General features: G+C 41.7%; 1 long non-coding RNA gene across 1 annotated transcript; it reads right to left on the reverse strand.

The window, feature by feature from the left end:
• Window positions 1–9,778: 9,778 nt before the first annotated feature.
• On the reverse strand, window positions 9,779–30,147 carry LOC139828531 (uncharacterized). The gene is made up of 3 exons (XR_011740217.1): window positions 29,605–30,147; window positions 22,885–25,739; window positions 9,779–12,422 (listed from the first exon to the last, which is right to left on the reverse strand). It is a non-coding gene; the product is annotated as an uncharacterized lncRNA (long non-coding RNA).
• Window positions 30,148–72,089: the final 41,942 nt, after the last annotated feature.

Consider the following 72,089-nt stretch of genomic DNA (forward strand, 5'->3'; position numbering starts at 1 on the left):
TGGTGCTTTGCTTTAGGATTTGTGGTCTTCCCATGAAGACATTCCTCAGCTGTACTGCTGGCAGGGGTGCTCTTTGTGGTCAACACGGATTTTTCTTGGACACCTGCTTCTGTTGTTTATCGAGGTGCCTTTGCATGCGCTTTTCTGTTCATGTTCTGTTCATTACAATCTCAGTGTTTTTTCGGTGTTCCGTAGGGTTTGCACACAGCAGTGTTTGCAGCGAGGTGGTGTGTGCGAGAAAAGACCAGCAGCAATGCTAAGAAGGAATGCAATGAGCAACATCACCGGTCTTTTCTTTGTGCATTAGGGGAGCAAGATAAGAAACTGAATGCAGAACATCTTTGTGTGAGGTAAATTGGTTTTGCAGGAGTTCTGCAGTTGTCCCAACTCTGCGTGCTGACTTTTCCTTGATTCATTAGTGGTGTCTCAATAAATTTGTAGATACATGCAAAATAAGGCAGAAACCTCAGACTGTTCCCCAAGAAGAGGGGTTTTGCTCTGTATTGCATAAATTTAGCACCAGGAAGTTAACACAGCCTTGTATACTGCAAAAACTGTCTTCTAGCTCGAGCCCGCTTGTTTCTTTGCCAGGAGACTCATGCACTCCCCTGCCACCTGAGTGGTATCACAGCCACATTTGTAAAGCCTTCCCTATGGTGATGAGCGTGTGTCCCATTGAACAACATGGATTTGTCTTGGCTGTGTTCAGCAGTTAGAATCTGGGATGTGGGTCTCATGCCATGAGGTGCAGTGGCACCAGAAGTGACACTGCTATTTTTTTGAACCTATTATTTCTTCCCTCTCAGCTGAAATTATTCACTGTGTTTCAGCTGAATGAATTTACGTTTTGAGAATGACCAAAACCAGATTTCTCTGAATGCTTCATGAAAAGATTTGCCCCTATAATTACTCCATGTAATTCTACCTGATATGTCTGCTAGAGAGGACGAGCTTTCCTGCTATATTCAAATGGGAAGGACAGGTTTGCCTCTCAGCTGGAAGGCAAAATTCTGCTTTTGTTCTTGTCTGAGTGGTGTTGCACATGGATCTCTCTCCATGCAAGTGTGTCAAAATATCACTTTATGGTGGTACCAAAACTGAAGGACTTATGAGAAGCTATCCAGTTTTGTCTTAATTTAGAATAAAATACTGGGACAGGATGCACAGCAATATGCACATTTTATGGAGGAGGAGATGTGTTCGCAAGGAGTAAGAAGGTGATGGTTGTACTTTTGGTTTGCATGTTCAGTATGTCTATTTTCGCTCAGAAGCCGTGGAACAGGGGCTGGAATCAGATGTATTGGAGGACTAGCAACATGTTCAGAATATGTCTTATTTATTATTCTGCTGTGTACTAAGGAGAAAACCCCTCTTTTCAGCGAGCCTATGCGTATTCTGTCAATAGGGGATGAACATGAAAGCTGTATCTGATAGAGCATTATCATAATTGTCTTTCAACTGCCACCAGATAAACCTTTTTATATTTACCATCAAAACCCACAGGTTTAGTACCCTAAGTATTTATTGTTGTATTTTAGCTGCTTCGATGTTTCTTAAAAGCAAGTGAGTGTGCAAGACTTGCATTATTTTGGATGAGAGGCTTGCTGATATAAGAAAATCTAAATATTGATGTAATCCTTGATAAGATCAGGGAGGAGTGATAATTCCCTCTAATGCTCTCTTAATTTTTCAGGAGAGCAAATAAAACTTGGTTTTAATGAAACTTGTCAACAGTCTGCGAACTAGTGGTTTAATCAAGATGACACAAAATCACCTTCACAATTACCTTTGATTATACGGCGTGTCATTGCTCACCAGTAATTTTGTATTTTTTCCTCAAAACCACTTTAAAATGTCAAGCACTACAGGATTTGTATCACAGAGCATAAATGCGGTGGCACATTCAGAGTCAAATCACTAGACTGTTGCTGTAACAGTGTCTTTCTTAAATGAGTGCATTACTCTGCAGCGATTAAAATAAAATTACTCTTCTGAAATGATGCCCTTTCTGGGCTGCTAGAATGATTTCTTCTTTGTTCTTCATCACACCAATAAAGATCTTATTTCTAATTGCCAGGAGGTTTAGGTGCTGTGAAGAGTTGTTCTTTCTCTTTTTATTTTCTTTTTTTTTTCCTGAAAATGTATTAAGCCTTCAGCTTGTGAAGTTGGGTTCAGTTCACACTTTAGTTCCTGAAACTATGAATTGTTGTCCACAGATGTTGTTTGCTTTAATTGCTTAACTTTCCGACTAATATGTAAAAATCTGAACAGACGTACCATTTTCTAAGTGAAGGCAGGAGGAACAAAAACCCAAGATAGACCCAAGATAACCGCACTCAGTTAGTGGGAGGGTTGAGAGAACTCACCTGTTCTTTGGAATTGCTGCAGTTTGTTCAGGGCTGAGGCCTTGAGAGGTTTTCATGAGGCAGAATGTGAGCAGCAACAACTGAGGGGTGGGAAAGGATGGTGGAAGGTGCAGAAGGTGCTCAGGCTTGCCAAGGCCTGTCTGCCTTGCTCTTCTCTTCCTCCGGGGCTTTGTCCCATGAGAGAGAGCAAACATCCCGCTGCGGTTCGGATCTGCTGGGGTTTGGGCTGGGACCTCAGGGGATGGTTTTCCTCTGCAGTGGAAAGATAGAAACGCCAGCAGGGGTGAAGTTTGGGCAAAAGGTCAAATATTTTCAAAGCCATCATGCATGTTAAACCAAAGTGAGCTCTGGATGTGAAATCTCAAATGATGCTTTCCTAAATCCACGGAAGGGGGAGGAATAAAAGAAATGGAGGGATTTGTTCCTGGTGGTGGCCTGGGCTGCATTTCCAGGGCTCCAGAACCAGACTCCCCTGACTAATCAGCCTGTAAGTCTGTTTGTCTGTTGGTCAAACAGGCCTTGCTCTTAATCCTGGCTCCAAAGTCAGATGCGTAAAGCCAACCCCGCTGGAGCCCTCGGGAGCGGGCCTGGAGTTCAGCCCCGCTCCCAAGAGACCCTCTGGTGACTCCCCATGTTTGCACCTTGCTTTCCTGGCTTTTTGCCTTGCTTTGTTAAAGATAGAAGGCTAAATGTCCCCATTTCCAGGCAAGGAAATGCTCCTTGAGTCTGAGCTTTGTTAAAACTTGTCTCCTATTTTATTTGTTTTTCTGGATGCTGCTCATTGTCAACTTCTTTCACTTTATCTTTCCTTTTTTTCCCCACACCACGTGGCTCTAAGTCTCCATTAAAAATTCACATTTAGCAGAGACTTGTCTTTGTCCTTGCTGGCCAGAAGGGAAACGCAGTTGCAAAGTGCCAGGGGTGCCTTTGAAATGAACGGAGCCTTTGCTACAGGAAGGCCATTTGTTTTGAGGTAAATAAGAGCTTGTGCTTTTGTAGGCACGTTTTTGCAAGGACAGAAAAAGCTTGTCACAATAATGTCGTGAAGAGTATCCCAGCAGCTGTATTTTTTACTAATATTTTTCTTTTTTTGTTTTGTTTTTTGTTTTTAACCAAGAGTTCATGTGTTCACATGTTTTTAATTATCTGACAGAGCTTCTGTCCAAAAAAACTATCATTAATCCAAATCCTCAGTATCCTGGCAGCATGCAAGGTATTGCTGAATTCCTTATGGTAATTTTTGTTCAAGTGATTGCCAGTTAAAAACATTTTCTAAGGTTATCAAACCTGAAACATAAACCCTCTCCCAGCTTTTACAGTGCATGGTGTGGAGGAGAACTGACGTCTTTCACGTTGCCATCTGCTTTCTGTTTGTTAAGCCTCATTGGAAACCATCTATTCATACAGATTTGCTCGCAGCTATTTGGAAGAGATGTGCATTTATCGGTGTAATCTCATTAGGTGCTTTTAATAGGGTTGGACATATAAATGTTTGCGGAGATGGGGATTAACAGTTGTATTTTTTGACTCTAATACATTGTATTAGATGCCACCTATTAACTAAGACATTCCAAGTCGTGTCTGAGTACTTGGATCTCCTCGAGCAGCAGCTGATGCAGTTGCTGGTTTTTTCCTGTTGTGACGATTTGAACTGGTGAAGAGTTCTTTGCTAGTAATTTCTTTGACCTCTTTTTTTCTGGTCAGAAATTTTCCATGAATAATTCCATTTTACTGACTTTTTCCATTACATAAACTATTTCCTGTGTGGTTTCTGCAAACAATATTTAGCTCCTAATTATTTCCTAACCAGTTCAGTGATTTCAATAGTGTGCCAGGCTGCCACAGGGCTCAGAGTGGCCATTCTTTGATTGAGTTGGGATTCAGAGCAAGGGCAGTGGAAGAGGTGGGTATAATCTCCACAAAGTGCGCTCGTTTGGTGAAATCTATGTTTCTCTGCAAAACTGAGTGTGTGGTCATTAACCATGCCTGGTATCTATATGTTCTATTTAATGCTCTTTATTTACAATGCTGTTTTTTTTTTTTTTTTTTTTTTTCCTCAATAAAACAATGATGATACAGAAATATAGAGAGGTTATAGTTCCCCTGGGGGGAGGTGGGTTTTCTTATTTGGGGGTGTTTGCTTGTGGTGTTTTGCTGGGGGTTTTTGTGGTTTGTTTGGTTTAGAATGCTAAACACACTTTTAGTATCAAAGCAAGAAATGAATACAGTCTTAGTTTTCCTAGGCATTCTGTAGGGTTTGTAACTGCTGCCAAAAAGTGGGTCATAAGAATCTGACTGGTGATTCCAGTATTTTTCCTATTAGATAGGCCTAAATACTAGTATTTGGGTGTTCTCACTGTTACCTACAGCAATACAGCAAGCAGGTAGTTCTGACATTGCATGTGAAAGGGTCTCTTGGCCAAGCAAAAGCAGACGCAGTGTCCTGGCCTGTGTTTGAAAAGTTTAGATCTCATTCTTGTCAGTCAGTATTACCTGAGTGATTAAAATCCCGAGAATTCTTGAAGACATCATTGCTGTGTTTATTAAAACCAGTTAAAAACTTATGTGCTGTGTTTATTAACAAACAAACCGTGTTTAGCGTTTACCTTCGTTTCTTTACTTGCATTACTTTCCCTGTCTATCTATGCAATTTTACTTTCTACATGAAAAATAATGCAGTACCTATGTAAGCGAATAGGTAAAAGAATATCCAAAAGAAGGTTATTAGTAATGCAGCTGAAGCACCAGTGAAATCGCGTAATTGGGGTATAGCCTTTGTACATAGGTATTGCTGTCAGACCAAAATAACTGCTCTCTTTGGGAGGAAATTAAATATTCAAGGGCTGGATGAATAATGGCTAAAGATAGAATTTTATAATATTTCTTAAAGAATATACTTTTTGCTTTTTTGTTACTTTCTAAAATATGCATTATAGTTAAAATGGGTGTTACGCAGCACTCTGAGATGAATCAGTTCCTTGTTCCAGCAATGACTGGGGCTTTTTGCGTATAGCTATCCATGAGAATTTTTAAAAGAGAATTTTATGCTTTTGAAACAATTGGAAAGAAATGTTCACCATCAGTTTACTGAAATCTTTTCCCCCTTCTGCATTTGTCATTGATGAACTCTCATTTTTTCTAAATAATTTATCTTTGTTTATTCCTAAGGACCTGATTTTTTTGTTTCAGAACCACGTTTCATCCCATGTCCTTGTAACAGCAAAGATTTCCAGTTGCTCCAAAGTATTCCGTAGAATGCTAAGGATGACTTCTGAGTTTGTATCATCGCAGACTGAAGTAGCCCTTCTCTTAGACCATGGTAATTAATGGAAAAATAGGAGAAATTCAAGAACTCATTAGGAAGCTCTTGTGGTAAGCTGCTATCTATGTGACGGTTCCTAATTAAGCAAAGCTTTTTTTTTTTTCCTATCATTTAATCATGGTTTTACAGTGTTGTGTTACATCTCATCTTTCCAGTTTTAACAAAAACCTTGCAAGTCTCTGTGTAAACAGATCTGGGTTTTTTTGTGTAGTGAACAAAATTGTTAGATAAATCTAACATAAATAGACTATACCAAGAGTAATTTTATGTTTATCTCTATAACAATGAATCTTTCCTTAAAAACATGCATTGAAGTCTTCCCTAAAGCTGGCTTAGATCAAAGGGATATGCTGTTGCTTATACTTTGTCCTTCTTAATGTAGTTGCAGCAAGCTGAACGTGTGACGCAGGCACAGTTTAAGTGCTGCTGTGTAGAATCCTGATCCACACGGTCGGTCCTGGTCTGGCCTGTTCGCTGAGCAGCTGAAGTTGTGGTTTACCTGGCAGTTCTTGCCTTAACCTGGGAGGATTGTTGAAAACCACAAAGGAGGAATCAACTAAAAGTACTGTTGGTGGCCAGTGTGGTCAGCATGTAAAACAACCATGAAGCTTGATGTTTCCCAAAATCCAATTTCAGTTTTGTATGGTTTGTCGCTCTTTTTTAAAATCCATACTTTGAGAAGACCTGCCAGAATGAGGAGACACTTGGAAAGCTCAAGCTATGACATTCATCCCAAGTGAATATTGAAAGCAATTCAATCACTGCCTGCAGATACCCTCCCCAGACAGGGGCCAGCCTTGTGACAGCAGAGGCTGGGTAGATAGTGCCGTGTGGCCGGGGGAAGTTCTGGAAGGCGAATCCAGACTGGTGGCCTGGCAGTAAGATGCTCTGTCCGTTGCACTTTACCTGGGGGAACGTGGTTGGTTCTCCGTCACTTGGAGTCTTTCAGCCCAGCATGGGTTTCTATCTAGGTAGAGGTTTTTTTCAACAGCAAGTTGTAGTTTTGATGCACGAATGAGCAGTGAAATGGGCTGGTTTTGGGCAGGAGGCGAGACTGAACAATTACAATAGTCTCTTTTGGAGACAATATAAAAGATTTACAAAAATTCAGACTTGTTTGGATAGGCAGAACATTTCTTTGTTTGTATGACCTTTTGCAGTTTTCCCACAGAAATAGGAAGAAAATCTTTAAAGAATCTATAATGAATGTTCATTTCTTTAGGCACATAATTCCCCTCTACTGTATTTGCAGGTGTTTTGCAGTTCTGGCTTCATTTTATATTTATTACTTGGCTTCATCCCAAAGTTTCCTGCTGCAAATTTTTCTCTTGGCAGTTCTTGGAAAGTGGAGATTATTGTGAAATAGTCTCTTTCTTCTCTGCAGATTAAGATGACGCCTATTGAAAAGATTGGGTGTATTTCTGAGGATTAGATTAGAATTTTTTAATTAGTATTTCAGCCTCTGGATGATTAGAAGCCCTTCCACCAAATCATTTTAACAGTAGAAGAAGAATCCCTCTTTAGAGTAGTGCACTTACGCATCCTGTGCTCGAGCTTTTGGATGTAATAAAACATGTTCCTCACTAACAAGTACCGTGGCACTGTATGAAACAAAGGCAACTTAATTAAGAGGAGAATAAATGACATGTATGTATTTAGAGGAGAGTTTAGATCTTTTAGCAGATTTTTTCACTGTGGGTTGGTTTTTTTTGTCAGCTCCGTGTGACTTACTACATTGAATCTGGTGTATTATCTAACTGAGCCAATGAGATCCTTGAATACTAGTGTCCTGCTTTTGTTAAAAAACAAGTTTCTCTTGTAGTGAATTTGCCTGTCAGCTAAAGCTTCATATCAGCTGCGTTTTCCTGGAGAACCAGATCCATGTTTTGGTGAACATAGCAATGGAATGCGAGGTTATTGATAAGCATGGATGGACATCTCGAGAGGGGCAACAGGAAACAGGTGACCAAGAAACTGACCAACTGTGTATAACATCCCATTCATGTGAATACTTCATATGAAAGCGGGAGATCACGAGGATCTCAGCCCTTTTCCTTATGGCTGATATTAGGAGAGGACCTCGCGAGTCGTCCCTGTGAACTGAGGCCCAGTGCCAGACTGAATCCAGCTCCGGTTGGCTGCAGATCCAGTCCAGGACTTCGGGTGCCGGCTCTGCAGTCGCTGGGACTTTCAGGATTGGTTTTGTATATTTTGTATTATTTTCTCTATTCTTATCAGTAGCATTAGTAAAACATTTTTGATTTTTCCAGCTCTCTTCTCTCTGTCCTTCTTTCCCTCCCGATCGTCTGTCCTGAGTGGGAAGGGGGAGAGGAGATTAACAATACATCTGCCAGGGTTTTATTGTCACCCTGCAATCTAAACCCTCAACAACTAGAAACAGCAAGGTGCTGCCTTACCTGCTGGCACAACTACTTGTCAATGTAGTATTATTTTTTTTCTTTACTGGTCATCTTCTTCCTTAGCTTCAGTAAGCAGCATCGTACCTGGTTGCCTTGCACTTCAGCAAGTTTATTCCACTTTCAAGGAAGAATTAATACTGTGTTTGACATTATTGTCTCTGAATTCTGCTGCCAGCATCTGCAGCTTCAGAAAAATGGTTCAAACGAACAGTGGCCTCAGCTGAGGTAACTTCTCATTGCTGTCCCTGCCAGTGCTGAGCTCCTTCTTCTCAGAAGGTGGAAGATCCTTTATCTTCTGCCACCCTGCTGCAGTCCCACGAAGAGACAATGCTCTGTCTAGTTATGGAACCACCTGAATTATCACCGGGAAACTGTGCGGAAGACACAATCTCTCAACAGCTGTATTTCTGTATCATTGTCAACATTTGGGACATTGTCCTTCTCCAGTTTCAAAGGAGAAGCAGCGTCCTGGCTCAGGTCAGTGTCACAAGTGCTATAAAGCTCCTTGCTGCTGGGTCTCTGCTGTGAGGACCTGTCAGACGGCGTGACATGTGCTCTGGTCACTTGGCACACAAGCTCGGTGTTGGGCATGTCACCGATGAACGTCCAGACGTGTGCCAGGATGTAATACAGCTCTCAAGTGCTTTTAAGAGGCCAGAGGAGTGGAGTGCCATGTCTGTTGTGTTTCAGGATACCATCCTCCTTTGCATATTAAAAAAGCAGCTAAATGTAATTGTATAAATAAATGAAGACAGTAGCTTCATGGAGTGCTTCAGGAAGCTGCTGTATCTGGTTATGATGCTGAGGTGGAAAGCTGATGAGTAATGAAGGAAGTGATTCATAAGGCGATCTGATAGTAAAGGTCTGTGAGCAGAACTCTGACAGCAGCTCCACACGTCCGGTCTTGCCTGACAGGCCCGAGAGCTGCGGGCACGTGTCTGGGGCCAAAGTAGAGTCTGTATTTCTCGTCCTGCTGGCTGTGTGAGCTTGTCAGCATTTATTACGTTAACCCTTTGCCCAGATGATCGCAAAAATACTGCGTACTGTTGATACTTGACAGCATGCCGTCTTTGAATCATACATACAGAGTTAGCTTTTGAACTTGTATCCACTTTGATTTATTTGCCACTGCCTCAGGAATTTCTGTCTATTTTAAAATCATGCCTGAGTTATATTACTACTAGGAGTTATTTCATGGCTTAGCCATTCTGTGACTTAACATTTCTTTTCACTTACTGCTCATCTTAATCACTCTTAGCTTCAGTAGTGTACAAGTCACCATTTTGACTTCATTTTCATTGAACTTGTGCCTGTGTAATAAAACAAAAAGTGGAAATTTTCTTTTAAGCCAGATGCTAAGCAAAATCAGCTGTACTTGTTTTGAATGAAACTGCAACCTCATTAAATCATAATATTCCTTTATTTGCTGCCAGTTTAGATGTGCTATGAAGAGTATATCATCTGTTCCTTTTCAACCATAGCCTTTGTACAGCTTATTTGTGAATGCGTGTGTGAAGTTGGAGATCAAACGAACGTCAGTGAGCCATTACTGGAAGTATGAAATAGGTCTCTTAACTACTCGAGCTCCATGATGTGATCACCTGGTCTTTGTTCTGATGTGGAAGAGCCTGGGCACTGGAACTGCTTCAGCCACAAGGAGACAAACAGTCAAATAAAGGTAAGAATAAGAATGGGTGAACTAGTTCAGCCAGAACGAAAAGTAACTCATCTCCTAATTGGAGCTGACATTTTTAGTGCAGAAAAACGTACGATTAAGGAGAATTGTCCATGAAATACTTTCTCTTGAGTGGTCCTGAAGTTCAGAGCCTGATGGATGAGATGTTCTGTTTTTCATCCCATTTCTTGAATGCTAGAAACAAAGTCCAGGCCCTTTTGTAGTGCTGCTTTGCAGCACCCTCACAAGGGAGGAAAGCCTAGGGGTATAGTGATTCTGTAATAACTTGTGAGGTTTTGAGACATAGGAAACAGCTATTGCTGGCCTGCATTATTTTAGCAAGAAAAAGGGAGGTTCAAGTGCATTGTTTTTAAGGGCAGTGATGGGTGGAATCATGGAAACGTTTCTGTACCACAGAAGAGCCTTTTGAGGACAAAACATAGGGAAGACTTGGGCTCCGTGCTGTGCTCCACAGGCTTCATGGGCTTGAAAAAACAAAACTCTACTTTCTATCAAATATGGAAGAATCTGGACGTTCCCACACCTCTCATGGCACAACTCTACTCAAAAAGTGCTGTTCTGGTGTAGGTATCGCTGATTTGAGCCTAATTTTGTAGCTGCGACAGTTTCATAGCAAGACCAAGGGCAATTCTTGGAGGTGCTGCAGACTTCCCATGTCTGAGCTTTTGTCCATGGGCAGAACAGAGCCAGACCACCTGCTCATCTTTTATGTGGCCTTTTAATTTACTTTTTTCTTCTCCAACATAACTTTCTGCAGAAATTGGAATCTCACAATTGCAAGAAAAAATGGAGCAGTTACAGATAGGGAGAATAAGTGAAAGGGGACTGGCAACAGTGTTTTCCACATCAAAGCCATGAAGCAGGGAAATTGAGCATTTTCTGTTATGCACTGCTAACTATCCAAGTGTATTCTGAGGTTTTATATAAAGAATAAATAGATGAGAAATTACTGAAAGGAAGGAGATGATGTGGATAGTGTTGCTTGAGCAGTCGTAATTCAGTGAAGCTGTGGCAGCCTGAGGCCAGAAGGTGGATCACCAGAACACACTGTTTTTCTCTCATCATGTGTCTGTAGTGAATAAACAGTTCTCTTTTATCTTTGTTATGCGTGGTTTTTCTTATTTACTTGAAAGGTGGGACTTTGTCAAAGGAAGGTGCCTTCGGGAGGACCAAACATGAGATAAATGGAATCCATGAGGAATCAAAGGAGTCATATTTTTGCTGTCATCTCCAGATTCTGCATGGTTTCTGTGGAAAGTTTTAGTTGCTGTTGGAAATCCCCGTAGTCAAAATCATTCCTTAGTCTTTCTGCTCCCTTTGCAAGTAAGAGGTGGTGGTGTTTGCGTTTACTGTTTCTGGTTTCTGCTGGTGCTGATGTTGACCAGCACAGAGGTGCCCACAGTAGGTGTATTAGTTCTTCCAACATCTCCTCCGTGGTACTTTTGTGTTGCATTTTGCTGAACAGCTTTGGATAAAACATTCTGTCCGACTGGAGGCTGTATCTAGTAAGGACACTTATTTGCTACGTGGAATATATTGTTTTGTTTCTAAGCAAAGCAGCAAAAGTGGGGATTATATCCACTATGTGGTAAAAACTCTAATGCCCAGTAAGTGGTGGTGGAGGTGGTTGTTTTTTCTTGAAAACTGTCATTATAATGAGTTACAGCATGGGGTCCTGGTCCTGCAGACGTGGTTGTGTATTCCGTGGGTCACTATACAATTTCATGGTGTATTTGTACTGTTCTTGTCACCCAGGTCACAGGGCAGAAATAGGAAAAATGCAGAGAAAACTCAGAAAAATATATGACAGCTTCCATATGGGGGTGGGGGAGAAGCTATTACAATAGACTGATTGTCACCCTGGTAAAGGGGAGTGAGAGGAGAGATGGAAGTGGTTTAGAAAGTCGTGATGAGAGGGGAGGGAGCAGATAATGGGATGATGGTTTCTTACTGTTCTTTAGAATTAAAGCATCCGGGCAACCTGGTAAAATTATTGGGCAGGTGGCTTAAAATAAACAAAAACCCCACCGTATTTTGACGTGGTATAGTTAAATTTTGTGATTTGGGTCCACAGGGTGTTTTAGAGGCCTAAAATATAAACATAAAATGAGGTCAAACAGTAAGATCTTTGGAGAGAGCACAAGAGTTGAATATTAACCATGGATGTCTGTACTTTGTTCAGTCATTTTGATATTACATCTGATGCTCTTCAACAAAATCAAGTCCTGGTTCTTGAGTTGGTTATTCCACTTGACTTTAGGATATAGTCTCTTTGGGTGTTTTAGCTTTACTAACTAGGTGTTTGCCCCTAGCTCACAGTAGTTTCCAGTGGAGTTCTTCATTGCTCTGCTGTGCTGTTTTATTCAAATGAAATCCATTAAAATAATTATTCTTTCTTAATAAACAGAAAAAAAAAAGTCCATTTTTTTTAGAAAGATAGTTTGATGTCTTGATTTAAATGATTTGGGAAAGTGAATTGCCCACAGCTGGTGATGAAACAGTTTTCATTCTCATTTTAAAGACGATATAAACATAATAATTTGGGGCACTATAGACACCTCTCATCCTGTTGCATTGTTTCCTCAATTTGATTACTTCTTAATCTTCCGTATGAAGAACTGTAAATTAAGACAGACATAATTAGGAGGATGTTTCATAATATTTCTGCTACAGTTTTATGCCTAGCAAAGCCAATAGATGATTTCTCAGTTATTACCAAATCAGAAAAGAACTGAGCTCTGTAGCCCAGTGAATGAACCTCCCTGTGTACAAAAAAGCTGGGCATTTGTTTGTGGTGTGGATGAGGATACTTAAAGGTAAAGGGGCCCAAGATAGTTGGTTAGCATTGAGGAACTGCTTCTTCCAGGCTCGAGATCAGAGCATCCCAACACATAGGAAGTCAAAGAAGGGAGCCAGGACACATATTTGGCTTTTGCCTGATTTTGCCTCTCCAAAAGCAGAAATGTCTTTGCCATCTTTCAGCTTTAATTTGGGGGGCGGGGCGGGGAGGGAACCAATGCAGACCTGGCATAGTTTATATAGAGTGTTAAAGACAAATGATTGCTTTATCTCTCTGCTGTGGCAAGACCTTGTGCACACTGGTCTGAGTATTATAGGAAGGATCAGGAGGGTAATTTTTGCAGATATATATCTGGGCTCATTTTGTGTAGGACAGGCCAGGCTTTCTTTATAACAATGCACAGTAAAGAGCGAGTTAGCCTGTGTGAAAACACATAAGAGATTGCACAGTCCTGTAACGAGGTGAAGCGCATTTGAGCAGTTGTGAAATCCCCCGTAGGAGACGCTGCAGTTTTCGATACGCGTTTTCATTATGTTGTTGATTCCTCCCGCTCCAAACGGTTTGTCATCTTCAGTTACTTGATAGATAATCCTAAGTGTAGTTTAGCTAATTGCCTTACGGCAATTGAAGCTAACAGTGAGGCAGCCAACACAGTGTGGGATTTGGGCTGATCAGCAAGCATTGTCTGAAGCAAGAATATTTGAACGGAGAGGGTTCTTTCTATCAGAACGAATTCTCAAGAGTTGTATACGATGTAAAGACAGTACTTATATTTCAATGTGGTTCAAGGCATTTTTCATGTTGGCAATGAAGCATCTGTTGTGTGAATTAATGATTTTGATGTCTTGAGCTTTCAAGAAACATCAGAAACCAAAATAAAGGATTTGGAGGGCTCTGTGTTTGAAACCATTTTTTTAATAGGATATCTTGCATTAATTTCTAGATCAAGTAAGTATTTCTGGGATATATAATCTCTGGTACATGGTTTCAGTTAATATGTTTGAAAAATGCAGATTTAGCTGGGGTTGTGTATATGTGACTGAGACAGGTTAGCTGAGGATACTGTTTGTTTTCTTCCCTTCCTTGTACTAGGGCGCATTTGGTATGAGTCTTTACACTCATTTTTAGTTTTCTTCTGTGTACAACAGTTCTCACCTGCCTCTTTCAGCCCCACAAACATCTTGTACTCCAGCCAGGGTTTTTTTTGGCTTTTCCTTTAGACTAAGCTCACTCAAATCTCTAACAAAGTTTTTCCAGCACCAGAATTTAGAAACAGGTAGCAGAGGCTTTTTCAGGAAGCTTCTACGTCCCAGTGGTTTTAATGTGAAGCTCAGTGCAGAACATCTTGGTCTTTCCCTTTGAAGACAACAGGCAAACGGTTCTAGAAGAGAGGAGCCAAGTAATGATATTGGCCTTTTTTCACTGGTTAGAGGGGAAGGCTGTGCACTGCAGAATGCTGCTCCGCTGGTCGCCAGACTCTTTGCAGGGCGGTGGTCTGTACGGCCAGAAAAAATAACCCAGGAATTATTTACTTTTTTCCAGGGTTCCTGTTTTCTAAAAGCAAAGATCTTGTGCCCCAGATTCCCTGTGGCTTAAAGGGCCAATATATCATCTCAGAATAAATATTCCAATCTACTTCCCCAAAACAAAATCGAAACCATTAGAGTGGATGCTTTTAATTGTTCTTTTTCACATATCTTCTTTCGAGGTGCTGCTCTTCCAGTCCTCTTCACCCTGTCACATCCTGCCTTCTGTCTCTTGTAGGCGCTTTGCACCGCAGGCAGCTGTGTGAACAGCTCTCAGCTCACCAGGTTGTTCCATTATCACTTTCTGATTTATGGTTAGCCGTGTGGTGAAACAAAAACGGAAGTTACCCTCGGCTTCCAGCTTAAAGCTGGCAGAGTATGAGCTTCAGTTCTTCCTCATGAGCCCTCTGCATGAGCCTTTCCAGGTGACACAACTGCTTTGTGTGCATCAGCCTGGAGGGGCTTGTTGGCTGCGGCTGAAACGTCTGGTGAACATGAGTTACAGTGTCATAGCAGCTTCACATCCAGTGGCTTAATTTCATGCCAGCTTTAGAGAGGATTTTTTGGGTTTGGTTTTGTTGCTGTGGTTATTCAATAGCCTGTTGTTAAGAGTCAGCAGTCAGGTGTGTGCTCGCTGCAAATTAGTAGCAGAAAACAATCCAGGAGTGCTACAGCAATGAGAAAGTTATCTTAATCGAAATGATACAGTAAATAAGCACAGTATTTGATGGGGACGCTGGGTAGCTTTTTCTATCCTCCCAGCTTGTGCTCTTTTTTATGAGAGGAATTTATACATGAGACTTAGAAGAGAAAATAATACTTAACTCTTCATTGTAATCCTTTCTAGAATCATAGTTACTGGGAGGAGAATTAAGATTGTTGCTGTTTCCCTCTCCTTCATCAAGATTGGTATCTTAAATTAGAAATTAGCATGGAAGAGTCCTTGAAACGAAAAGAGTTTAAGCACATTTGAGGTGATACCTTTCAAGAACATACATCCTTCTTTTTATTCACTCAGTCTTTACTGTTTGGTTATGATTTTCAGAAGCTTTTAAATTAAAAATAAAGAATCTTTTTGAGATGGTCTACACATTTACCACACAAACGTTTGTTTGGTAACTTACGTTATGTTTGGTAACTTACATTGGAAACAAAGTTAAGTTTGTTTGTTACTTCTACTGAGTGTAGAAGTAGGTGAATGTTTACGTAATTTGTTCGCAAAAGAATCTTAGAAATGGGAAGTGTAACCTTGTTTGTTTTCTGAGGAGAAGCACAAAAAGTGAGCTCTTTGCCTTGACTGTACCTACAAACACATTGGAGAAATAGGAGGGCTCAGCAACATCTGTGTGTAATCAATGTGTTAACACAGAGACTAGGGGTGCAAAAGCGTAACTAACAGCTGGTTGGCCACGGCTCCAAATCCAACTTTGCATTCAGATTCTTTTTCTGAATATTAGAGTATACCAATGCAGGGGGTTTACTTCAGGCTGACTTCTTTCTCTGCATTATAAGGCCTTGCATTCACACAGCACAGCTCCTGCAGAGAATTAGTTGGTCAGTGGTCTACAGTCCCCTAGCAAAGTGAATTAAGTTTCCTCTGGCCATGAGTTAGGGTGGAACAAAGCGCCCATGAGCGCATCTCCGTGTGTGTATCCATGGCCGCCGGGCACAGCTCGCCTGCCACGTGTGCCTTGCACAGTGGCCATCCCACAGCCCTGCTCCGCTGAGCGGGGTGGCGTTGCTTCCGCTCAGTGCAAACTGCAGCTGTGTCCATGTGCTCGCTGTGTTACTGTAATTCACCATTACCACTGTGGCTTTTTAGCTTGTGTGCTTTGTGCCTGCTGCCTCACAAAGTCTGCAGTAGCTCAGTACTGAGAGCAAGAACAGTGTTCAGGTCTGTTTATTCAGCAGTCTTTGTTGTTTACATGTATATCAGCAAAGGCAGGAGGCTCGGAAAACTAAGAAATAGGATTAGCCCTGACCCCATAATTTGAGTCATGGCAGGGAAGTAAGAAGTTTGTCCTTGAGATCTAAGATCTCTTCCTCTCTCTTGTAAGAGCCTGAGTAAATCTTAAAAGAGATTGGAGAGAGTCCTGATAGATGGAGAAAGAGCAGGGAGGTTGGGAGATTAGTGGGAGCTGAGGCTGTGCCCTGCTTACCAAGTGAGAAGTAGCTGCTAATCCCCGAGGAGCTGGAGCACAGGTTCTTGTTAGGAACAGAGCCCAGTCCAGCCATTTAACTCATCCTCACCAACCCGATTTCATGAAGGGAGAGAATGGAAGAGCTATGAGTCCCATAGGCCTTGGTGTAGCGTCCTTCATATCTTTCTACTCCTGGTCACTGTCATCCTCCTGGAAATCCCAGCTGACATCAGCAGTTACTATTTGGTTGTTGCTATGGCAACAGAAAATTGTTTGAAATTGCCTAAGGTGTAATAACTTTTGGGAAATGTCCTGCAACACAATCCAGTAGTTATCTGCAAGACATTTCAGAGAGTGGGCTTGACCTTATTTTTCAGCTTGCCTGGAAGTGGAGGACATGCAAAGGGGCTTTCCCAAGTCTTGTCTTGTGGTGCATACAAAAAGGTATTTGTAAAGCTCTCCTGGAGGCTCACGCTAAAGCCTTGGGCTGTGTGCTTCGTCTAGTGCAGGTCACCATTTGGGAAACTTGTGCTTTAGAATTTAAGCTGGCGTTTAAGCCTGGAAACCTTCATCAGGTGAGAAATTGCAGGTTTGATTTATGGGGGGCTTTGGGGTCCCCCCTTCCCTTTAACAGTGTATTAGTATTTTCTCTTGTTGGCTTTAACTGCTGGAACTGCTTATTAGCAGTAGCTGCTGTAGCTGTAGCAGAGTAAGTTGTCCAGCTACATTATATTTTCTCAATTGCTCAATTTATTCTCTTTAAACGTTTCAGTTTATTTGTGTAACCTTTGTTATAACTTTTACTTCTTTGGAATCAGTTCCTTCACATACTGGTTCCCTTCCTTACTTCACAGTTCTGAGGCTAGAAATCCAGTTACTGTTGGAGGATGCTAAATCCAGAAGAGACCTGGAGCTCTCAGTAGGACAGTTGATGGCTCTTTGGCAGCTTTTTGCCTGCCGTGCTGCTGCTGCCCCCGCCCTCCCCGTGGGGTCAGTGTCACCTGTGCCCCCGGCACCCGCCTCCAGGCATGGCTGCTGCACCCTGATTGGGGGAGCGGGGGCTGGGGCGGGACCCTCGGTCAATAGACAGGGGTCTCAGCCAATGGGGTGCCTAGGCCCTGAGGCACTCCTGGAGTGAGCTCACAGTTGCCTCAGTGGCGCTGGGGTGGGCAGTGGTTGGAGATCTGCCCTTGGGATGCCGTGTAAGGAGACTTCCCGGGATCCAGAGCCTTCCCCTTCTTCTGGTGAGTGATTATTTCTTCAGGATGTACCCTTGAGTGAGCCCTCGCCCCACAGCAATTGGCTATTTCTTCTGGGAACCCGTGAGCGAGAGGCCTTTGAGTGCATGTGTGCGGGCTGTGGAACATCACTCCTGTGTGGTGTATAATATCTTCAACTGGTATACCCAACCTGCTGTTTATTAAATGTTCTCAGAGTGCTGATTGATTTTTGGATTACCCCCCCCAGCTTGTGTTTGTTGTTTGGTTTCAGTCTGTTGTGTGGTTTCGGTTCTGGATTAAAGTTGGTCTAAGCTTAAATTTTCTTGGAGTCACTTTGGGCTGCCTCCGTGACAGGGGATCACAGATGCTTTTATGTTCTTTCTTTCCTAATACATCCCGGCATATTAATTTGATTTCTGCCTTTCTGAATTTCCACGATGTGCAAATGAAGTCAGCACACAGCAGTGTGCAGCTGTTTGTATTTTGCATTTAACCTGATAGCAGGGCACTTTAGGTGGTAAGAAATTGCAGTGATGTTCCTTCACTCAGCTGAAAGCTGAACTCAAACACCCCATGCCTTGTACTGCAGTTATGTGAGAAGTTGACCTTTAAAGCTTTAAGCTGCAGTGAAGCTCCATTTCTAAATGGGTATTATAGTAGATGGGAAGAGATCACAGAACCCCAGTTGAGACCATTAATTTTCCTTCACCTTCTGCACAGCAGAGGACTTTTTCCACGTTCAAGGGCCTCAGCTTGCTGTTTGAAGTGATGTGATCTGTCTTACTAGCAGTTCCCCTTCTCTGTGTATCTATTGTCGGATCAAGAAAAACAGTGACTTTGATCTGTCAGGTGCATTCCTAAAGAAATTCTGGTTGAGGGACACTTCTGTGGTAAATATTGTGGCATTTTCAGAAAATTTTTTTAAACTCTTCTTTTGGAGCAAGCTGTGTATCCCAAACAGCCCAAATCCTGGAGGTAGCTTTAGTTTCAGCAGATTAGTACTCTGATGAAAAAATACTTGATTAAAAGTTTCTTCTGAACCTTCAATGTGCTTACAACTTAGTGGGTGAGTTTAATGTGGTCAATGAGAAAGTCCATTAGAGGTCAAGTCTTCTGAAGAACTTCAGTGAGAAAAGGAAGGGGAAGGAGGTAGCATCTGGCCAAAAAACAATGTTTGTGTTCACCATGTTCAGACATATGTGCAAGTTTCGGCAGTGCTGGCTTGTCCAAGGACAGTATTTGCTTACAGAGCATTAACAGGTTGCTGCTTTGCCCTCTTGGGCTGTGAACAACTACCTATAAAGAGCCTAGAGATCCTATTCTCTGCTCCTGGATTGTTAGAGAAACTCTACAGGATCCCATCAAAGCCAGCGTGTTGAAGAAGAACCAAACAAAAACCAGGTGGAGTTAAATAAGCTATTAGGAAATGCTGAAAGAAATAAATGCTTATGTCTGGCAAGAAAATCTCAGCGAACAGCTTTCTAGAAATTATTTCCAAAAGGCGAGCTGAGCAGCATAAACTTATTTGGTAGTAGATAGTGATGCAGACATCTAGAGGTAACTGGATACACTTTGTGTGAGAAAGTACAAATTGTGTTTTGCTATACAAAATGGTTTAACCAGTGATCCTTGTGGTTTTGCTTTGCTAACAATAGGACTGGACCAGTGGGAACTCAGCAAAAAGAATAGCGCAACAGAGAACAGTGTTGCCCACAGCTTAAAATCTGTTCAAGAGAAGTAACGTCCAAATAAAAACAATTAAAAAAAAAAAAAAAAAAAAAAACAACTTTATATTGCTTAGTTCCATAAGGGATAATTAGCATCACTGGATAATAAAGTTTTGTAAAGCCCACGTTAGCCAATAGCTACCACTTGACAGATGGTGAGCGCAGGGAATATGGCAGTAGGTGTTTTCCCATTCTGTAAGGGGTACATGTCAATAAAGTCAGGGTGTATAGTAAGCAAGTACATTTATAATTTGCTACTTATTCTTGTAAGATCTTGGGCTTATTTGATCTCAGAGGAGAAGGGCATTGACGAATGAAGATTGTCTGGACAGTTGCAATTTCCTTGTTTAAAGCTCACCCCAGTAAGCAAATGCTTGGACAGCTGGGAATTTTAATCTCAGCTTTCCTACAGGGTGGGCTTTCTAGGCCAGTGTGTGCTGGAGTCTGTGGGTAGATACGGGCAGCAGGACTTGAGGCTTTTTATCTGCCTGGGGACATACGAAGTGTGTAAAAATAAAAGCAAGCTTTCGCCATACTAAGGCTTGTGTTAGGCTCACTTTTTAATTCACACATTTGTATTTTAGAGCCAATCTCACTACTTTCTGAATGTAACTTCTGGTAATCTATTTTTGCAAGAACACGCGCTTCAGATGTTCCTCCAAAACAGAGTATGCCAGCATGCTGGTTAATTAAGCTTGTAAAAGTTAAAGCAGCCAGTATTTCACAGTACAACAAATATTTCTGTGCAAGAATAGGTCTGTTGCTCTGTTTGTCTGTCACTGTCTGAAGTAGTGCACTAGTTGGTTTGTTATGTACAGTTTTACTTTGTGTTTGTTCATTTCATGAATGTGGTTTACAAAAATGAAATAGGTTATTTATATGTCAAGAAAAAACTACTCATAGGGCAGACTTTTGACTAGTTACAAGGCATGGCTACACTGCGTAACTCATTTATCTTTCTCAGAGGCGTAGAATTTCCTCCTTTTTTTGTTTTTTGATGTTTTGCCACTCCTCTACGCTTTTAAACTCTTTGGAGCAGGGTATTTCAGCTCTGTATTTAGAGAGAAAGGGGTAAGGCATTGTTGTGACCCTCATAAGACAATAAAGAAAATAGATAAATCACTGCACAGTAGCTGATATAGGTTACTGTAGTCCAGAACCCTCTGTGATAACAGGAGAGTGTCAGGTGTTTTGATATATTTAAATAAATAACATTTAAACTATATGATAGTTGGAAAAATTTCTTAGCCTAGGTGCCGTGTTGATTTGTTTTTGAATGTCATTTGTGATTATTTTTATTTAGAATAGTGTAATAAGGAATTATGGCATTTTAAAATTCTGCTGTGTTTTATATCTCATAACTTGTGGCATAGATTTTCACAACTGAATCATGCACTCTATACAAGACTTTTTTATCAGCTGCATGTGGTGTTACATCTTAATTTCTTCAGTCACACTAGTGCTTTTGTTTGAAGGCTAAGAACAGTTAATCAATTCTGCTAACTCACATTTTTAAATTAAAAATTTGAAAACTAAACAGGTGCGCTGATGTGGAAGGGCTCTAAATATCTTTGGCGTTTTTGTTACCCTTCTGTGGACCTCTGCTATTCCTGTTACATACCTTTCTTCTCTGGTGTTGTCAGAAAGAACTGGCCTAGATAGGTTGTCAGCTTCTCTAATAGTATAACATTTCCAGTGACACATAGAGAAAACTGCGTTTATTTCTTAGCTATGTTTTTTCAGTTTGAGTTGTCCTCTAGAGACATTAGACAATTCCCGGCTATGGATTGAGTGTCTCCAGGTCACAGAATCATACAACAGCTCAGGTTGGAAGGGACCCTACAAAATCATCTGATCCAAATTTAATCATCATCAGATCACGAGGGAAAAGGAATATTTCTATGGGGCTGTGAATGGGTCAGAACTATGTTCAATATACAAGATGCCACATTTACCTCCAGTTTCTCTTTTGTCATTGTTTTACCTGTAGCCCTGCTGTGTATACTCAACACAGGAACTGTTAAAATTATATGTGCTTAGAGCTTGCTTGTATTTCCAGATTTAGGAGCTTTAGGTGGTGGCATAGAAGGCCAGTGACAAAGTTTTTCTTTGGTTGCTGAGTCAGCCCAGAGGTTCCTCAGAGCAAAATTATATAGGTCTGCTAAATGAGATCTTAAAATGAGAATACAGTAGCAACATTACAGCTTTCAAATCTTTCTGATTGAAAGCCCTAACTCTGTATATCCGGAGGGCAAATTATATTGCTTTCATACTAGCAAGCTTTCAGGACCCATTCAAAAATCTACTTGAAACAGGGCCAGAATGACATCCACTCTACCTCTTGTCAAAAGGAAGGAAGGGAATGTTGAAGTAGTATAAAGTCCCTGTGAGGAACAAAATGAGGGCTGTTAGACCATGTAAGTGGAGGTTCATTGTGCCTCCTTGTACTGTCCAGGATGAAGAGCCAGCCACAGACCGGGCTGAAAGGTGGAGCTTGTCCCTTGAAGCTGCAGTCCCTGTGCAAGTTACAGGCTTCTCCGTTGGGAGTGCTCACCTTGCTCTGAGATGCGCCTGCTCGTGTCAGGAGCACTTGGGGCCCACCTGCGTCACTGCACATGGATGCCACAAAGCCTGCAGTGGTTTCTGAGCAGTGGTTTTTTTTGCTTCTTACCCACTTCATGTGGTGCCACTGGAAAACAGGAGCTTTAGCTGCATCAGGAACCAGTGGGTCAGCACTTTCTGTCTGTTTAGATTCTAGCTGGTATCTGAGAGCATCAGGAAGACTAACAGCATGTGAATGTGACTTAAAACTGGGATCTTAACGTGTCTTTGAACAACAGATGCAGACTCACAAAATTTAAAACCAGCTTTTACTTATTGTGTGTATCTTCTACCAAACCTTTCAATTCCACATTATATTACACACAGAGAGATTTCATCCTCCTCACCACCACGTTAATGTAAGAAGTCTTGTCTCAGAAAGTGGTGTTTTAACCACTGAAGCATTTGTTGAAACGAATTACTGGAACAGGCAGCACTTCTCAATTAACAGAAACACAAATCTTGAACAAGAAGCGTCACCATATTCCATGTCTCTGACACAGCCACTTAGTGTGTCCATGGCTTTATTTCTATGTCAGCGCTGACCAGGACACTCAGTTACAGACTGTGTATTTGCAAGAATAACACTTGTGTAAGTTATGCAATTCACAAATGCATAAATTACGCAATTCCTAGAAATATTAGAAGAATAAGATAACACTTGTGTAATTAACTTTATAAAAATATGACAGCTTAAATCAGACACTACAATTTCTGTAGCACAGCGTTTTTATTACAATGATCTTGGTGGCGATAAATACTAAAAACTAAGGTTGGAAGGATGTCTTGTGCTCATTTTTTTCATAGCATCATTTAGGTTGGAAAAGACCTTTAAAATCATTGAGAACTACTGACTCACAGTCCTTTTTGTGGTGCTTCAGATGTCTGAGCACAAAACTGGCTGATAGCTCCTTTCTAAATGATAGATGGTTGAAAGTCCACAACTGTGTCTGTGGTTACCACAGGGAGCAGCAATACTAGATCGGATTCCTTTGCAGTGCTGCTTGTGCTCCATCTGCTATGTTAATATCGAAGTAAGAGAGAGTCTAACCTTAGTGTACTTACAAGGGAGAACAATTCTTCTTCCAAAGGAGGAAAAGAACTTGAACTATTACTTGAAGAGTGAGTGGGACTCCAAAATCTGTATGGAGTTGATCCTCAAGATACAGATCTTCTTCTTCTCCTGGTTGGGGAAGGAAAGACTTGTGTCTGTCGTGTATATATTCAGCTGGAACCAACACCAGTCATGTTTCTCCAGCTAGGTGAAGATCTCTGTGTGGGTAACAGTTAGGAGGTGAGCAGGAAGAAGAGACAGTAGGGATCATATTTGCCGTCCTCTGAATTGCCCAATTAAAAGCTAAGATTAACTGCAGGAGTTACTTCTGTTGTGTTCTAGAAAGGCTGGTATTTCCAGGCAAGGACGTGATGCTCAAGGTTACGCTATTAAAGCTCTACATATCAGACAACAAGTAGAAGAGAACTGCTCTGTCACTGTAGAAAAACAAACCAAACCAACCAAACTAACTCCAAATATTTGGAAATAGGAGTAGTACGGAGAGTGAGCAATTTTTAAAGTCAAGTCCACCATGTACCACACTGACACATCTCTTTTCTTAAATGGTTGTGCTTTTCTAAACATTCACCCATAACTATTATCTTTCATTATAGATTTGCTTTCTTTATAATTTTCATTTTTTCCGAACATGTTTTGATAGCTCAACCTCTTAATTTAATGGACTCTAGAAGCTCCTTTCCTGAAACAGACCTTTTGGTTACTGTTTATTGCGGTCTTTTTATGCTTCAGTTCACATTAGCTCTTTCTGTTCCATCCCCCATGTTCCCCATTTTTTTTTCTTTCCCAGCTTGCCACATTTTATTCCATGGGAAATAAAGTACATTTTTGTTGTGATTGGGCCCAAGGAGGAGTGCTTAGGCTATCTTAAAATAACTTTTAAGTTGTGTCAAATAGAAAGTTCATGCAAAAATGCTCAGCTTGAGTGCATTTTGTTAACACTTTTTCCTTCTTTCTTAAATGGTTTAAATCCATTAAATGTGCTGGAGGTTTAAAGCTTAAAATATCTTAATATAGGCTAGAGATGTAAGAGCTTAGAGAAAATCCTCTCTAAGTTTATGAGCATAGAAAGAAGTTAATTAAAGCCAACCAAGAAAATACAAATGCTAGAAGAAAAACGCACGTTATGAAAGAATACAAATTCAGAATCTGTCTCTAAGTCTCCTTGAACGATGTTGGGACAGATCCAGGTAAAAGCTTTTACCTCACACTTCAAAGTGAGTATTCTCTGATGACAGAAATTACATGCCGTTCTGACATATCGCAAACCCTCTTTCCCTTAAGAATCCTTTTAATTTTAGTCTTCCTCTGAAGTCTTCAATGCATGTCCAGTACGTGATGCTGCAAATCAGTTTGTTGTGTTGGTTCAGAGTGGATGGGGCATAGAGCTTTAGGTCGGGCAGAACTATTCTGACAGGCCTGTTTTAATGTTACTTTGTATATTTATGTGTATTATGTATATTTGATGTCTTCTACCTGTGTAGACAGTTTTATTTCACTCTTGATGCCTTCAGAAAAAGGGGTACTCTGGATTTCCAGAAAAGATGGATGAAAATATGTAAAGCTGTATGTGATACTTGCCCAGTGAGAGATGCAATTCCCTTGTTATTTTGTTATGTAATGTAAATGCTATTTTTAAAAGAACGAACCTGGAAGTTCTATCAGCAAATGCAAATTTTTAGTTTTAATGTCTCTGTTTAATGACTTCAGTGCAGTTATTAGTGCTAATTAGCCATATCTAGGCTATAAGGAGTCATTTGAGGCCAGTTGACATCCCAGGCTGGAGCATAAGTGATTTGCAGAGCCACAGCCTGGATGTTGAGCCAAGTAGAGCAAGTCCAAGGCTTGTGGAGTTCCTGTGTGCTGGATCACAGGCGCTGAGCAGCCATGACCCCTTGTACACGGCACCGAGAGTCAGTGTGGGAAGAGCCATCATTGTAGTCTTAACTAGAAATGGATCGATGTTGTAATTTAGTTCTATGAACTTGTGTATGCTCATCTAGTAACTGCTAATCTTCACTATGAATCTCTGGAGCAGTCTTTTACAGCTATTTCGGAGAACACGTCATGCTAACTCTTTTTAGCTTTTCTTAGTGTAGGGTACGGTAGCATAATAATCTTGGGATGGAACTGCTTTAGGGACAAGAATGTGACCTTCAGTTTAGAAGCGTCTTCCCAAAGTTTACAATGTATCTCGAAGTACTGTTTCTATTTTTTTTAATCCCTGGTAGGACCAGTGAGGATGTGTAGAAATGTATCAACAAAAAGGTCGTTTGAAAAAGGGAATAGGAAAGGCAATAGATCTTGACCACTATTTAGTAGACCTTTAAACCAGTTGTAGTACGTACCTAGGGACACTGGAGTGTGTGTGAACTTGCCCAGGCGTCGGAGTGCATTGAATTCCCATGCCTCGTGTCGTCCAGGTTTGAAAGGAGGGCATACTACATTTGAAATCTTTACAACCACAGGTTACCAAACTTGAACCTGTTTCTGAGCAGTTAGAACCTATATGAATGCTCTCACACTACTTGCATGCAAAATCAGACCGGTGAATTCAAAATGCTGGTTGCAGGTGGCGTATTTGACTCTGCAGTGGAGCTGGCTGGAAAGTGCTCAAACAGTCAGACTCAAGAAGCTTTTAGAAAATGCCTTTGTCACCTCGCACCTTGTGAATGACTCGAACTGAAGCAAGTAGGTGAGATTAACGTTGCTGCTCTTTTATTTTTGCCTTCTGGTTTTCACACTGAGTCCTTAAGTATTCAGGAGCTGTCACAGACAGTTTAACAGGGTACAGTCCCTTTGCTGGTAATTACATCTTCCAGCTGAGATGCAGCAACACGTTGTCTTCCTGCAACATCAGAGAGGAAGGTATGAGTCACTAAGACCCTCCCAGTGTTGCAGCAGGCTGATTTATATTCCATTTATATTGGATTGTTTTCTATGGGATTGCTATCTGCCTGTTTGTTCTTGTCCCTGTATTTGCACAGTGAGTTACTCTGTCCCAGGAGCAGTTTACTTCCCTTATCCTTAGTGGAGTCCTTGCTTTTTTTCAGGATCACTTCTTTGAATGATTTAAATCATGTCAGGCATTACTGTCGTCTGCTGAGCCACTGCTACCACTGAATTAGATCTAATATGCAAATGAATGCCATAATATACACAAATACAGAGATCCATAGATGCTTCAGAATTTGTCCTCTTGGATGAAGTTCTAGAAACTGTCTGATAAATACGATTTCAGAATCTTGGAGCTGTGCTAGGCAAGAAACAATTAGGAGTTGTTGCATCATCTACAAAGTCCTTTTCTGTATTGCCAGTGTTTACTTGCTTACTGGGATTTTGTATAGAGCAGTGAGGAATAGGGTAAAGTTGATATGTCCAAGATATTAGAAATAAGAATAAAAAGCACCATACCAATGCAGTGTTTTGGTACTTTGAGGTTGATGGGCTTGGAAATCAGACTCTTTTCTATCATTAAAAGTTTTCTAAATTAATTTTTAAACTAAGTAGTGGTTTATCAATGTCCATTACCCATCTTTATTTTTCTGTTAGTAGTGACAAGTTATTGTCTTTGATTAAGATTAGTTGTAATGAATACAAACCTGTGCTTAACTTTGTATTGACTGACCAGTTTTTCTGTCTTAGATGTTATTTTGCAGACCCTTAAAAGCCGAGGTTCTGCACGTGATTTTATAAGCCAAAAAAGCATCTTGCAAGTGAGTTTAAAGTGGACTGAAGCAGCATTAGAAGATGGGGGAGGAGGGAAAATGATATCCAGAGACTATGTGAAAAGACAGGAGACTTCTGGTTTAGGAAGTACCAATTGAGAATGATTTGGTATTTAGACAGAAAAAATGGGCTGTGTGCTTGCGTGTAAAATGCTCGGAATCTCTGTGCATATACCATGTCGGAGAAACATAGCTTAGGATGAAGAGAGCTGAAAATCTTAGCATGATATTTCCATTTCATACAAAATAATGCATCCATTCTCGTTGTCCTTCTCAATTAAGAAGGCACTGAAGTCTTCCATTAAAATGCCAGGATATTTTAATTAAACAGAATCTAGGAGTACGTGATGTGGTTAGTATTTATCTGCTTTTCCAATAAGATGTTGATTTTGAGTATTTGAAACTGTCTTTTAAAATGTGCTTCCTGGGATACTAGAAATTAATGTGCCTTCTGGTCAGTCAGTGGATAGTCTATATATATCAATCATAAATCATTACCAAGGGATGAGATCAGTTCCCATACAAAACATGAATCACTTGGCAGAAGGCACCAGCTATCAATACAATTGCCTGAAAAGCCTTGAGAGGTAGGAGAGACTAAATCCTTAACGTTTCAATAAAATATGACTGTAGTTTTGCATTCGTTATAGGGGAAGATTGCTATTTGAAATGGCTACACTATTGAGCCCATCTTCATGCACTGTAGGAAAAAATACCTTTCAAAGCAGGTACAGAATATACCAGGATTTCCAGCGGTGATGCAGTAGCAGTTTGTACATTTGATGACAGATCTTGAGAGCCTCTACTGAAATCGTTGGGAGGAGCAGGTGTTTAACACTCTTCTGCCCTGAGCCTTTATTTATTCCTGTAAACTGTAAAAGGCACATCTACAGTGTGTGTTGCCCTCACTTCAGATTCCTGTGTTCCAGCCTGTATCCTAAAACCTCCTGTCCTTGCTGTGTCGGCCTGGTAAGCCAGGCCTTGGTTTGGATTGCTGTGCAGTGTAAATATATTTAATGGGCTAATCTGAGGCATTTTTCTTTGTTTTTAGATCATTATAGGCATCTTCTTCACTTTCTCTGATTCCTTGCTGCAACCACAGGATTTTTCAACCTTGCCAGTGCTTTGTTCCTGCTTCTCAAGCTGTCAAACTGACTGCACAGGCAGTCAAAAAACCTGTACGCTCTTGACAAAGTTTTAAGTTATTTGTTAACCTATCACTGAAAATTAGCCTCCCTGTGATTCTGTGGAAGAGAATGGAAAATAACACTGTACTGATCACTGAAGCAAGCTTGAAATACTAATGAGGAAAAGCTGTTAGTGATGTACAGAATAACATGATGCACTGTGGACTTAATATCCCTTTTTTCCCTCCTGACTTGAATGACATTTCCCTGGCTACCAGGCTCTTCTCCCAACAGCTGCCTGATTCTGACTCTAACAGGGTCCTGTGTCACTGCTGCTACCAGTGTGCTTCTCTCAGAATTCTCTGCTTGAGAGAGTGAGTTCATTTAGAGTCATTTTCTCTCTTGAAGATGGCTCTTCTGTTCCAGACCAGACAAACTGCCTGGGTGACTGAGCACTGGCATGCCTTCTCTACCAGGGTGTCCAGAAAGACCTGTGATCTCTCTTCACAAACATTGCTTTATTTTTTATGAAGAGGGCTCTAATTTATAACGCTGTTTTAAACAGGAGACATTGACAGTCAGTATGGAACCTTTAGGTGTGGTTTGATTGTGTAATTTAGCTAGACTTAACCCAGACATGTGTCTTTGCCACTCCTTTTCATGTGCATGTACAGCAGTGCAAGCTTAACGGCCCTCGGTTGCTGCGAATTTCTACACTGGCAGAATTTGTTGGGTTTTGGTGGGACTAGTTTTTGTTCAGTTAGGTCCCTGAGCTGTTCGGCGTGGTCCCTGTGGTTGGCACTGTTGGTACAAGGGAGGCAGAGGAAGCCCTTGGTGTGAGCAGAGAGACTCCCTGCTTCTGCACCTCTTGGTCAATCACAAAACTGCAGGAGAAAGCTGAGACCCCTTGCAGATCCACAGCATGAAGACACTTGCCATGTACAGTTACGGTGATGGAAATTCTCTGCGTGAGGAAGAAGGCAACAGTTCGAGAAAAGGATTGCCTTGCAGTTTAAAGATGCACAGAATAAATTTGAAAAGAATATTTTACTATAGTACTTCAAAAGGTATTTAAGAGCAAGGAAAGGATTTAAAATCTCATTTAAAATCAAATGGGATTAGACAATATTATTTGTTGAAGCTGGTGGTATGAAGCATATATAACCAGTATGGATTATTTCATATATGCGTTGAATTTCTTAGGCTGTAATGACACACCACGGGTATAAACTGGTGGACATGTCACAGAATGCTGAGGAAATTCAGAAAACCACCTTTTACCCAAATTCTGCTGTGAGCAGCTGTTGTTTTATTCCCCTACAGTAGTTGTGCAGGCACATGTAGAAATGAAATTACTAGTTTGTATGAGGAATACATTATTAAGTACGTAAATTCACATACTTACCTGAATCTGATGTGCTATAGGTAGGCAACTCATACAATTTGTAAATCATTGGATAGAAACCAGTAGAATAACAGGCAGAAAATAGTGAACACAGCAGGCTTAGTGCGGAGGCTGAGCACTTGCATTTAATGCTGCTTTATTCCCAATAACAGCCCCTGTGCCTATTCCCTCTAGAATGTGACTGCTGCCTGCATCCCATGTAGGACCCTGCAACAACTATCACTGAGAAACAAGGAATCTAAAACTGCAAAGAAAATACTGCAGTGGTCTGAGTACTCCAAAAGTAGGTCCAGAAGCTAAGGCTATAGATTTTCTTCTAGTTCATTTTTTCAAAGTTCAGTAATAAATTTTACTTAAACAATGGAGTGTAGGAAGATATATGACCTGAAAACTGAACGCTGGGAACTTGAACAAAACACATTAACTTTTTCTGTCTGTTGAGATGTAACTTACCCTGAACTGAGCCTTGATCTTACTCCAGCTTCTGTGGAGCTGAATCCTCTCGAGGCCTCAGAAACAGCAAGTCTGTGTGGGCAGCAGCTGCTGTGACAAACATCTTTCTTCTGAGAGGTCATTGTGTCCCATGTGAACTGTTCTGTGGGGAGGAATGATGTCAGACGTTCCTGGGCTCATGATGGTTCTGCCTTGTGGGCTGCTACATAATACATCTTTCTTCAGTTTTCTGTCACTGTCACTATCCTTTGTATTAGAGATGCCAAAGAACTGAAGTGCAAATTAAGGTTGTTCCACATACATCCTGGGTGCTGTGCTCCAGAAGAACCTTTTTCTTTTCCCGGGTGAATTTCCCTTGAAGTTTCTCTCCCTGGTTTCCGTGATGATTTAGATCTGTGCACTGGCAGGGCCTCCAGCAAAACAGTGTGATCAGAGCAGGGTTGTGTGTGTGGCAACTGTTCCCTTGGATGAGCCCAGCACTGGAGAGGGGCTTTGTGCTGGCTGCAGGTGGGCGGGTGATGCTTAATCCTTTGTAAAGCCTGTTTGTGCTAATGGAACCATTCACTGGGTTTTGAACAGATCTGAACTGGCAGGGTGAGTTCATACCCAGTCGACAGGATCAGCTTCTTCCAGATCAGTGTGTCTGCACAGCTGTGGTGCTTTTGATGAAGTACAAAGGAGCCCTGAAGCTGGGTTTATGGTGTTATTGAGCCATAACCTAAGTTCAAAGGCAGGATCAGAAAAATATATGATTTAACTTCCTTTGGCCAGTTTCTCTGGCTTGAGCCTGGAGCTGTTGAAAGGAGTGTGTCCAGGGAGCAGAGGGGAGAGCTCCTGAGGCTGCCTACGGAGAGTTTGTCACAGGGCTGAGCATGGGGCAAAGTCCCAAAGGGTTCAGTAAGGAGCCCAGAATGGCAGACTGGGAGGATGGGAGCAAGCTGAGATGCACACTGCTGCCTTTCCGCCCAAGGTGTTCATTCTGGTGTAGAACTCGGTTTATATTTTCTGTTTAATGCAGATGAATATTTCAGCCTCTGTCAAGCTGCTTGTTTAAATAAATTATATAGGCTTCCTCATTAATTCCTCTATGGAATTCAAGATACTCTGACATTGTCATAATTTCTTATTTTAAAAGTCTGCTTTTGTTTGATACAGAAAGTAAGTGATTCTCTCAGTCACAAGGTCACTGAAAGTCCTGAATAAGACGCATGTGGGACATTAATGTTTCTCAAAGAGGTAGCTTAAAAAGAGTACAGTCAGAGGATTTAAAAAAGCACAGGGAAAGAAGAAAATGAATTGCAAAGTACACTCTGTGTTAAATAATTTTGTATTCATGTAATAAATACAGAGAAAAAGTGCACTAATGTCATAATGGGACTGTATGTATCTTGGTATTGCTGGGAGGCTGAGGGTGATCTTTAGCTGCCATTTCACTGACAGGCTGCCATAAGCCAGGTGAAATGGGTTTTTGGTTTAGTTTTTATTTTTATCCTAGGCTGTCCAGAGGCTCAGAGTTTATTCTGGTGCAGCAGCCTCTCTGTGCAGGGACTCAAAGCAATTCCTTGTCAGCGGTTGGTGTTAGGGATAGAGCAGCTGAAGGAAATCTCCATGGGAAAGAATGGCAGAAATGAAAACATCCGGAGCATTCTGTGTGAATGTGGGAGTGTGCTTGGGATGTGTTCAAACAGCACCTTATTTTGGATTTAAAAGTAGTAGCTTTAAAAAAAAGGGGGGTGTGTGTGGGAATTACTATATTTTTCTTTAGTTAGATTTTATATTTTTAATAATTTTCAGCTAACTGAGGAAGGGCAGGACAACTATGAAACTAATGTAGTGTAGATCTAAGGAACGTGGCATTCTAACTAAAACTGAAACTGTATTATTGGAGAGTACAATTAAAAAGATGAAAACACAGATAATGTCTGATCTAAGACTGAGCAGACATTATTGCAGTTGGTAATTGCTTGTGGAGGAGTACTCGGTAGCTCACAATTGACGTCAACAGTGAAACCCCAGAGAGAGTGGAAAGAATCGCAATTAACCTTTTTCAGAGTAATTTGAATTTGCAAGGCAAACGAAGTTATCTGATCCACACTGAAGCTACAAGAACTACAGCAGCTTTTTTGCCTCCAGTTCCTTTTCCTACAGGTCTTTTTATTTTCTGTAGTCTAGAGAACTATGTTTATTTTTTCTTTTTTTTTTTTCCTAAAATAAAAATGCATGATGTTGTATGAGCCAAGAAAGCAAAATTATACTTGGAGAGTGCAAATGTATAGTGCATCAGCTCATTTTACCCACAAATGTTGATATTGGTGTCAATGAAGTACAGCAATACTATCCCTAACCTAGAGCAATTCCTTAAAGATATGATATAGCTGTGGAAGGACACAGTTTGGGGCCATGCATTCAATTCAGCTGTGACATGCGAGTTGAGGCAAGGTTTTTCTCTGGTTTTTGACAGCAGCTGTCTAGAAGCTGGTTGATTTGTCCTTTCCCGTGCCACCTGATCCTGATGTGCTCTCCTGGGAAAAGCTGTTGTAGTCCTGTGCTCTTGGGAGCACCGGGGACCTTTAGATCCTGTGACCTGACATGAGCTCGCCCATACAAACCACCCACATTCATCTCATCTAGACTGATGTCACCAGTTAGTGTAGTACATGGGAACTGAACTCTGAAGAGAGTGCTGGGTCCTTGTTAGAGCTGGAACAGAGACACAGGTACCAGTGGTACCAGGGTCACCCAGTGTGGGATGGAGCAGATCCGCAAGACCTATGCACGGGTCTTAGCCAACCTCCATGGTTTTATCTTGCATGTCTCCAGCAATTCTCAAAATTGGAGAATCATCTGTTCTTTAACAGTGTTTAAATATGTAGAGCATTACAAATCAGAAAGGATTTTTTTTTCTAAAGTTTGTCAATGATTTTATATATATAAATAAAATCAGAGGAAACTCAGAGATTGTGTGGTTCTCTATTGCAAATTGGAATATATATACATTCAGTAAATTTTAAATAAGCATAAAATTGTGTAGCATTTTTACAAGTCCTGATTTAGAGTGGGATAGTATAATTCATTTTCTGAGAACAATAATTCTGAAGCCAGACTTGGTTAATGACATGATTATATCACCAGCTCTATTAACTTAAAAGAAATGGGATCTACCGTTATTCTTGCTGTGTCTGGTATGTGTAATTACAAATATCAAATTGCAGTCTCCAGAACAATTGTAAAACGTGAAGGCAAATTGCAGGAAGTTTGTTGCTTCATGCAGTGGCTTTAAGCACATGGTAAAAAACCAAGCTGTATACAAATGACATGGGAACTTTTCTGAAGGGGCATCATCAGCTTGCACGAGAGTGGCTCTTTGGCTGCAGTTTGCAACCTACAGAGTTTTTAAGTTCTCTCTGTCTCCCCTCAAGTCCCCCATCTGCAGCAGCTGAGCCACGTGAATGGAGAGTATGGTTTGTTACCTGCTCACATCCCGTTAATGTGAAATCAGAGTGCGGGAAGGTCAGATGGGAGAGCCTCCATTTTTTCCTTGGCAGTGGCAGCACATGCGCTCAGAGGGGGCAGAGAGAAGGACTGAGAGTGCTGGGGAGGGAAATGACTATGGCATAATATTGTCCATCACAAGATGCAACCAGCAGGATCGTGCTGTGCAGTTCATCTCCGTGAGCTGCTTTCCAGGGCAATCATCAAAGTCTCGAGCCCTTTGACAACGATGGATGTGAGTGGAAAGAAAATTCCTGTGTTTTGGTTCTTCCCTCTGTGCCAGAGCCAGAAATGACAAGCATGATTAGCTTTAGTTCTCTTAATCAATGGGATTTGGTTTGTCAGAGTAGCAAGTCATGTTAAAGTCTGTGTTTTTATTGCTGTGCCTGCTGAGCAGTTATTGAAATTTATTATTTTGCTATGGAATTATATAATAAATGATTTGTACTGGATTTAACCTTTTACAGTCATTTTAGGCAGTAGGAAGTCAAACTGTAAGGTTTTACAACTGATCTTTATTACAATAGTGTCACTATTGTCATCAGTATTACTCAGTATTCTTGTTGAAATCTATTTTTGAGGTGCTCAACATTAGTAATGCATAAGAAAGTAATTCAAGATAATAGAATCTTTTAGCAAAATCTCTGATTTGATATTTTAATTGTTGGTCCCCATTCTCCATTTATCTAAATCCATATGTTTCATATACTTGTTATTCTCTCATTGAAATGAGAAGGAAAACGATGACATTTTTAAGAAGGATAATCTTTTGTTTGTAATTCTGCTAAACTACACCAAGTATAATTTGCTGTGATTTTCTTTTTCCTTCATTGTGAATCTATCACCTGTATGATTGACTCTTTTGAAAGTAATTATTTAGCTCAGCTAAGCTACCAACAAAAGACACTCTTTCCAGGATTGGTATGCTGAACAATTTCCAGCACATAATACGTTATTGCAGGACTTGCGGGGTGGAGGGGGGTTGTTTCACTTCAGGTCTGAAATGCTAGCTTTGTTAGCAAAATGCAAATTCTTGTCATAAAACAGCAGCTTTATCCATATAGTTCAGTGTATTTAATAAATAGTCCAAAGCTAAACAGATACAGATGTGTACTCCTATTTCATGTGGCAGTGCTCTGACAGCTGATGAATACATTCAGTGTTGAGAGAGCAGCCTTCTGCTCAAATGTACCGTCCTAACCTGTCATTTTCTTAGTTGAGTTTATGCTGCGTTTCACTGTAGATGGAGCTGTATCACACATAAAACCAACCAAAAAACCTATAAAAGTTGCCTTCTGCAGTTAAGGTATCTAAAACATAATAAATAAAAATCATAGAAGTAGTTGTCATTTTCCAGGCAGAATAATGGCAAAGCCAAGAAATGGTGCGAGAGGTGCCGGTGTTGAATGCTGGTTTCTCAGGGCCGTGTCCAGGTGCTCTTTACAGAACATCCAGTCCAGGCCGTGTGTGTGACTGCAGGGACGTGTGTGCAGCAGAATCTATAGGGAGGCTGCAGCACAGCCCAGTCCGTCCTGCTGCAGTGAATCCTCTCACATCTCGGGTGATCTTGCAGGTTCCTCAGCCAACACGAGCAAGTGACCCCATGAGGCTCCTCTCTGAAGGGACCCGTTGGCATTGGGGATGCCCAGCCAGCGGCTGTTGTAGTGCAAACGCCACCAGTCTGCGCTCCCTGCCAGGAAACAAAAGGAATGGTGAAGCATCCTTGCACAGGAAAGAACCTGTGCAGTTGGGAGGAGAGGGGAAAGTCACTGTGAATTATAGGCTGTCAAACGTACCTTACGTTATTGTAAAACCACTGGTAGATTTTCCTCTTTGACTTTCAGAAATAAGAGAAAGGATGGCGTTTTCCATTGCTTTATTCCTTTCAAGTTGGCCACTTTTGCGGGCACAAAGTGTCAAGTTAGACATTTACTTTTCTGATTTCATATTGAATTTATACTCCCTTTGCAGAAATGTAAATACCCATTTGAATTAGTGACACCAGATCAATCAGAATTAGGAGAAGCTGGTTGTGTTTCTAAGCAGCGAGGTGTGAGAAATGAGGGAGCGTGTAAGCTGTGCATGACCAGTTAGGTGTTCTTTGATGCTGACAGTGGTCACTGGTTCTTGCCTGTTTCTCAGAAGAATGGGAGTGATTTCCCTTTTATATGGTGTAATTGAGGATCTTTCTCATTCTGTCCCCTTTAGATCTCCAGAGTTCCCAAAAACCCCACAGCCATAGAGGAAGCGCTTGAGACAAGAAAAGTTGGCACTTTACATTGAGGAGAATGAGAAGGTACAATGCAGAGGAGAGGCAGTGAGGTAGGAAACTTGGCTAACACACGGGCACAACTGTTGTCTTGCCATAAGACATAAGAAATGTTACAGTTTTGAATAGAAATCTTTTGTGGGAATAGATTAAAAGCGGAATTACATGCTGAGAGGTCTGATGATCCTGCTGTCATCCCTCCCACTTGATTTATCTTTATCTGTTTACCCATTTTTCAGTCAGACAAGAGCTTTCCTCAACTTGACCCTCATTGTTGTGTTTTATGCTTGGATTTTATGTTCGTAAGTGCCATGTTCGCAGTAACTGAAGTTTAATGTTATAAATAATCTGGGCTTTGCATTCATTTTTCAAAAGTCTTGTAGGTTAAATATTTTAACTTTCAGATGCTGAAAATTCCTCAGGTAGAAGAGCTGAGCTTTTGTTTGCAATTCTATCAGAATGGGCCATCTGTCTCTTTCTCAGCCATTTCCCTGTAGGAAGTAGCATATTAAAGTTCCTGTGTCTGCACTGGTGCTGAAGACAAATAAGATTTTCCTTCCTGAGACTTGGTGTTTTCTAAAAATACTGAAGGGGTGGGATCAAAGTGGAGAGTAGAAGTGGCTTGAGAATAAATATGTTCTAAACTTTTAAGCCTGGTATTATTCAGTGAAGAAACACGGACTTTAATCCCCTTTTACACTAGAAAAATCATACAAAGGTCCCTGCTTGCTTAACAGCCCATGAATCTTTGTTCCCGATGCACTGTTGTATAATAACTGTAAAAAGGAAAATTCTTCTCTGTGTCATAATGATCCAAGAGTGTTCACTGGCCCAAAAGTCTTTCTCTAATTTAGATGTGAAATTTTTTGTTAATTAAAAGAACAACAGCCCCAGGAAAGTAGCTACCCCATGGGTTTCCAGGTGGTGTTCTGTTTCCAACTCCCAGCCATTTTCTTGTTACAGAAGTATGTTCCATTGTAGTACATTTATTGTTCACAGGCTTGACTGTCTTGATTACCACCCACAGACCCCTTAAAAATGTGTGTAGACCCTTGCAGTCTGTAAACCAGTGGATGAGAAGCTCTCTCCTGAATTTTTTGAGCGGTGGGCATTTATGCAATGTATTCTAAAAATCTTAAGGTGAAGGAAGTCCCACCACCTTTCTGGCTTGAGAGATTTCACCAGTTGGGTTTAACAAGGCTTTGCTGTCATACTGAGTCTGTTTCTCTGCCCTTGGTGCAGTCCTCACAGGGGACTGCTGGTTACCAGCATCCTTGCAACCTTCCAAGGATTTCAAGAGGGCTGCAGTCATCTTTAGTCGTCTTTTAAAATCCTAATGTTTTTGTAACTAATCATGCTGTCTAATCATTTTGTTATTCTGGATGGTCCTTTTGGAGTTCATCCAGTGGGTTTATAATTATATGGTGGTGTGGTGCTCTAAAATGGTTTCTGGAGGTACTAGTAGAGCAAGTGAATTGGTACCCAGCCTTTCTGTTAGTGCTTCACAGCCTGTGTCTTTATCAACATTATGTTGTTCCCCTGTGTTCATTTTGTTAGTGCTATAATTACTGTGTCATCTTTTGAGAGCCAAAGTCTAACCCTTGAATTACATGGGCATTGGCTTCTCCTCCCAAATGGATTATTCTTTTGAGAGCTTAGTTTTCTTGGTGAGTTGTTTTTCTTTTCAATTTAATCTCTTTGATTTGAGACTACCCCCCCGATCTATGATTTTGCGTTCTGTTCCTCCAGAGTGTTTACAGTCTGTCCCAGCTTGAAGCCATGCATAGCTTTATGAATATATTCTATGTTCCAGCAAAGCTTGAAATAGAAGTAGAGCCAATATATAACTGCAGAATCCTGTTAGAAAGTCCTTTCCTCTGTCAGTTGCATTATTTGCATTGTTTGCCTTGGAACCCACTGCTCCATGGGAAGCAGATGTAACTTCTGGTGGGAGGTTGATTGAAAAAAGTTAACTTTGTCCCTAAATTAAGTTGGACAAATTAATCAGCTTGGCTTTGACGTAACACCTATTTTAACTCTTTTACTAGTGTAGTTGCGGAATAAAACTCTTCTCTTGGCATCTGAGATTTTGTTAAGACTGGTGTAAGTCAGCAGCACGTGCTGGACTGGTGAGGGTGAATCTCAACAGCAATGTGTGAGTGAGCAGCCCCAGTGCTCAGCATCAGAAACTCCTTGTTCTGGCTGGAACCAGCAGTTCAAACCCAAAGTACGTTTGTTTTTTTTCTGATATTTGCTGTGTACTGTTAGTGAATCGCATAGATGGGAATGTGCGTTTTCTTTTTAAAATGTATCAGACTATACCTAACCTGTTACAGATGTCAAAGACAATGGCACTGGATTAATTTACGTCAGCCAAATTTCACTGTCAAAATTTTTACCTCTATAGTGATTCACAGAATGGATTTTCTGCCCCAGCAGATCAAACCCTGAGCTGCTGATTTATGCACAAAGTAGGTTATGCTTCCAGTACTTTTTGTTGTTCGGGTTTCTCTCTGCCATCTAATTTTGCTTCTGCTCAGTCCAGCGTGACATGGTGGTGGCAGGCACTGGGATGATTTTGCTGGCACCAGTTGAGCACTGTGGTTTGCACCCAGTGCGTGCAGTGAAGGACACAGCAGGACAGTGGGGGGTGCTGGCGGTGTGCACCTGTGCACCGGGACTGACGGCGTCACCGCTTCTCGTGTGCGCATCGACCCTGCATGACATGCTCAGCCGGTCTGGTGAGGAGAATTGAATTCACGTGAAGTGATAGACAATGAAATGACCCAATAGAAAGTCTTGGCGAAAGAGAAAATTACTTGAGAATATTAGAGTAGTTCTTGCAGCTATACATTAGAGATTGCTGCATTATTTAGACCATTATGTAATGTTATAGTAAAAGATACACTGCAAATATATTTATTTACTTCTGTTCCTTTTAGTCCTAATATTTTTATACTACTGTTTCTTTCAACTCCCTCTTCACACAGATGGTTTTTGTCTTTAATTTAAATACTGTCATATTTTGACACCACTTCCAAGTGAACACCCATCATTTTGTTTTTGCTTCTGTTTACAGTGAGCAGTCTTGAAATACTTAATTATACACTTTGTATGGCTTCCCTGGTTCTAACAGCAAATTTTTTTGTCCTGCCTCCCTTTCAATACAAGGATGCAGCTAAGAGCATTGAAATAACCCTATTCACCAGAATAAATGTGATTAGCAATGTGATGAGAATCTTAGTCGTAAGAAATATGCTAATGTTTAATTTATTTTTACCAAGCCACTTTGAGGGTATAAAAGGCAATTTAAATGTGTTAGTAATAATAATGATGAATTTATGGTCTTGATGTGTCCAGAAGTCCTCCTTGGCAGTGGAGGTGAATTGTGCTTAGAGCACTATGAATGCTTATGGTACATTTTCCATAGACTTGGCACTAATTGCTGTGTAAACATAATTAAGTCCTGATTTTCCAGAGTAGCTCTATTCCACCAGCGGCTTCCAGTGTGAGTATCACCAGTTCTGCATGCAGGTGTTGAGGTGAGGGAGCGAGTGAGCTCTGAAGGGCTGGGGATACCGAGCCGTGTCCTGAGGGCACAGGAGTAGATGTGCTGGGAAACTGGAGGTGCACATGGGAGGGATGGAGTGGTGGTGCTTGGGTTCCTGTTTGGGAAGGGAGGGTTGGGAGCATGAACTGCTGCTGCTGCTCCTGCAACCCTGGCCTTGGGGCTGTTTATCGATGGCACTGTTGGAGACAGTGGTACAAGCTTTGTGCTATGTCATAAGGGATTTTTACTGTCAGTCACTATGGTACAGCATCAGTAGACGTTTCTATTTACTAGAAATGTGATAATAGTTGAAGTTAGTCTGAAAATGATGAAAATAATTACTTGGCTCAAATTCTCAAAAACTATTTCCTCCACTCTCATTTTTACAGTTTTCTGTTTTAATCTCTGTGTAATCCTCTACTATTAATTCAGATGGCACCTTAAACTCTTTATCTTGCTTGTAAATGCAGAAATAAATTACTAGTTTGTTTTATTGGTTAATTCATTCCCAAATGCCTCCTATAGTGACTGATAGAGGAGATATAAATTAACTTTTTTCCAAGTAAACAGAACAGCTACAGCTACCAGCCCAGTGCTTGTCTGAAGGTCTGAACCTTAGTGTTTTATGTCAGAAATACGTTTTAATGTATCCGAGTTGATGCAGCCCCAGGTGTTGTTCTTGTTGGCTTTGGGAAAAACTGTTACCATCTCCCCCCATCTTGCTGAGCGCATGCACGTCCATTTCTGAGTGAGTCTGTGTTCTGTTCCTAAAGCCTCCCACCCTCCTCTTGTGTGGAAGCTCCCTCTCTGCCTGCTGGAATTCTCCATCTCTGCTGATGAATTCCTTTCACAAAAGCAAAAATTGGAAATTACCATCTTACCTCCAACCTGCTGGTAGAGAAAGTCATTCCACACATGGTTGGAAATTGTGCAGTAGCTCAGGAATGAAAAATTGGCATTTGGTGCTTTGGGCTTTCAGCAGCGTCTGGGAGAAGATGATGCTGACACCTCTTAATCCAAACAGGCAGATCTAGGGAACAATAGGAGGGGGTAGAACACTGGCCAGGCAAGTGTGTTGGCAACAGCCCCCGAAGGCCAGGCCTTCAAGCTGCTTCCTGGCTTGGGGACTCACTGAAGGTGGATTAATTGAATGGCCTATTTTATTTTTTTTTTTTTTAAATCTAGAGAAATGCCTTTCAAAAAGAGAACCTCATAGATGGGTCACTGAGATATTTGCTGTCCAAGCTGTCTGTGAAAGCCAGGAGGTGCGGTGTGTCCAAGGCTGAGGGTTCTGTTTTCCGATGCCAGGGATCTCTGTATGGGTTCACTGTGAGCCAACTGTGCTACAGAACTACCACTATGGCCTTTCTTGCAGTCTTGAGACAAAGTAGATCCTGATGTTTCTTGAGATTTTTGTATGAAGGTTCCCATCTACCCAGTGGAACTGAGCAATTAGGTTTTGACTTTTAGACTTGTTTTCTCCTTGCTGTGTATGAAGATGGTCATATGTAGGATCATTGAGGTCTCCCTGTTGGAAGTGGTCTGAACTGGTACGAATAAGCTGTTTCCTCTGAAACAACAGGGAAGATAAAAGCACTGGAGAAGATAACTCCAGGTGGGAAAGAAAATATCTTCCAGTGCAAGACAGCCTTGGATGTGTTGCTACCTTTGGGTACAGCTTGAGGAACCACCGTGGCTGCCACTGACCAGACAGCCTAGATTTCATTCCAGATGGGTTTCCCTGTGTCTTTTCTTGCACTGGTACTTGTGCGACTGCCTGGAAAGCTGATCAAGTGAACTTTTGGCATAGTTACAGTTTTTTCCTGCTCCATAGCAGGATCTAAATGCTGTCACCTGTCAGAGCTGGTGTTTGCTGTCTGGGGATATTTGTGTGCCTGCTGGTCTGGCAAGTGATGTGTCTTTGTTTTGTGTCTTGTTTTCAACTCTTGTCATGTAAGTGCTTGAGAAAAACTAGCTTGGTTGTAAGAAGTGAAGTTTTAATATATGTGTAGGTGGAAATGCCTACTTAGTTCTGTGAGCAAGGGTTACAGAGGTGGTATGTCTTGTGCAGAAGAAACTAGACAAGTATTTCATTGCTGTGATTCTGACCATTTATTTGCAAGACGGTTCAAGAGAGAAATAAGCATAAGCATCCATACTGTGATTGGTGACTAAATGCAAGAAAGGAAGAGAGCAGAGCAGACACAGGTATTCATCACAATTTAGATCATGTTTCACTTGCCAAATTACTGTGTCTCGTGAAATTTACCCTTATGTCCGCCTCTTGGCTCAGTCACCAGTGTTTGTTGACAGATGACGGGTTAGCAGATTGTTAGCATTTTTCACATGTTTGTGATAGCCGGCCTGACACCTGTCTGAAAACTTTTTCTTCTCTTTTTTTTTTTTTTTTTTGATTGATAGTCAGAATCTCTTGAGAGTTTCCTGGCATTTTTAATGCTTTCAGAACTGCTGCTTTCTCCTTGCACTGGTTGTTGAGCCTGCCTTGCCTCTCAATTGCCTGACACAAGAGAGGCAGCTCAGGATTTTAATATTAGCTGTCAGCAAGAGGTCCAGAGAGTAGCATGTCTGGAGCACCAAGAAAAGTTGATTCTTCAAATGTCTTTTCATTACAAATTCTTCAAATGGAGTGTCTGACCTTCAGGGACAAAAACGTTCCCAGGGAAGGAAGGGTCAGCTGCCAGCACGGGAATGTCACAGGTATGGAAACTCCTGAAACGCCAGTCAGAGGTGACATTGTTGAAAACAAGGAGACGTAACTGGTGGTGATAATTGTAGGCAGAACATATGCATAGAAGGACTGGGCTCGGAGTCAACCACTTTCTGCAGTGTTTTCGTTTCTTTAAAGTAATATTGAGACAGAAACACACATAACAGAAAAACATACCTTTTTTAATGTGCGTAGAACTGAAATGTAAGCCTGAGTGTGTCTGAGTTAATTAGTGTTCTTTTAGAGTTACTGAAGTGGCTCAAGTTCAGCTTTTGAACTATCTCTACATGTTATGCTATCCCCAGATGGCTAAAAGCTGCTAAAGATGATGTTGTAATTCATTTTGTGACTTTGTGTAGTTCTTGGTGGCTAAACCTGACCATGGTTTAGACATGTCTCTGAGGTGCTCAATTTCTGGCTTCCTATTTTTATTTTAAAACGTGAGAGGTTTAATTGATGAGGGGTTGTAAAGTATTCAGTGTTTTTGAACAAGTTGTACCACATAAATTGTTATAACCTCTTCCAAAATAATTAAGTGATAGAGTTACGTGATTTCATATATAAGCAAAGTCCTTCTGTTTGCTTATTTATAAAAACAATCTGGAGGGGTAAGGAGAAGTTTAGATTTGTAACTGACGAAACCAGACGTTTGCATGATCAAACATTTCAAAGCCAACCTCTGTCCAGAAGAAAGGAATTCAGTTTGAAGGAAAAAACCTGAATGCTGGGTGTAGTCTGGCACAGACCTGAGTCAGAATGGGCAACTCTAGCATTTATTGGCGGTGCAATGTGAAGGCAGCTCTGAAGCTTCACAGGGGCTATGAATGATGACTGACAGTCACCCAAGTTGACTTCAATAAATATTTTGGATGGTAAGTTGTTGTATGAACATTGACAGGAGCCATGTTTGTAGCAGTTGTTCCTCCGGTTGCTGAGGCAGTGCTGTGAGGGCCATGCACCAGCAGGAAAACCGTTTTGGCTGGAGTTTCTCTCTAATTCATCACCAGCAATGACACCAGTCTGATAGAATACACAAAGCCTGACACCAGCGGAGTGCTGGGGAGTGGAGGTGCCACGTTTGTGGTTTCATAGCCCGATCTATCATCCCAGTGTCAGCAGCCGATGGCTGCTAGCATGACCTCTAGCAGGCAAGGACAAAAGGAATCTTTAAAGCAAGAGAGAGGTGAGATTAAAAGAAGATGAAAGTGAGACGGAATCTTCTGTGGATTTCCCGCTTCTGAGAGTTGTTCCTTGAAACCATGAATGAGCATAGGCTAAGTTGTCCTTAAACAGATCCTGCCGTTCTTGCATCTGGCTTAAACTTCCTTTCTTTTAGGGTGGGAAGTTGATAACAAGGGTGTTTTACAGTGGAAGAGGGCAGAGGAGTTTTTCTGCATGCCAATAGAGCACGTTTAGTGCCTTAATGGGGATGTCAGTTCAGCTTCTAGGCTGCCTCTCTCATAACAACAAAAAAACTAAACCAAACCAACAAAATAAAAATCAAAAACCAAGCAAAGCCCCAAAACACTCTGCTGACCCCCCAGAAAACCAAACGAAAACCCACAATACCACCAAATCAAACAAACAAACACCAAAAAACCCCAACCAAAGCCCAGCTCCAGAAGTCACGAGGCACCCGTGTTAGTGTCTGCAGAACTCAGGGCTCTCTCCGTGCTGCTGCCTGTTCTGTGCGCTGCAGCCTCCAGCACAGGAGGGTCTGTGTCTGGTGTGGAGCAGGAGATCAGTGAGGAGACTGAGAATTCAAAGATGTCATTATGACCCCTTCTGAAAGCCATTTGGCCTTGTGATATGTGGTGATTTCAACACCCCTTCGCATGCCTCTGTGTGTGTATATCGTAAAGAACATAGCATATATATTTCACTTCAGTGAAAGATAAGGAGTTTGATCTCCTTCGTGCTGTTCATTTGGTTTCCAAGTAAGAATGGTGCGTGGTTGCGTCAAAGCTGTGCTGTGACAGGTTCTTTCCCCACAACCTCACTCTTCCCTCACCCACGGAATGAACCAGGATTTGGGTCAAGTGTTCATGAAATCAGTTATCATATGGATTGAGTGTCTGTGGGAACATCAACGTTTAATGAGACATTTGTTAGCAAGCTAAAGAGGCAACATTATGTCAAGCACTGTGCTATCAGAAATTTCCTTGCCTACTATCACTATGGTAACAGCCAACAAATACCTGCTTATTTTCTGTTAGCATCTGAGCTGAAGGAAAATCTCCAAGCGATAAATCTTGAACGTCTAGTGGATGGGCTGGAAGGGGAGGGAACCAGAGAGGATCCTGCCATTTGCTAAACCAGTTTGTCTGACTGACTGGTAAGTTTTTTCTGGAAATGTTTCTGTCAATCAGCAAGGACTAGAAGTGGGTAGCACATCATCTAACCAGCCACATGGCCTGAATTTTAATTGTATTTGCTGGGTAAAAATATTTAGCATTTCTCAAGAGTTAGCCCAAATGTGTTCATTAAAAACTTAATGAAGCATATGCATGTTTCAAATAGCAAAATATTGCGAGCTAAGTGCTTTGTCCAAGGAATATGTGTTTCCAATATTAATTTGACTGGCTCTGCTGCTAAAGAGGATAATGGTCTGGCTATTCTGTTAGTTGCTATTAGGCAAACCAGAACAGTAAGTCTCTTTCTTCTGGGCTACTTGAAAATTCCCTCATGTGTTTTGTGGCGTGTTCTAGCATGGATGGGTACAGACTTGTCTTAGATATTGGTCAGGCATAGCCCCACTATTTCTAAGGCAGCCTTACTCTCCATCTAACCCACCTCCCAGCTTAAAATCACACAGTTAACTTTGTGTCTTGGATGTCGCACGTCTGCAGTTCAAGTCAATAGGTGTATTCTTTATGTCAGTGCCTTTTTCCTTTCTGTCTCATCCTTTAACTTAAGTGAAGCAGAGGAACTCTTCAGAAGCAGCTCAGGCAGAAGCTTTCAGAAGAGGAATTAACTGAGCAAGATAATTCCCAGTGGCCTAGTTGTCCTCCTTCTTCACAAAACATCTATGCTAGGTAAGAAGCTGAAGCACGAGAAATGTTTCCATCTCTTCCTGTTGACTCAGTCTGCATTCCTGCCTTGTCCTTGGGGAGAGCCTGGGAACAGACTCAGCCTTTGGGAGCTCTGTCTCCCAGGGCTTGGGGAGCAGCTGGGCAAACCCTGCAGGTCTGGCTCAGGACCTGCAGGTGTAGCTGTTCCCTGGTCCACTGAACAGGGCTGTGTCTTGGCACATGTTGCACTTGTAGACTAGAGGCCAAGGCAGCTGTGTGTGCAGCGAGGCTGCTGACTCTCACACAACACTCTACCTCATGCACATCAGCTTAGCACAGGCACAGCCTTCTTTGCAAATGTATGTGGTCTCTGGATTAATGAGACCAATGAAATTTTGTTTAGATTCTTAAAGACTTTTGACTAGTTTCTCTTAAACAGCTTTAAGATATTTTTTGTTTCATTCCTCCAGTCATACATTAGTACATGGTATTCTGTCTCTAGCAGGAATTATTGCTAGATTGTATTGTTCTGAACAGTTGTGTGTCATAATCTGTCCATGCAAAATTCTGACCTAAGGGGCTAGGTTATGTATTATAGGTGGGAAATGTAGGCACAATTTTGATCTTTGACTACTGCAGCATCAGAGAAAAACTGGTCCAGTGGCAGGGAAAGTTGTGAAGGCGTTTAATCATGACACTTCTAGAAAGTGTCATGTGCATTTTACATTCCCTGTCTTGGATGCTTTTGTTTAATTGAATGTTAGTTATTTTCTTGGACTGTACCGTACTGCAGTCCTCATCCTTTTAACAAAATCCCTCGATAGATTTGGACAGTATTGAACAGTTGATAATCCATTTAGAAAGGCAGAAGATGCAATTAAATGAAAGTGGTTTTGTGCAGGCAGTTTACCAAGCCTGTTTGAAATGCTCTCCTTCCTAATTTATTGCTAAGGTCACATGCAGCTGGGAGGATATCATGTGCATACCATGATGATTGCAGGTTATATGCACTTCTATGATCCTGTGGCTTTCAAATGGTTAAGAGTCAGCTGTGGTCCCTGCTTGATATTGAGCTGCTGCAGTAGGATTTGTGGAAGTAAATCCATGAAGGACTTGGAATGTGGTGGCTGCTGGAGGGACAGATATGTCAAGAGCATGACTCCATGCGGGGATCACTGTGATTGCTACAAGCAAACTGAAAAACAGATGTGCTCCGTCTGTGAAGACAAGGCAAACTGCCCTTTTAAACAGTTTAAAATGAAATGTCCATGGTTAAGTACTGTTAACTGGGGAGGTGACTCACCTGGAAATGACTGCTCTTTAAAATGCCTGTTGAAAAAATAAGTTTTCTGGAAAACAGATTTAATAAAACTTTTAGGTATTTTCCTACATGTTTTTTCTCTCTCTTTTTTTTTTTTAACATAAGATAACAACATTCAGTCACAGATGCCTAAATGCAGGTACCTAAATAAAGACCTATTCTGTTTCCATGGGGATAAGCTCGCATTTTTGTTCTGACCTAAAATTGCCACATTTTTCCAAAGTGTCTGTCGGTACATAACCTTTTGAAAAATCAGGCTGATTACTTGATTGCCTAAATTTTGAGACCCATATTGAACATATCTGCTATATTATTCTGACCATTAAAGACAATCATTCCAAGGGCAGTCCTTGAGACTGCACAAATACATTCAAAGCTGGTCCACAGGGGAAACCAATTGCTTGTTATTTTCATTAAAACTTGATGATGATAACAAGTGGTTCACAAAAAGTGATCGTGAAAAACAGTTCACAGTGTTCTCTCCAAAAATTTGGCAACTGCTGGTCTATAGCAAGTGTGTCAAGTTCCTCCCTCCTTTGGATATGGCAATATGGATTTGGAGGCGAGCTTCCTGTGCGTCTTTCTGTGCCAAGAGAGATTCTTGTATTAATAGCTGCGTGTTTGTATGAACTCATTGTACATATTCAAGAAAGGTGAGAATAAAATGACTAGAATGTCATTTTTGGAAGACATAAACGATTATCATCATGTGCTTTCCAAGGGAGCAGTGCTCATTCCCATGTATTATGTACTGGCATTGCTATTTTCATGTCCATAAGCAGAAAGTTGTTTCTTCTTTTGTTTAGATTCAGTCGAATGCACTGCTTGGTTTCTGAACGAAAAGTTCTCGGCTATTTTTTTTAAATAAATCTCCTTTTTTCTCTGTCTTGAGAGATTTGGGCAGCCTTGGCTGAAGTTCTGACATGCAGGTCCGAAGGCTGCTGTACTTGTTGTTGTGTTGGTGGGGTGGAACACTGTATGGATCATTTGGAATTGGAGATTAGTGGGCCAGGGAGCCTGATCAGCCATCAGAAAGTTACTAGTTACTACGAGTATGTAACTGCGACACTTAGAGTCCTAAAATCCCATTCGGCCCTTTGAAGGCAACTGCCAGGCTGATGTGACCCCTGGTGAAAATGAGTTTGATACCCTGCTCTATGTGAAAAGCTGTTCAAGAGACAAAAGCATGAGATGTCAGAAAGAAAAGTGCGAGTAGACCAGGAGCAGAGGCAAAAGCTGGAGAAGAAGGAGCAACATGTCTGTGGAGGAGGTGGTTGTAGCAGGGTTACTAGGGAGCTGGAAAACTCTTGTAGAGAAATTCACCATCAAAACCACAGAGGGAGGAAACAGCCCAACTACAGTTTTCTTTGCGAATAAGACTTCCAAGATGACATGTGTTACATCCCTAAGCTTTTGAGATGAAGTGCAGTTGTAAATGGAAAATAAATTAATGAAATTACTTTAATTACTACTTAATTATTTTGGTTTTGGGCCCTTACATTTATGATGAAAATTTTCCTAGATTCCCAATGCAGTCTAACTATTGTATGAATTATTAGTTCTGCTTTATAACAAAAAATCCACATCATCACAGTGGAGTGTTGAAGCAGATGTTAAACACATTTTATACATGCTGTATTTGTCATAGTAATTCAAAATTATTCATTGCAATATGCAGAGTTTGCTTTTTCATTAAACTCCCATTAGTGCCAGCATGTTGCTGTGGATGAGTCTGTTTTACATCTTGCTGCATAGTTAATAGCGATGACTGGAGAACATTTGCAGCCTTTTGTATTTTGTGGTATTGTTAATCAATTCTGTTCGGGTGGCTGACCACTCCGTCACAGTGAAATGGTGGCATTCTCTAGATCCTGTTTGTAGGATTGATCAGTGACAAAATGTAGATGGCTGTTCGTATTTTTTAAGATGTGTAGTACAGTGTCTGAGTGGAATTAAGTGCCAAACTCACAGCAATGACTTGAGCCCACTATGAACTATTTATATAAATTATTCATTAATTATTAACCAGTACATTTTCATTTTACGTGATGGGCACCTCAGCAATTTGTTTTGGTGCATCTTCTCTATTTTATCAAAGCTTTATCCTGCATTTACATGTTCACTCTTCAATAAATGAGTTTTGTCCATGGGAAACCCGAGGAGGACAGTGAGAGATTACGATTTATTTGAAAAGAGCGTGAAGTTCTGACTGTGTCCTATTGCTTCTCTGTGGAATTAACCTGGACTTGTACTCAAACGCAGCCCTTAACCTCGGCTGTACACTTGATCTGCCTGCCACATCCGAAGTGTATTTGTTTAGGCCTTGAAATGACTCCATTTCAAAGCAACCCCTGCAGAAAAACACCCCCAGTAGCCAGAAGGCCATGGTTATCCCCAGAGCACTCCCAGAAGGGACAGTCCAGCGCATGGTGTGGAGGGTCGCAGACTCGCTGAGGGTCGGAATGGCAGAAGGCCAAGACACAATGAACCCCGAACTGCCCCTGCTGCTGCCAGGATCCCCTGTTTGATTTTCCTCCTGCCAGGTTTTTGCATTTTTGCTGTTTTCTTCCACTCATCCTCACAGCTAAATTGAGGAGGTGTGGTCTCGACAATAGAGTAGTGAGGTGGGTTGCAAACTGGCTTAAAGAGAGAAGCCAGAGAGTGGTGGTCAATGGTGCGGAGTCCAGTTGGAGGCCAGTATCTAGTGGAGTGCCTCAGGGGTCAGTACTGGGGCCAATATTATTCAATATATTCATTAATGATTTAGACGAGGGAATTGAGTGTACTATCAGCAAGTTTGCTGATGACACTAAGCTGGGAGGAGTGGCTGACACGCCAGAAGGCTGTGCCGCCATCCAGCGGGACCTGGACAGGCTGGAGAGTTGGGCGGGGGATAATCTGATGGAATTTAACAAGGGAAAGTGTAGAGTCCTGCATCTGGGCAGGAACAATCCCAAGTTCCAGTATAGGTTGGGGCATGACCTATTAGAGAGCAGTGTAGGGGAAAGGGACCTGGGGGTCCTGGTGGACAACAGGATGACCATGAGCCAGCACTGTGCCCTTGTGGCCAGGAAGGCTAATGGCATCCTCGGGTGTATTACAAGGGGGGTGGTCAGTAGATCGAGAGAGGTCCTCCTTCCCCTCTACTCCGCCCTGGTGAGACCCCATCTGGAATATTGTGTCCAGTTCTGGGCCCCTCAGTTCAAGAAGGACAGGGAACTGCTGGAGAGGGTCCAGCATAGGGCAACAAAGATGATTAAGGGAGTGGAGCATCTCCCTTATGAAGAAAGGCTGAGGGAGCTGGGGCTCTTTAGTTTGGAGAAGAGGAGACTGAGGGGTGACCTTATTAATGTTTATAAATATATAAAGGGTGAGTGCCATGAGGATGGAGTCAGGCTCTTCTCAGTGGCAAACAATGATAGGACAAGGGGCAATGGGATCAAGCTGGAACACAAGAGGTTCCACTTAAATTTGAGAAGAAACTTCTTCATGGTGAGGGTAACAGAGCACTGGAACAGGCTACCCAGGGAGGTTGTGGAGTCTCCTTCCCTGGAGACATTCAAAGCCCACCTGGACACCTTCCTGTGCGACCTCACCTAGGCGTTCCTGCTCCAGCAGGGGGATTGGACTAGATGATCTTTTGAGGTCCCTTCCAATCCCAAACATACTGTGATACTGTGATACTGTGATACTTTTGATATTTATGTTTTTACTTTTTTCTCTTACTAACATCTTTCTCCTAGTAGGTATTTTTCTTTCCAAACAGCTTATTTTATAACATGGTTTAATGCACAGTTACACTGGAGTACCGGTGGGTCACCCCAGGACAAAGGGAATAATGGCGGGTGGTGGGGTGAGGTGTCGCAGTTTCTTTGTGTTAGTTGCAGATGTTTCATTGAAGGTATTTGCAGGACTGATGGTTTCAGATAAAAGGAGTAAGAGCTTCCATGGGTTGTTTGTAGGGGCTTGAATATTCTAGCGTCGAGCCTTGGTTCCTTTGCTTGATATGCTTGTGAAGTTGTTTTTATTAAGCTGCTTGTTTTCCTTTATGCTCCTAAAGACTGTTGAATTTATGCTGGCATTTCCCATCAATTCTTTTAGGTGCTCATTATTCAGTGAGCTTTTTTTACTGTCCTTGGGCCTCCTCCTGCAGTAGGGGAGCTGTTGATTCCAGGGACTGCGTCTGTATTTATATGGTTCCACATGAGGATGTCCAGCTGGTGACATTTTGTTTGTCTTACTCTTCCTTTTTTATCATTTCACAGGAAGCTTCTCAAACTACTTCTTTTGATCTGCTGTTAAATTCTGTCCTCCGATAGCCATGTATGGCTTCAGCTGAGTGTCAGTACAACTCACCTATGTGTCTCAGATACTGAGAAGGGATCATCCTCAGATGTGTCTTTTTAAAGTTATTTCACTGATACGCTTTGTGTGGTGTTTGACCAAGACGGAACATGATGCTACTGAATAGACACACTAGGATGTGCTGCACTGGCTCTGTTAGTCACAGTGTTACTTGGTGCCAAGAAATTGGCAGTGAGAACAAAAATTTATCCTTTATAGGAAGCAGTTAAATGTCATTTTGTTTACATCTTTAGATGCTTAAAAGACTGTGGAAAAGATTTAGATTGTCAGAAGAGATTTTTTTTTTCTGTAATGTTATATACAGTGACACTTGGAAATGACCTGACTCAGAAATGCTAGGAAAGCTGCTTATTTGGATAGTTTTCTAGTAACAAGAACGATTATTAGGTGTGACACTGTAATCAGTGTTTCCAACCAGAAGCCAAATTCCCCTGCTTTCCTTCTTCATCCAATATACACGTGTTGTGACACGCAGGTCAGTTCTTTCCACTTCCCACGCTGTGGCAGGGGTGCGTGATGTGACTCTGTCTCCAGCCCAACTGTTTCGTGGTCCGAAGGGGTGGGTGTGTGTCCGGGAAGGGCTGGATTCCCGAGTGCACCGTCCACAGCGGCGTTCGCTGAGCCTCAGAGCGCTGAAACTGCAGCTGCGTTGTGCCCTTACGCTTCTGCATTGGGAAGTATGGCCTTCCTCTACACAGTTATTGTCATTTTCCATATCTGAGTGGGTTTTCTAACCATTTAAGTTCAGATTAAATTCTAAGGCTTCTTTGTAGATAACATCTTTGGGAAAAGAAGCTCCCAGTTGTCCAAGGGAATGATCCTTGAGGAGGTAAGCTCAGATACTGGTTAGTGTGAGCAAATCTGTCACCACCTCTGTGTGTGAAGTGTTGTGAGACAGTGGGACCATAAACAGAAGTTCAATTAAACTGTGTCTGGGATGCGTAAGAAGTGATATTCCTGTATATTTTTTGATAGAGGGTGCACATGGATTTATCCTGCTAGTGCTGACTGCAAATCCCAATGATTCAGGATCAGATTATTTTATTCACTAATACGTCTTAAAATGCTTAGACAGGTTGAGACCATTCTAAGTATCAGTATACGATGATGGATCCTTAAGGCACGAGGAGATTAAAGGTTTCTTTTCATGCCCCAGAGCCAGAATGCTAATGTAACACAATGAAAACGTGTTTAGCTCTCAGAAGGATTACAGAGGCTTCCAGAGATTTTAATCCATGGAGGTTTCCTAATTACTATAATAATGATTTTTCTTGCAATAGTTCATAAGTCTCTGCTGAGCAAAACAAGAAAGTGCATTTTATGCGAAGAAATTAAAAGGATTTCATTTAAGGTTACTTCCTAATTAACTTATAAGCAATCATGTAGCTGATAAAAGGCCTGGTTTATTGTAAAGGTGGTATTTCTTAGGCAGTGACTGTAGTGAAGGAAATTAGTGTAGCTTTCCAAAGTCACTGTTGGGGCGGTTTTGTTTTAGTGCAGCCAATCTAACAAGACCGTGAATGAGGATCAATTCTGAATTCAGCAGAAGGCAGAGTGGTGCAGTGACTGCATTATTTGTACCAGTCTTCTCTGTTTTCATGTTAATACTATTTAAAGATATAGGTTATAATTGACGTTAGATGACAGTGCTCTCCTCCCACATTCTGCAGTTCTTGTTGATTCATACAAAAATCCCAGTCTGTAGAGTAGGAGTCATCTTACAAGGTTGACATGGTTTGCTTATTAAAAAACTATATATATATATATGTGTGTGTGTGTATACATATATCTGTCCATTGACTATAAAGTTAACCTAGAAGACTGATTCAAATGTAGACCCCTGTACTGAATTAATCCAACATTAGATGAGATGAAGCCCACCACAAGTTGTCTGTTTTGACGCTTCACAGAATCCCAGAATCCCAGAATGTCAGGGGTTGGAAGGGCCCTGGAAAGCTCATCCAGTGCAATCCCCCCATGGAGCAGGAACACCCAGCTGAGGTTCCACAGGAAGGTGTCCAGGCGGGTTTGAATGTCTGCAGAGAAGGAGACTCCACAACCTCCCTGGGCAGCCTGGGCCAGGCTCTGCCACCCTCACCAGGAAGAAGTTTCTTCTCAAATTCAAGTGGAACCTCCTGTGTTCCAGTTTGTACCCATTACCCCTTGTCCTATCACTGGTTGTCACCGAGAAGAGCCTGGCTCCATCCTCCTGACACTCACCCTTTCTATATCTGTAACCATGAATGAGTCCCCCCTCAGTCTCCTCTTCTCCAGCTCCAGAGCCCCAGCTCCCTCAGCCTTTCCTCACACGGGAGATGCTCCACTCCCTTCAGCATCTTTGTTGCCCTACACTTCCCTACACTTCCTTGGGTAGAATCTGCCTTTGATCACTCATAGCCAGCTCAGCCTCTTGGGGATCTTGTGTTATACTGTAGATCTTCCCATTTTTTTTATACTGCTTATCAGATGAAATCCTTTTATTCTGAGGAAAAGAACTAAAGGAATAGAAATATATAACATTAAGGATTTTTAACCTGGCCAAGTATTGGGATGTAAAATGAGAATTATTTAGTGTTTCTGAAGATTAGCCAATCTCTAATTACTGGAGTTTAAGAAGAAATGCTCTAGAAAGCAGGGCGTTTCAAAACGGCGTGATTTCTTGTGTCTTTTGGTACTGGCTGCATTTGGAGATGAGATATGGGAACTGCATTGAACATGTCTGTGTAACATGTTTTTAAACATTTGTGTAGCTTTGGGATATTACTTCAATTCAAGATTTAATCCATGCAGTTATTTGTAGAAAGGAAGCATCAGACCTGTGATAGCGTGTCATTGGGTTTGTTTGTTTGTTCCTTAGAAACTGTTTTGATGTGGGTTTAACATACATGCCAATGTTTTCATTCATGTTTCTAAGCAAGCTTGCAGGTAAGAGATGGTTGTAGGTCTTGTAATCAAGGATAAAATTCACTTCTACACCTGATACCGTCGCTCAGGCCTTGAAAGCACCAGCCCCTCTGAAGCTGATACTGACACTCCTTGAGCTTTGCATGGTTCTTTTGAATCCAGCAGCTGAAATTTAACCCAACCATTACTATGGAAGGTCAAGAAGAATTAGTTGTAGTGATTGCTGAAAGACACATTCAATCTTTAGGGGGTTTCCACTAGTAACAGGAGGTGAGTAAAGGAATATAATCTCTGCGTCACCCGTTTTCTCCTACCTGCTGACCTAAGCGGTGTTGGGTCGGCACCTGATTCTGTCCTCCTGGCCATTGCAGTTCATGCAGCAGTGTGGACTGAAGAGCCTCGGGCAGCAGCTGTAACAAACATAGAGTGCATTTGTAGCAGGACACTAATGGTCTGTATCAGATACTTTGTCAACCTCTCTGTAAATAGCCGCAGTATTTGCTGAACATGTCCTGTTCCTCTGAACACGATGCAGCTGCTGCTGTCCAGAGAGCTGGGCTGACAAATGCAGCAGGACTTGAAGCCAGGCCACATACACAGTTATCATGCTGTAAGGAGATTTTTAACGATGATTTCTTCTATAAGCCGGCAGATTTCTCTACTACTTTAGTAATACATGCCATTATTTTCTTTGCAAGAGCTCCCCTATTTTATATGTTGTTGCTGAGATGTGTAGACTGATGGGCTGACTCCTTGCTTGTATTCTTGTGCTCTCCACAGTAAATCTGGAGTTGATATTGCCAGTGTTCATTCCTGATTTGTATTTTCCTCCTGGTTGTCTTTTGCTTGCATATTGCTTGAACTGTAACTTGGCAGCCACCCCAAATGACGTGAGGGTTTCTCTTTTAATTTCTGCCCCAGCTCAGCCTCTCCTAGGATGGACCAGAGGGCTTCCAGGCCCTTCTTGTGCATGGCCATTGGGTAGCCCCAGACTGTGTCCACAGCGGCTGGAACCCAAGGATTTCAAAGATCCTCTTGAATTGTTTCACTTACAGTGTCTTTTTGTTCTGGAAAGCCACTTAACATGGTCTCTCAATTGAATGCGAACATCCCGACAACATAGTCCATTACTCCACTGTGCTTGCTAAGAAGGTTTCCATGCTACTTTTGTAACTTGTCCTTTTTTTAAAACAATTTTAGAAATAATTTGCTGATCATAACTCTTAATTTTCACCTTTCTCTCACCTGATCCCCACAATTGTTCTGGCATTCTGCATGTGTGTTTTCCCCGTCGACTGCCGTTAGTATGACTTGCACTATGAGTGGTGCTCACAGGCAACAGCACCTTGAGAAGAAACAGCCTGTGAGCAGAGCAGAAATGTAGGTGAGCCAGCACTGCCTTTAGCAGCACGTTCCTCCTTAACCCGTGGCAGCGAGTGCTGTGTCATACCTGAAACAGAAGGATTAATATACTTTCTAAATGATTAAGATTATCAGAAGTAACCATGGCAATTCTTAGTCCCTGTATAAACAGCTAATCTTCCTTTTAAGTCTTACTAAGCTGTTGACCTTACCAATTGTCTAGGTCAGTTAGCATCTCAGGTTAACCCTGCGTAGTGTAAAAAAGCATGCTTTCTCTCTATGATATTTCAATTTTCTGCTTTTGTCTTTAATGTCACGTCTCTCTTCTTGTGTAATATGCCTAGAAGGAGAGTTTTCTTATCTTACTGTCTGTGTTCAGGACAAACTGACAATAGCCACATTTGGTTTATACCGTGGAAAAACCCTTTATGGGTTTTTGCTACAGCCTCATAAGATCTGTAGATTTTTCAGAAACATCAAGTGAGAAAGTGAGGGAGTAGGAAAGATACCACTGAATTAGTAAAATGGCCTTGTTTTATCCCTTGAGATATCATTCAGGATTTCCCCAATAAATAAATAGTTACATAGCGTTTTATTTCAGTGTCAACTTTGTGCTCCTGGAGAACTTCAGGGGCTTGCCAGAGTTGTTGCTGCGCACACGGGTGTCCCAAGGGCTGGACTTGGTGCAGTCGCTCCAGCAGGTTGAGGAGCAGCTGCACGGTGAGCGTGGGAGTGAAGAGGACGGCAGCTGACCTGGAGCCACACACGGGTGACAACTGGGCCCCTCTCAGGTGACAGCAGACAATGAATGACTCGGAGTCTAGTTTTCAGTTCATTTGGTAGGCAAAAAGTCCTTAGTGTAACTGAGGCTCGGATCAGTTGTATTTTCAGTATCTCTCCTTTATTTGTATTACTGTCTTTTTTTTGTTTGTTTTTTAATTTTACTGCCTGTTAAGAGATTATAGTTGATTTCACATAGAAATAATTGGTTGTTTTTGCTGACTCATTTGCAAGCAGTGAAACAGCAGCAGCAGAATATGTATTTCTGTCCCCCAGTCATGGTTTACTTCATTCAAGGACCTTGTGCATTGCAAGTAAAGAACACATTTATTGCAATAACATTTCTTTCTGCTAGGGAGACGAAGAATTTGAGTAATCCATTGGAATGATATTTTCCCACAGCACAGAAAAGACATCTCGATGTTGAGCCACAAACTCATATCCTTATTGTGGGCATGAGAGAGACAGCAAGAAAGAGGGTTGAGGAGGGAAAGGCAAGAAGAGGAGATGGATCAACCTCACACTGATTCAGGAAGGAGTAGTCAGTTTGTTGTGAAGACAGGACTTTGTTCCCTGATGTGCAGCTTGCGTGACACATAGCAAAGCCTGGGGCCAGCCCTCCAGCAGTGTAACACGTCCCATTCAGCTCGCACAGTGAAAGTGATCTCTGAAGGTCCTGAGGTTCTGTTTCTTGCTCGGAACAGGGCTAATTTCAGGTGTAGACTGGGTTGTTCTGGGCTTTGTCCAGCTGATTTATGGATAATTCCAGGGTTAGATACTCTGCTGAGCGCCTGGACAAACCAGTTCCAGTGCCCTCACTGGGGACTTTTTATTTCCCCTTATGTTCAGGCCACAATTTCCCTTTCTACAATGCGTGTGTTACCCCTCCGTGAGTCCAGCCTTGTCTTCTCCACTGAGTAGCTGAAGGCAACATGTGGATCCCCTTTAGCTTTCTCCTCGCAGTCCTTAACTTACTCCAAGTGTTTCACGATGATATTAAGTATTTGCTGTCACCCAGCATTTGTTGCTGTGTGGCTCTGGAAAGGCACTTCATTATCTCTTTGATTGCTTTCAGCAGGGCACTGTGCTCTGCTACTTTGTGCTTGCAAAATGAGTGCAAGGAGAAAACTTGTTTGTGAGAGAGAGAGAGCCTGAGCAGAGCATCAAGAAGGCAATAATGAGCTGCTGTTCAGTGACAGCCTGTAGCTTGGAGTTTGAAGGCAGATATTTGTACCTTCTTGTCTGCTGTTATTTTCCCCTATCAGCTGTTACTTGTCCGTATTTTTCCTTCATTTCTCTATATACCTCCACTCCTTCTTGAAATGTTATCCCAGAAGGAGACTTATTCATATATAAAAAAAGGGGGGGAGGTTACTAACTTAAAGTGCTCAGATGTTGAAAGTCAATCACCTTGATGTGTGTGAATGTGGTTTGCTGAGGATGAGGCAGGAGTTCCCACAGCTGTGTCTGTGCAGGGGTTGGAAGGTGACTTCAGCTGGTGTTTGAGACCTCTTGTCAGATAATGACAGAGGTGAACTGCACTGCAGAGGGTTTGTTCCAGTTGGGGACAATTTCTTCTTGACTGGTGAAGAGATTACAGGGATTCCCTAAGATCAAGGCAGCTGCAGCATGAAGATTTGTTCCTTTCCTTACAAGTGTAAATAACAGTGATCAAGGCATCATCTGGAAGGAGGGGGAAAACCACACGTTCAGAGAAAAGGCCAAGCTGCTTTTTTGGGAGGAACAGTCTTGTTGATTCTCAGAAGCAGCCCTGCCTGCAATGAAGAAAGTGAGGTTTTTAGAAGAATATTCTCCTTCTGAAACATGATTAGAAGGGCCTGTCTGAATGCTCTCTCTTTGGGATATCTCACAAATCCAGACCCATTATATAGGTTACTGCATGAATTTCTTATGCTGAGATTTCTGTAAGTTGAAAGATGAATTCCTATGACTCTTTAGCAGAACATTTTGCTCCTGCTTTATGTGGAGGCGTTGCCAGTATTACAGGTAGCTTTCTGAGGTGGAAAAGCAAACCTGAGGGTTTACTATGTTGAAAGTTGGTGTCTGAAAAAGACTGTTTAAATGTTTGTTTATAAGTATCCACATGTTTAGACAAATGCTTCTGTCATAACTTGGTTCAAAAATACTTTCTCTTGGTATCTTAAGTAATTACAGCCCATCTGCATGCAATGTATTTTTGTTTATTTTCTACTAAATTCACCAGCTTCTTCCATCAAAGCCCCGTGTCAATGTTTTGGGTCTGATATTCTGTGGCTTTAGAATTATCACCCACATGTATATTCCAGAGTTGCAGTTCTGCTGTGAAGTCATCCTGCGGGGAGACCCTGGAGGCTTTCATAACCTCATTTACACAGCGATAAATTCCCAGATCTCATCCAGTCCGTGTTTGAGAGTAAATATTTCAGTCCACCACCATTTGAAATAATTTCACAAAGCTGAAGTGGTATGGGAAGGACTATTGTAATTAATGGTATAATAAACTATTAAACTTGAACGAATGAACCGATGCACTGGTGGAAAAAAGACAGTAAGGTTATAAACCTGTTGTTGCTAATTACAGTGATGGGTAAACATCAGGCTTGGTCCGGCTGTTGTACAGGGCCCTCATTAGTGTGGCGAAATGTGGAATGTCACCCTCCTTCTTGTTAATTTATGGATTCTATTAAAGGCAGCTATGCTCTATAGATAGTTTACCAAAGCTTAATTTTTCTGCAAAGTGCAAAAGGACTTTTTCACCAAACAACAAACAAACAAAAATGAAACCCAGCTTTCACTTAAAATGGGAATTTCAGTGAAAACTGTTGCCACAATAAGAGTCGTTGTGTTTCTTTTTCCTTTTTTCCCTGGAATGCACTGAAGGTGCATCACTACATGTCCTCCAAGATGGGGGTTGCGTGCAGGTGCCAGTTAATTTATAGGTAGTAGTGAAGGCAGATTTTGGTTCTTCATGATTCCAAGTTTTCTAGAAGAGTTTCCTGTTTGAAGAGGGAAGGGAGATGATTGCATGGTTGTCACTAACAGGAGTTCCTCATTAGGGTTACTGCTAATACAGATACTTCAATGATAATTGATAACTAAGTTAGAAAACACCTTTGAAAAAGTGATGTTTTTCTGTTTCTGATGTAGATTAAACCAGGTCTAACGGCTGTAGCTTCTAAAACAAGCTCATCGAAAATCATAGAAGCGCAGCTGTAAGATACATGGTTGCTTGAATTGCTGTAGCTGTCTTTAACTTTTACCTGTTCAAGAAAAGCCTTTTCAGGCAGGGCAGACTGCAGGTATTCACGTCAAGTTCATGTTTGGTACCTTCTTTCTCAGTAACAGTTCGATGTGTCCTTGGGCCCGAGGCTCTCTGGAATGTTAGAAAGAGAGAAATGACTTGGGCGGGAACACAAAGGGGTTTTGTTTTCTTGGGAATCGAATTTTCCTTTTTGCTTCATGTAAACCTAGAGGAGCTGTGTATGTTTGACTTCTAATATTGAAGTGTCTTGGAGAAATTTGGGGTTTAAATTCTGCAGGTAAATATTCATAAGCTCTCAAATTTGTTATCGTATGTATCATTCTGTCTGTTAATTTGGGTTTTTAAATTATTAACTTCTCAATCTTGTTCTTTCAAGTTGGTTAATACCATGGCTGTTGAGTATTCCCAAGTGTGAACACAGGAAGAGGAGGAGGAAAGAATAATGACTAGTGTGTGACGTTGTCTTCATCATGGATTTGTTAAATTTCGTTTAGATAATTAAGCTGAGGGTTATAATTTAGCAGTGGTTCCTATTTCCACAGTTGATGTACTGTACCAGTACAAGCTTCGACACAGAATTTATCATCACTCAGATGTTGTCACTTGGTTTTTGCTTGGCGTTTTACTAAGCCCCTAACAAATTCCATGTTTGGTTCTGTCAAAGCAGCATCTTGTGGGCACAGTGAGACGCAGTTTAAGTTGCTATTAGTCTAACTGCACGAAGGAACTCATCTTTCCCTACAGCCCTTCACCTTTTTCCCCATGGCATAACCAAGATCTTCACACAGCTGTAAAGCACGTTTTGGGTTACAGAGATTGTGCCAGAAGATGGCTTGCTGTGCATCTCTCTGTTTGTATTGGCATTTTTAGTGAGCATTTAGGCTTCCCTTTTCCTGAGATGTTAGTCTTTACAGTAATCTCATGTAATATTTTGTGCTGGTTTGTGTCTTAGAATAGCTTCCTTCATAAAAACAAACCAGAAAACATTAGGGCTGTAAGTTAGTTCAAAGTCTTTTCTTTGAAAGCTTTGGGAAAATTTTAGACTTGAAAGTAGGGAAGCAGAGTGTTGATGTCATCTGTGTGACCGGCTCCATGTGGCAGTGTAGCACTCTGCATACTTCTCGACTTAAACTCCAGTTTAACTGGCTTCTGAGAGCTGGATAGGCAGCTGTCTCTGCCTTTGCTGGGAAACAACCATTTAAAAACCCCTTCTACCTTCCTTACCAGTTATTTTTAAACATTGTGATTTAAACATGTTCAGTTGTAGTGATGCATTCATCAGTGGAAAGAATATAATTTGGTTTAAAAATGGAAGATAATTGCGAGGCAGTGATTTATAACAAGAGACCGTTTGGTTCTGCTTTCACTCTCCTCGTATTCCTGTAGCTGTCTGGTGCTGTCACTTCAATGGAAACAACAGAGGCAGAAAAATCTTCACTCATTTGTGGATGTAAGTGTGTATTTCAAAGGACTTCTGGGGTCTTGAAATGGAACTACTGTTGCTAAGATAAATCTCTTGTTAGCAACACTGTAGGAATCTTTCTGACCAAACTGACTCAGGACCACATGATTGAAAATGCCAGTAGGATTTAGCGTGGCTGATGCATAAGTTACAGGTGGCATTGTCAGAAACTCTTTTAGCTGTAATATGTGTGCAGAGGTAGTAATAGACTATAAAATAGTGTATTTCAGTGTTTCTGTTGTGTATCTTTAGAGCTAATGGCATGCTGTTGTCTGTGATGGATGTGGACGGAAAGGAACACAGAAACATCTTCCCTCATCAGAAGATGGGATGTTAGAGATGTGCTGTCTTGCATCTCCATGTAGTTTCGATATTCATGCGAATGGCTTGCATAGTGGGCTCTTTAAAAAGGGTGCTGGCAGGCATCTGCTTCAGGGAAGGCTTGTTTAGTGGAAAAGCTGTGGGCTGCAACTGGTATTGTTAGGGTGGTTTTTTTTTTTGGTTTACTTGGTTTTTGTTGTCACATTTTAGAGTTAAGCCCTTAAGAAAAAGAAATGTGAAGTTTTAGAAGACTGAAGAATTTCAGCAGAATGGTATCATAGAAAAAAGAGGAGAAAGAAAGAGGAGAAAAAAGAGGAAAAAAAAACCCTACAGGCAGGACAGAGTAGCCAGCCCGACTTCCATTTTCAGAAAAAGACTGCAACAGACGTTCAGGCTTTGCAAGCACTTGGAAGTAATACAGTGGTGAGCAGCAACCAGTGTGGATTTCTCGAACGGAAATCACGTCAGGCTGTCAATGGCAGGTGAGCAGAGCTTGCAGCTGTGAGGTGCTGCAGCTCCTGGGGTGTTCTTCTAATGCAGCTGAGGACACGCAGCGCCTGTCAGAGCAGCGTGGGACAGAGGTGGCAGCCGAGCAGTACATGTGCTGTACAGACATGGTGGGAAACAGAGCAGCAAGGTGGGTGTAGTGACTCGCTGCTTTCCGCTCGTAAGGTTATTGAAGCACGGGAATAGGTGGGGAAGAGGTTTCCTGTGACGCTTTGGGTATTTCCATCCCCTGAGACCCTTAAGAAGAGGCTACATAAATGTACATCACAATGGTTTCAGCAAACGGGTTCCAGCCCTTCTTCTGAAGCTGGGAGATAAACTCGATGAGCTCTCCAGCTCCTTTCAAGACCTATTTTGTATCACGTTATCTCAGAACAGACTGAATCCCTATGCTCTGCTTTTTGTGCCAACCTATGTGTTTGCTTGTGCATGAGCTTTTACAGCTCTAAGTGTAGCCAGAATAGTGCCGGTTGTAAAGAATAGGGCTCCACTCTACTGGTTATATCTCCCAGCTCTCTTCTGTAGAAAACATAACAAAAAAAAAACTAAGACCATGAAAATTTTGTTTAATAAGCTTGTTTCAAGTTCATTGCACAGAAGTACCCTAAACAAAACTGAGCAAACAAAGGACTTAACAAAGAGGGTAGCTATGGTTGGTTGTATATGACTTTAAAAAATAGTCTTCATTTACTGATTGTGTGCATTTCCTTGATGTTATATTTGCATGATTTGTTCCCTTATTTATACTTATTTCATTCTCTGAGAGTTTTGTCGACTAGGTAATGAACAAAGTGAGTGAATTCTCTTGCATATATACAGAATGTTTGCTAAGTGATATACCCAGTAGTTTAGTTTCGATTGAACCTCTGACCATGTCAGATATATTATTCACATTTTATTACAGTTCATTACTTTTCAACACCATCAAATACAACACATACTGAATTGTAAAGATTTCCTCTGTGGAGGCAAGTATAAGAATTTAAAGGACAAATTGTAATTCCTCACTTGTCTCTCTCCTTAAAATCATCTCCATAATATTATTTCCTGCCATGCTGTTCTACGCAAACCTTTCTGTTCCGTCCACTGTAGGAATACAGGGAGATGAAGAGATGCAAATTGTGTCTGTACAGTCTGAATATCAGACAGTGGTGGTTAGAGCCAGCAACAGTTTTCTTCAGCATACACTGAGTATGAAAGAATGCATAATTAGTCAGTACCTTTATACATCTAATTCTCTAATTTTCACCTTCCACTGTATTTCACTGTGAAGTTTTAGTGCTTTGGAATGAATGCATGTGGTCCCAGAATGTTAAATATAATTAAAAATACTTATTCAACAAATAATATTAATCATTTTTCCTTCTCTAAGAATTCTACTAAGGAAATGATAATGATTTGTTTTCATACACTTAGGTTCCCTGGATGCTAATAGTTGAACAGAGATCAATATAATTTATATTTCAGAATGCAGCCTATTAATTTGTGATTTTAACATCTGAGGCTAGTGGTCTCTTTGAGTTATCCTTGTGACTTTTCTTGTCATTACAGAAACTCTTGGAAGAATGTGCTTTTCAGTCCCCTAGAGGGCTTTTTTCTGCATTAAAATAGTTTCCAGATAATGATCTGAAGTGAATTAATGATGAGTTCTATCAGTAAAATTTAACAAATGAGATGGGGGAGGAACAATAAAGATTGGAAAGTGAATCAGTGTTGCCACTGGGCACAGGAAACTACACCAGAAACCCACACGTACCCGCCTTGCATAGGCTGGGACTGTTGCTTAACAGGTTCTTTCTCCAATGAAAGGTTTTTCCTTCTAGCATTCATGTTCTCTAACGTTAGTTTGGGTTTCTAAACCAAATGCTTGCTAGATGTAGCTCCATCTCAAAGCCGAGGTAAACATGGGATGTGCTCACGCTCAGCTGCATTGTCTCATTTGCAAGCAAACTCTTCGCCTTTGGGGAAACAGAATTTCTTCTCCCTCAGTCTTACTAGTAGAAAACACAATGCTGTCGGTGTAAGGTAATTCTAAAATGGGTTTTGTCAGAGGCTTTGCTGCCACTTTATTTAGTATTTTACTTTCACTAATGGATCTTTGTGAATTTTCTGGTTGTTTGATTACTGGGCGAAAGACTTTTTAAGGAGAAAGGGAAGAATTTTGTTTGGAGGTGCCTGGCCATTACTCTGAGGTAGTTCATACCTGCTGCCCTGTGGTTTGCGTGCCCCAGATCTTCCCTCAATCACTTGTCCTCACAGCCATGAGGAAATTACACCCACATCTGTGCTTCTGGTTTGTGGTGTCAGCTGGCAGGAGCTGAAGGATCCCCTAAGAGCACAGCTCCTGTGCTCCAAGTGGTGGAACCATCGGGCTGTGTAGTGGCCGTGAAATGCCAGGTGCTGTATGTGCTGCCAGTGGGCTGGGAAGGAGCTCCCAGTGCTGCAGACAGCCCTGCCAGCTGAAGGGGATTCATGGATTTACTCTAACTGGGGCTTAACCGTGACTTTGCTGTGCTTGGATGGTGTTTCATTCCTCAGTAGAGCAAATTATTAGATGTTTTATTACTGGATTCATCACTTCCAGTCGCATCACACTGAGGATTTGCTGATGACAGCTATTGATCCGGAATCTTAGTGTTCTCCCATCCTGCCTCTGGTGCAGCGGCACTGAGCTTAAAATAATAAAGAATCCAGTATTCTCCGTCACATAAAGTGGTACGCTGTGTGTATGTGGCAGTGCTTTTCCCCAAGCCAGAGAAACAAGAATTTTCCCCTGTATGTCATTCTTAAAATTATCTTCAAATCTTACATGGGTTCATTAGATATTTGTGTGCTACTTGTGCTCCTGTCCCTTCATTGACTTAAAAAAATCTTAGAAGAGCGCTTGTAAAGATAATGCTGCCCGCAGTTACCCTGACAAGTTATGCAAGGCACTGAGAAAGGATTTTGCAGAATCACGCTATAAATCCCTTGAATAGGTGCTATTGATTTCTGAAGAGGTCTTGCTGGAAAAGGAATGCGGTGCCCAGGCCCCCAGTGGTGTTACAAAACTCACTAAGAGGACAATAGCACTGAAGAAGCAACAGCAGGAGAAAATCAATTCCATGGCTATTTTTTGTTTGTTCTCAGCTAGATTATACAGGAGATGGTATATGGATTAAGCTATATTATTTCAACTGGGACTGAAAGTTGCTTGCTTTTGCTATTGAGTTATTTGATGTGCCTGTAGTCTAGTGGGTAGATGTGTACAGACTGTGGCTTGTCTGGTTCTTGACTAGGAGTGTGTGGGCACCGATTTCTTACACAGCAAATAAACGGTGCCTTAAGAGGAGTTGAGTCACGGTGCCAGACTCGTCTGCTCTGCTGAAAAGCTGATTCTCTTGTTGGACCTTGTGCCTGTGGGTCCCTGTTCTTTAGGTGCCCACCTCTGACTCTGCCTTCTCTACCCCATCCCAGGAGGCAGCTTTTTTAAATGGGAAGACACAACGTGCAATAAGGCATGCGCAGTCATTTTGATTAATCTTAATTAGAACTCAGTGCTTAGAGCTTGGTGCTGTTTGCTGAAATTCTCCGCCAGTTTATGGTTTACGTTTGTTTCAAATACTGTTATAAGCAGCAAATGTTTACTTGATAATTAGAGGGTCAGTGTTTTATAGGAGGCATGAAAGTACATAAAACCCACTATTTAAACAGCATACCTGCAGACAAACCATTTAATAGGATTTTTCTCGAGGCACGTACTTAATATTGTACTGACACTCGGGCAAGTGTTTAGTAATAATTCCAGGAAAGCTTTTCTCCTTAGTATTGACCGTAGAAGTCAATAACCACAGCCACACGGTGTTACCTGAAGAAGATGCTGCTGAATGATAACCAGTTGCATTTTCAGGTGCACTACAGCATGAGGAGCTGTGCAGATTTTTGCATAATACATTTGAGAAGGGGAGCTATATGGAAGTGTTCTAATTAACAAATGACATACGTAACAGAACACCCATCCTTGAGGTTTGAAAGAAAGTAAGGTTGCCAAGGACTAAGAAGTTTGGCAGTTCAGACTTAAGACATACGTAGCGCTTCTGAAAATCCAACATTTTTCAGGCCTGGCATGTCCCAGTTGTCAGTCGCATGCTCCCTTACAGTTTGTCACATGCATTTTTATGTGCTCGTTGGGTAAATATGGGCAGGATTGGACAAGATGCAAAGTCTAAATTTGACTGACAGACAACCATTTTGGCAATTATCAGTTTCTTTTTACTCATCACAAGTTGTGTGTGGCCTTGCATTTATTCTAAGTGGTGTTGCTTTATGCTGCTTTACAACTAAAGTTTCTTGGCAATGTGACGACAGTGGCAACAATCCTGAGGAAAATGTGCGTTTCGGATTGTTTTCACTTTGGAACTTGTCAGATTTCAGCGTTACTGTCTGGGAACGAGTACGTAGAGTGCGCAGGCGTGAACCTCGGCTACTCTGCGCCAGGCCTGGTGAGCGGGACAAGTTCCCGACCCGGGGCTCCCGGCTGAACCCCCTCAGCTGATATTCCCACTGTAGAAGGGTTTTGCCTTTCAGATTTGAGGACTGGATGGCAAACGGCTCTCGTGGTCTTCAGCTGCGGTATGTAACGCAGCTTTGACTGTTGGCTTGCGTTGGTTTTGGGAACAAAGTTTCGCTGAGAATTCGTCCTCTGCGTGCTATTGCTTGCTGCAAGTGGGATTTGGAAAGCTTAGTGGAACTGGATGGCGTTACCTCCTCTGACTGCAGGCTGGTGTGTGGTGGGAATGTCTGTCTTGACAAGTGATGTCCTGCACCACCCGCCAGCACGGATCATCGCTGCAGCTGTGCTGTCATTACCTTTGACAGCATAAGAAGCATTGATTGCACCCAAAATGATTTCAGTTGTCCTCAAGGTCAGTGACAGAGGAGACATGATCGGTATTTGAAGGGGGTTGGAGGTTTTTTTGGTCTAGACTAACATTGGCATGTAGTTCTCACTCAGGAAAGCAGAGTCAGGCTCCTCACTCCATTTACTTTTTAGTAGACTTCCATATATGCGAATATAAAAAGAAATGAAAGTGTTTGAAAAACAGCGTGATGGAGATTTGAACTAAAACTGATTTTAGTGTTGTGCCTCATGTAGCCTCCAAGAAAAAACAATTGTTTGTTGTTGTGGATGTTGTTACATTGCAACTTTTCTTCAAGAGTCAGGTTTTACACAGACCTCTTTGGTACCAGCTTCATCACGGGAAGTAAAATAATGGATCTGATTTCATTAAAGCTAATTTCCATTTGTGGTGGAAGTTTTCTGAGTAGCTCTAGAGAAATATTGATTGAAATACCCTCAACATCACACACAGAACTAAACCAAAGCAACACTGTGTTGGTGAACTGCTTTTCTGCCCTATATAAAGTTTTGAAGTTGTCTTATTCTGCGATTATTTCTCTACACGCAGCTTCCAGCATATGCCACAGTCATACACAAGCTGCTGCTGCTGACCTCTGATGTGACAGCGTCGCAGTAGGAGCTACCCACACGCTGTATTTCTGGAACAGAAACCAAAGGGAGGAAGGAGATCTCTGCTTCTGCATTGGCCTCTGGCACTTAATTTGTTGCCCATGTTATGCCTGAACTGTAAACTGGATCAGGTTAAATTCACTGTTGATCCCTGATGTTGCAGAGTAAATCTGGGGAAAGTCATGTGGAATCACTGAGGTTGGGGGAAACAGCATTTTGGGGAATAGGATTTGGCAGCAGCTCTGAGCTACAGGTGCTGACTGCACTGAATGTTTTTTCCAGGCTAGGGATTAATTTAACTCTGCATTGCTTTATTATATCAAACTGCTGAATTGCTCGTAGCGATGTACTGTAACAATCCTGAAGTGATCTCGCTCTGAACCACCGCCACACTGCTTGCTAATGCATTAGGGATATGTCTCCTTCTCAAAGGAAAAAACAATAGCAAAATAAATATATATAACACTAAATGTATAAAATATATAATACTATAAAATAATTAAATATGGATATGTAGTATTTTTATATGTAGTTGTGGCTTACAGTTGCTACCTTTACACAAATTGTGAACAAATGAGGTGATGGAATCAATCAGTTGAACTGTTTTGATTTGTACATACCCGCCCGCACCTTCTCGCCAAACAGGATTTACTTTCCTCACGCACTTTTTGCAGGTTTTATGAACCCCTTGGAAACAGGTGAACCTCAGGGCTACGGAAACCACATCTGTGACTCTCTGTAGCAAAACTGACCTGTTGTACTCTCTGAACCCAGTGGGTTTTTGCTTCTGTCAGGGCTGCATTTGAACCAGAGCATTTCTTCAGGCACTCCAAATCTTCCGTCTGATACCTCGTATCCAGGAGGCGCAGAGGAAAAGACAGAGTTTGATCTTTTGTATTTGATGGGCTCGATTCTGATGATACATCTCTCTTGCTTCATTGACTTCAGTAAAGAGGGCTTCTCTGTATTTCTCTAATTGCAGAATTGGGCCTGAAATGGATAGTGGTATCACAAAAAGGAAAATACCGTTAGGAACTAACGCTCAAGAAAAATGACACAGCCTGGTTTTGAAAATGGAACTGATTTATTCAGCAGTTCCCTCAGCGGTGAAGCAGAAATGAGTGTAAAGGAAGAGCAGTGCTAGCAGGGCTGAAAGCTGGGGAACCCTTCTGCAGGCAGCACTGAGGCTGCTTGGGAGAACGGGACACCAAGTCACAGCTGCTCAGAAATGACTGGATTTCTAAAGCTAGGCTTAAGACTCAAAGAAAAGTACATATCTTCTGCCCTCTCCCTCAGTCTCGTCTTCTATATTCTTTGCTCGGCATTGGCCGTCAGCGACGGAAGCAAGGTTAGTGGTCAGGGAAATTACTGATTTCATTTCTCCAGCTGGAAACCAGCAGAATCACGATGTTGGTTGGGTGCGCTGAAAGTTGGCACAAAGGTGGCCTTTCTGGCAGTGCTTGGCGCACAGCAACCAAAGCCTCTGTCAGATGGAGGGTCACCATTGTGTCTGCATTGCTTGAACTGGGGGAATGTAACCACAATTTCTGATGGCAATGAGTTAGTCTTCCATGTTCTCATGCTTTAATCATCTTGGCAAATAAGATTTGCACTGAAGGGCAACAGCAGGACTCAGGTATGCTGCTTTTGCAACGCTCTTTAGGCTGCTGAGACAAGCGTTCAACCTGCTGGGTCCTTGCCCTGCCCTGACAGCTTGACTCCGGTTTGGGATTGTTCACGCTTGCTGGGAAGCACGGCTTCATTTAAGCTGTCGAGTTTTGTGTGGCAACCTGCTCTTTGTTTTTTTAGCCATACCTTGTCGTTCCCCGCCACGCACTGCTGTGGCCCACCCCACCAGCCTTGCCAAAAGCGTTTCTTGTTTTAGCGCTTGGCGAAAGGGCATGCGGCACAGAGAGCAAACACAGTCTCCAGCTGCATCGGTGACCCTGGGACAGCTTCTCCAGCTCGTACCTTGGAGGAAGCGCCTAGGTAGAGCTCCCTCTTCAGTTTCCTGGGTTCTTTGCTGTTGCACCCTGCTGCTGGAAGCTATTGGCTTTGATGAGGGCGAGCCTTCACTTGGGCATGCTTGGGTAATTTATGATAATTTCATACACTATAATAAATGGCAAGCTCTTTTCTGCTCTATGTTAATGGCGTTGCTGTCTATCAGCAATGTCTCTAGCTTCATAACATAACTCATGAAAACAAGCATGTTAATACCTGGTAATTGGCCCTTTTTATTTATCATTCCTCCTTTTCATTTGATGCTGGCAGAGTGCTCCTCTGTTTCTTGGCTCCACTCTCCTCTGAAACTCTCTGGATTGGGAGGCACTGACTTTGCTTTATGAACACAACATCTAAATGCATTTAAAGAAGCAAAGCTTTACCAAAATGGGGAGGAAGAGAGAAGTACAGATGATGCCAGATGTGCAAACCTGAGCAGTCCAGACCAGGAGGTCAGACTGAAGAGCCCCCATGGCCATACCCCCGTTTCTAGGCTGGGGTGACCACATCCTCAGCTCTGGGTGTTCCCACAGCAGGGCAATCAGGCTGGAAGCAGCCAGTCTGGGGCTGGACCCATCTCCTGTGGTTTTCTGCCACGTTTAGAGCATTTACTGTTCAGGGATCAGTGAGGATTCTCATGGCACTGAATGAAATCTTAACAGTTGGAAAACCAGCGAAGCTACTACTGCAGAGCACAGCAAAGGCCATGGTGGCACGTACAAGTTTAAAACAAAATAAAAATCTTCTGAGTTATCGTCAGTCTTCACAGTCACATCCCCAGAAATCTGTTTTACCTTCTCCTGGGAAACATTAAGAACAAAAGAGCATCTTTCCTCGGAAGCAAAGTTGGCAAAATCATAGAGCTGGTAGACAATCCTTTCAGTATTGTGAACAATACCCTCAGTCTCAGTGCTGGCATTACTTCAGATTAGTGGTGTAATTCTTCCTCTCCTGTTCCCATTTCTGGAGAAGCTGTTTCAGTGTCTTGCTGCATCTGTTTCCTCCTCCATGCTGCGTAGAGTTTTCATCTTGCTCTGTGGATCCAGCAACTGTGGGGATACTCAGAACTGTTGAATACTTTTGATACGAGTGTTATTCTCCAGCTCTGCTCATAGTTAATAGAGCTTCGTTTTGCCACGGTCGCTCTTTTGCTTGCATGCTTAATGCTTATGCAGTGATTATGTTTGCATTTTCTGTTTGTACTGCTGTGTCATGCAGAGACAGCAGTAAAGAGCTAAGCCTTGTTGAGCCACCACTCTACAAAACCTACGTAAATGAGAAAATGTGGTATGTATCACAGAGAGCTTTAATTCTTAGGTGTTGCTTAGGCTTTTTAAGGACTTTATATAAGGCATGCTATCAAAATGTGAGAAAGTTTGAAAAGAAAGTTTATCTAGTTTGAAAGAAAAAGGAAAAAAGACAGACTACCTCCCTGGCTATGGTTTAGGTCATGGTTGGTGTGACCATCCTCCTGCCTCCTCTCCCATCCGTGCTCAGCATTTTTGAGCAAGTAACGAAGTTTGCAACCTCAGAGCACCACCTACAAACCCAGATTCTGTTAACTCATCATATAGACCACTCCTGCACATAATCGAGAGGAGAGGGACACTGCAGAGCTCCTCAATTACACATACCACAGATGATTTTCACTGCTCTAAACTGTCCGTTATTAGCTGAACTAGGGCTCTTACTAAGATATTTAAAGACTATTTGCTGTATTCTGAGATTATAGTACTCTTCATAGATGTTTGCAGATTGCTAAATTATTAGAATACTAAGCCATTGTGAAATGGAAGGCTTAGTGAATTTATTTTTTTATATGCAAAGCACAAGGGAAAAATACTTATATTAATGTGGCATAACTGGCATAACTCCTTTAGTTTTAGCAGCACGAAGATGAATTACATTACTGAAGATTGTGCCTGTCAGTAAATTAGTGCTAGAGTTAGGTTATGGTTGGACTCAGATGATCCTGAGAGTCTCTTCCAAACCAAATGGTTCTATGAGTCTAAATACAAACCAAGTTCAGGGAATTAAATTAGTTACAATGATAATGAAAAATTCTCATTTTCCTTGCTGTTGTAGGCATGCACTCTTTAATTGTTGCCTGTAACTGTCAATATCTTCTAAAATATGTATATATAAATGTCCTCTTTTTTGAAGATAAGCCCTCAGTTTCCTAGCACACGTGGTGGGCTGTTTTCCACCAGCCTGGGTTCAGTCAGTTAATGCCTGTGCCTGTGTGATTCCGGGGGCGTCTGCTCTGAAGAAATCACCTAGAGGTGCTGTTCCCATTCGCCGTCCTGTGATGGCACTGCCTGAGAGTCCTCTGGAACCCGTCTCTGATGCCTTGCCTTACATTCAACGAGTCCTGTGAGTTAACTCTGCTGAATTGAGGATTCCAGCTGTGTTCATCTTTGTTTAACACAGGTAAACACGGTTGAAATGTTTGTAGCAGGAGGTGGTGGCCGCTGTGCACATTGTTACTGGAAATGCCAGACTTTGGTATAACAGAACAAGTAGGTAGGAACAGATAATTTTGCCCAATTTCATTCATTAATCAGTTTGATTATTTCACTTTTACCAGTTTTGCAGATTAGACATACTCAGATTCACTTAATAGCATGATAGATCTGTGTGTTAAATTATACAGGGTGACGTTATTTGTAAGACCTTTTAATTTACCCACATGGACTAATCTTATTAATAGTTATCTTCTAATCTTCTTACAAATTCAGAGTGGGTAATCTCTGTCTAAATGAAGCTACTGTTCATGCAGAGCTCTCTTTGTTTTCTTTAAAGAAATCACAGTAGCGCTTAATGTTACAAAAAGCACAACTCAGAGACAAAAGTAACTAAGTGTGAAGTATCATTAATGATGGCAGTGCCCAAAACGTGTTTGTTGTCAGAACAGCTGACAGGAGGGCAGAAACCATCTCGTTAGGATGATCAAGAAGTAACGTGCTTGGGTGATGATGAATTTCCTGCCGAGGTCCCAAATTGACCCAATATATGCCTCTTTGACCCATTGGTTCTGTTTGAAGGTAGCAGAGGTATGAGGGGAAAAAAACCCAAAGAGTTATCTGGAGAAATGCAGGACAGGGCCTGAGGATGACTGTTCCTTCCTCCAGGCCTGGGAACTGGCTTTGGTTCTTGAAACATTGCTCTGTAGGGCCAATATGTTCCCTGATAAATGCAGTGTATGATCTGGATGTTTCTGAGTGGATATTTAAATGACTATATTTATGACTCTTGCAATCTTCAGTTGCTGTCAATGGTAACAAGTGTTTTGTGAAGCATTTAGGCACATGCACAGGTTGATCCCGCACTTCCATGTGCTCTTAAGACCCTTAATTTCAGCTCTTCATCAGCAGGAACTTTTCCAAAGGCAAGAGGTTGTCCTTATCTCTCAAATGGGCTAAGGTGCTTAATGGCAAAATAGTCCTCAAAACCTCTTCATTATGCAAAATATTAATTTTCTTCTCCCTCCCCTGCTGTGATGGTCAATGACCTTAGAGCTGTTCCTTTCTTCCCTCTGCATTTGGGAGATACTGCCCTGATTCTAATGATTTCATTTCTGCTGTTTATTACCTCAAACTAGCACTGGAAATCCTCTGTATTTTCCCCCGTGGGTGGCA

Source organism: Patagioenas fasciata, chromosome 8 (genome assembly GCF_037038585.1).
Source record: "Patagioenas fasciata isolate bPatFas1 chromosome 8, bPatFas1.hap1, whole genome shotgun sequence".
In the NCBI taxonomy this organism is placed as follows: Eukaryota; Metazoa; Chordata; class Aves; order Columbiformes; family Columbidae; genus Patagioenas; species Patagioenas fasciata.